This window comes from Macrotis lagotis, chromosome X (genome assembly GCF_037893015.1).
Source record: "Macrotis lagotis isolate mMagLag1 chromosome X, bilby.v1.9.chrom.fasta, whole genome shotgun sequence".
Taxonomy (NCBI): Eukaryota; Metazoa; Chordata; class Mammalia; order Peramelemorphia; family Peramelidae; genus Macrotis; species Macrotis lagotis.
Window position 1 is genome coordinate 447,744,899 of NC_133666.1, and position 72,089 is coordinate 447,816,987.

Sequence of the window (72,089 nt, forward strand, 5' to 3'; positions counted from 1 at the left end):
TGGTTAATATTTGAGATTGAATTTGGACTCAGGGATCTCCTGACTTCAAGGCTAAACCTTATGGATATTAAATTATTCTTGTAGCACTTCCTGTTTATTAAAAGTTGTGACCAAGGAGAGTACACTCTGATGGATCTGACCTGGCTCACAATGCTAGGAGGACAGATGTGTACACAGTTCCATCTGAGAACAACTGACCCAGCTAAGTTTAAAGAGTGTCATGGCTGGAAGACTGACCAATGGATAATGTGTCTTGTGTCTACAGGAATTTATCAAATCAGGACCAAATGAGATAAGATATAGGCGGTGACTTACTACCTTTTATGCCTATATATAAATGAGAGAATTATGATGACAGTGATGATAATAATGATGAAATTGTCTACCTAGATATGAAATGTTTGATATGCTTAGGGTAGTTTGGATTTGCTGTGGCACTGTCTATATTAGTGAAATCACAGAGTTTTTGATGTATAAAAATGGAATAAAAAAAGATTTCTGACAACATAATAGCATAGTAACTCATTTATTCCCAGATGCCAGATTAATCCGTGCATAGAAATGCCTAGCAGCACAATGCCTCTTTGGAAGATTTTTTTTCGAGGTATTTAATCATTGTATTAATCATGCTAGCATATAATTAGTAAGAGTGCCAGTGATACTCTTGAATCCCAAAGCCACCTCATGAAACTCATTCAGCATTCATATGCTTTTGGAAGAGCAGATGTACCTGAGAATGGCAAATTATTCTGACTGGTCAAAAAGAAATAAGAGAGGGGCCGACTAGGTGGCGTAGTGGATAAAGCACTGGCCTTGGAGTCAGGAGTACCTGGGTTCCAATCCGGTCTCAGACACTTAATAATTACCTAGTTGTGTGGCCTTGGGCAAGCCATTTTGCAAAAACCTAAAAAAAAGAAAAAAGAAATGAGAGAGAATGAATATTATGCCCAAACCTGGGCATTATTTAGAATCAGGAGTATTATGCCTGAATGGAATACAACGAACTGGAATTTGCCTAAGATTAAGTTATTTGTAAAGTCTTCTAGTTTAGTGGATAAAATAGTTCAGGTGGATTAGACTTTTGGGAAAAGTTGGGAATCTCCCTAGTAATTTGTTGTTTAATATTAATACTCATTTCTCTTATTCTTCTTTTGATTGTACTGAAATATATGTCTTCTAATGAATCACTAACATATGACAAACACTTCATCAGAAATTTCTAACTATGGGGCTTATGAAGAGAAACAAAATAAAAGAAAGGAAAGAAATCAATATCATTGATAAAATCAAAAGGAACTTAAGCATACTTTACTGATAAAAGGCCATAAGGGTAAAAAAAAAATAACAAAAATAAATAAATAAAATTGTCTATTTCATAGAAGTCTACTCTCATAAAGCTTTATTGTTCTCTGGAAACATCTGATGTGGACCTTTGGTTTGGGTGTGGTCATAAGCTGATTGGCTTTTTTTTAGTTCAGGTTACTTGTAGTGATCTCCTTGGTTACAAAATCTACAAAAGTGGTCTTAACACAATTTTAAGTTTATTTTTTCCAATAACCGGGCCAAATATTGAAAGTTAGCTAAAACCTTATGTCTCTACTACTAGGAAATAAAATTTGAAAACTTTTAGACAGGGAATTTACAGTTTTAGTTTAGCCAATTGTCATGTTAATAGAACCAAGAAACTCAAATATTATTATATATTATTATAATCAGTACTTTATATGTGTGTGTGTGTGTGTGTGTATGTGTGTGTGTGTGTGTGTGTGTGTGTGTGTGTGTGTGTGTGCATGGGATATTTATTCTACGCATTTCATATTGTGGGATGCACTATTTCCAGCTAATCCACTGTCAAAGATTTTAAAAGTTGACAATATTTCCATAAAATTCTGAAGTCCATGTAATACCTGTTATCCATGTATTTCTTCACCTATTCTCTTTTTGCTAATTCACTGGTTCTACTCAGTGTTTCAAATTTGGTCTATTGGGCTGAAAAGGACAAGGGGAGGGGCTCTGACTCAATGACTTCTTATTGATGATGATGGAGATCTAGTCATCAGGTCACTAGAATTTTTTTAGAGGTAGGAACTATTGGTATACCAGGAATAATTTGGATATTCTAACTCAATTTCCAGAAAGTCATCTCATGTATTAAAAACAGTCAACAAATGGATTAGGTATTTTATAACTTTGATCTGTGAGCACTGAACAAAAGAGTTGGAACATTAGAATGAACATAGATGAATGATTATATTGAATAAAAAGACATTTGACAGTGAAAGGCAAAAGTCATGACTGTAACAACTTCAATATTTAAAGTTTCAAGACAAACTCTAGCATAAAATCTCAAATTTGAGGAATTATATATATAAAATATTGGGTAAAACTATAGTTTTTAAAAAAAACATTCATGAAAGATTTTAGAAGAGTCCTGGGAAATGATCTAATGTTTTTATAGGAGATGAAGAGAGAACAAGAATTTGTGTGACTATTTCAATATTAAAAACCCTGAGAAACAAATAAGTGTTGTGAAGAATCAAAGCAAATCAATAGCCTTGGAATTAATGAAAACTTGGAACATGGAGGGTGAAGAAGAGGCAACATGCAAAGGATACAAGAGCATAATATATTCTTCCACTTTCTTTATCAAGTTAGGAAGACAACTAATATTTGGGAGACTCAGTGGTATAATTGATCAACTAGGTGGTGCAATGGATAGAGTGCTAGGCCCAGAATCAGGAAAACTCATCTTACTGAATCCAAATCCAGTTTCAGACACTTACTAGCTGTGTGATCTTGGGCAAATCACTTAACCCTGTTTGACTCAATTTCCTTATTTGTAAAAGTGAGCTGGAGAAAGATTAGGAAAACCTCTCCAGTTCTCAACCAAGGACACTCCAAATAGGGTCATTAAGAGTCAGAGATGACCAAAATGATCACATAATAAATAACAATATAAAGTAGTATAATAGAAGGATGAATTTGAATGCAAAGGAATTAAGTTTGAATCTTAGCTGTGTTCTCCCCATGTGACCATGAGAAAAATCACTTAATCTCTTTCAGCTTTAGTTTTCCTCAAATATAAAATGGGGGGTGGGGTAGTGATCAAGTAGAGACTGGAAGACCTCTTCCAGTTGCAAAGTTGAAATCTTTTTTATTATCTACAGAAGCATACAGACAGGGAGGTTCCCACAGCCTTTATGTCTCCAAGATTTAGCTCAAACCCCATCTTCTGTGGAAGATCTTTCCCAGTCCCCTATTTGCTAGAGTTTTCCCTTTTAGATTGCCATCATCTACTTATTTAGGCATTATCTCCTTCTTTAGAATATGTGATCCTTGAAGTTAAGGATTTTTTTTTACTTTAATTTTTGAAAAATCTTTAAATTTTTTTGCCAATAATTTTATATTTAAATTTTTGCCTTTAATATTATCTTTAAAATATCATATATCATGTAGTATGCACTTATCATACTATATATGACTGAATGACTGACAAGTTCTGTGATCTTCAGGTCATGGAATGAGGTGGAAGAGGTCCATCATGGCACTATGAATTGCTGCTCTCTAGTCTTGGTACATGATTGCATCAAGCTTCTGATATCCTTGATTTGATGTATAGGACTCCAGAGTCCCTTGTAATTTCATGATTAGAGTATTTCCAGGATATTGCATTAAGTCAAATGACTTCATTTATCTGGGAAAAAACTACCTTTCTCTACCAATGATATTATAGGCAGGGAGTCACCAGAAAAGCTTCAGATTTCTAGCAAAGAAGATTCCAGTCATAAGGGGTTCCAGGAGAGAAAAAAGAGATGTGTCTAGAACAGAAAAAGATTTTCATGGACTAGCTGAGGCCCAGGAGACTAGAGCTGTATTTTGGACTACCAACTACTTAGAGAGAAGATGTAACTTTACTTATGGAAAAGGCATTTTTTCCAAATAATATTATTGTGATATGTTTTGCCTTGTGGACTGGAAGCTAGGAAATCTGAACTTTAGCTCAATCATTGTGTGGTATGCCTGCCATGTGGAGTGTCTTCAGGGTACAAGAGCAATCCAGTTTTGCTGAGGCATGTCAGCAATTTCTGTCTTTAAGATGCTGACATGGCTTAGCTTGACAGGTTGAAGAAATTTAACCACTTTGATAAGGTTAAAGGGGGTATCCAACCAAGAACAGAAAACAAACAAAATGCTGCTTTAGAAGAGTGAGTGCACATTCTAGAAACCAGTTGTCAAGTGACAACATCACTAACATCCATTATTGCCCTTTCATCCTAAAATAAACAATGCTCTTGATAAAAGTAGCCATTCATATTGGCGCATTTGTCAATTGTGCTGTCGGACATTACAGAAAAATGTTTGGCTGCTGCCAGTTAAAGATATATAAAGCTTATTGCTCACATCTTAAATGCCCATTTCAGAGATTGAGTGGCTCTGACCAAGAAATTCACTTGGCATTATGATTTTAGTATGAAAGAAGCAGTGGTATTTTGAGATATGTTAGAAAATGATGAGATTGGTGATTTTATTTAGAAAATGAAGTGAGCATAAAAATCGATGATGGCTATTCATATTCCTTTGATGCCAAAATAGAAAATTGTTATAAAGAGAAATTTTGCAAATCATTATCTCATTTATGAACTAAACTTTTACTCAAAGGGAAAAATGTTTATGAACATATCAAAAATGTATGAGCTGAAAATCGATATTGATCACACTTGCAAAATTTTAGTCTCCAACATTTAGTTTAATAATGTGACATAGAACACAAATTTTTAAAGAGGTTATAATAATGCCTCTAGATGATAAACCATCTGTTAAATTTAATGTCTGTAGATAATTATGAATAGTTCATTTTTTTTTTAATCTTAAAGGCAAAGCTATGACTTGGGTAATGCAAACTTTGAACTTCTGTGAGCACAAGCAATATTTTAAGCTTCCTAGTTGTCCTTTAAAATATAGGTTAATGTCAGGGGGCCTTCATTACCTCACACCTGAACTTCTGTAATAGCCTGCTGATTAGTCTTTCTAAGTCTTTGCTTCACTTCAATACATCCTACATTCAGCTGTCAAATTTACCTTCTAAGATGCAGGTCTGATTATATCACTCCCCTTCCTCTCCATTCAATAAAACCCTCTGGTCCCATACTATCTCTATGATCATATTTTTAAAAATCCTCTATTTGGTTTTTAAAAGGCTTCATAACCTGGCCCCTTCCTACTTTTCCAAACTTCTTTTACCTTATTGTTCGAGTACATTATGCCTGTTATGACATCCAGTGGCTCTAGCCTTCTAGTTCTTTATACTAACCACTGAGTCCTGACTCCCATCTTGGAATGTTCTCTTTTCATCTCTCTATCTCTTAGATTTCCTGACTTTTCTTAAGTGTCCAATTAAGAACAGACTTGAAGAAGTCCTTCTGGGTGAGACTCCTCACAATTTATCCCATTTATCTTGATTGTACATAGCTGTTTTCCTTCCCCTTCCCCCATCCATCTGACTATCAACTGTTTTACTATTGGGATGACTATTGGGACTGTTATTGTCTTTCTTTTTTGTTTCCCCATCACTTCCTATAGTGCCCTGGTGCTTGCCCAATTGATTGAGCTGATTTATAGATAAGCTATATTTAGATTCCATACATCATGGGAATATTTTTTAAAAAAGATAGGCCAAATATGCTTCAGTAATTCTTATGAGAGTAGCAGTATCATATATTAGAGATACAGAGTCATTCATATATTGTCTGTAATGCCAGGAAGACCTAGAATCTACTCTTGCTTCTGATGCATATGGACTCTGGGATCCCAAGGAAATCACTGGTCATCTCAGCTCCTTAGCAACTCTCTAAGATTCTTAGTTGCAGGAAAGATACCATTCTACTTGATAGAGAAAGTTTCTTCACTGGGAGTGAAATCACAAGTCTTGTTCCTATTGTTATTTCTTGCCAGATCATTCAGGAGTCAGTAGAAGATTGCTTTTTGCACTACTTGTATCCACATCTTTTTTATTCTGACATTTTCCTTAGCTTCTCAATTTCCTACTCTATGTACGCCTTAACAATTATAATATTCCAATAGAGCTGCAGAATCTCAGAGTTGGGATGAAATTTACAGGCAATTTAATACCTATATTGAATCCCTTTGACAAAATTCTTAATAAAAGGACACTACCCTTCATTTAAAGAACTCCGTGGTTGGACCATTTCTTATATGTTTTAGGAGATATTTCTCTTGTGTACAGCTATGATGGTTTGATTTTTTTTTTTTACAAAATTGCTTTAATAAGGTTAAAGGTGGTATATAACTAAAATAGAAAATAAACTATCATGCCAAAGCCTAGCTCTCTGAAAATTTCATCTATGCTCAAGTTCTTTCCCCTAGGACCATGCAGAACTCTTTTATTACTCACAAAAACTTGAAGATTATTATAATATTCCATTTAAGTTATCATTTCTCTAGGATAGACATCTGCTTTTCCTTCAACCTATCTTCCTATGATAAGTTGATTTACTAAAAATCCCAAGATAAATTTTTTTCATGAACTATTGTCCATGTGCTCTCAACTTGTACCTCTATCATTGATTTCCTAAATCCAGATTTAGAATACTATTTTTTTGATCTCTATTCAATTTCAATTTAGTAGATTGACTTTATGATTTAATCTAAGTTCCTTCTGGATTCTTACTCTGTAGTCCAACATTCTAGTTTGCTATTATCTGCAAATTTGACAAATTTACCATCTAGCCTTCAAATATATCATTTAAAAAAAATATTGACTCTCACTGGGCCAAGAAAAGATCTGTGGAGTAATCTGATGAACACTTCCTTCTAGGCTCATTATCAAGCAATTAATGACTATTCTTTATATCTAATTACTCCACCCATTATGAAGCTACATAATGATATTATATCTTTTCCATTTCCATCATTTATAGAAAGAATGATTTTGTTAAATGCCTAACTGAATTTCAGGTATACCTGTCTATTAGGCTTCTGTGATCCTAATTCTAGGGATCTAGTCAGAAAAAGGAAATCAGTTTAACTTAGTTTAACCTGATAGTTTTTTTAACTATACATATATATATATATATATATATATATATATGTATATATACATATTGCTTTAAGATTTACAAAGCGGGGAGGCTAGGTGGCTCAGTGGATAAAGCACTGGCCCTGGAGTCAGGAGTACCTGGGTTCAAATCGGGTCTCAAACACTTAATAATTACCTAGCTGTGTGGCCTTGGGCAAGCCACTTAACCCCATTTGCCTTGCAAAAACCTAAAAAAAAAAAGATTTACAAAGCACTTTAGATACATTATCTCATTTGACCCTTATAATAAACTTGTGAGTTAGGTAAATTTTACAGATGAAGAAATGGAAAATTGACTTGTCTATGATCACACGAATGGATATGGCCCTGAATTTGGAGCCAAGAAGAATTGTGTCTAAATTTTTTTGCAAGGCAATGGGGTTAAGTGACTTGCCCAAGGCCACACAGCTATGTAATTACTAAGTGTCTGAGGTCATATTTGAAATCAGGTTCTCCTGACTCCAGGGATGGTGCTTTATCTACTGTGTCACCTTAGCTGCCCCTCTATGCTACTTCTTTTGTGACTTTGTGTAAGTCACTTACTGTGTCTATACCTCACTTTCTTCATTTATAAGAAGAGAGGGTTAGATTTTATAGCCTTTTGAGATAATTTTGTGGTCTAAATCTATGATACTATGATCTTAAGTATTTGAATTGGAATTTAAATTCAGGCCTCTCTGCTAATATTTTTTTACTATATCTTGTTGGCTTATTGATGATCACTGTTTTCCTTTCTAAATGTTCACAAACCATCTTTTAATAACACTTTCTAGAATTTTGACTGGCATCTAAGACAAGTTTATTCTCGTATAGTCTGTGGAATACATAGGGAAGACTTTATGTTCCCTTTCTGGAAAATGTTTTTGCCAATTTAATTCTGCTCCATATCTATTCTTGGTTTTTCAAAGCTCACTGATTGCAACTCACCAATCATTTATCTTTATTGACCTTTCCATCTGAATTCAGCACTAAATATCTGGATAAAGCTAATCTTTTTCATTTTTTTCATCATCATTCTACTCTTAAGACTCTTATCATTCTCATTGACCTATTGATCAGAATCTAACCCTTAATCTTGGCTCTAAGATTATTTTAGATACATTACTGTATCCACCTCACTGACCAAGTCAATGTTTACAATCCTAGAATGTTAGAGCTGGGAAGAAAATCAGTGATCACTTAAGTCAGACCCTTTGTTTGGCATATGAGAAAACTGAGGTACAATGTATGTGATTTGCCCACACAGCTGTGGAAGAATTAGGGTCAATGTGTAATATTAATTTATTTTATCTTCAAAATGTATTATTTGAGCTACATGAATAAAAGCACTAATTATTTCCAATTGTTGCTGCTGGTTTCTTGTGCTTGTGACGAATCACCACTCAGACCAGGAAATTTAGGTGTGGAAAGAAAAATAAAGATTAAAAGAAATTACAACACATAAGAAAAGTGATAGAAAAGTTAAGAAGAATTTAAAGAGTAGACCACGTGGATTGCTGATTGAACTGTTCAGGCCTGCTGACCAGGGTTTCAACAGGAGTCTTGAAGGTAAAAGAGATGGAGCCCTTCCTCCATCTCCTTAAATTCTCCCTCAGGTCCCTGACTGCCCCACTAGAAGACAATGCAATCCAAATCAAGTTGAAGGTCAGGCCCTCAGGTGTGACCTAAATTGGATGATAAAGGAAGAAGGAAGATTCCCTTAATGATGTGAATGAACAAAAGGTTTACAAAGTTTGTCTCCAACTGAACCCCACATGCCCATGTTTCTTTGCATCACTATTGCTTTAATATTACATATTAAGTGGCTAAAACAGTGAAGAGTCAGGAAATCCCAAGTCAAGTTACCTCTCTGAAACTTATTTACTCTGTATCGTCTTTATAAAATGAAAGAATTGAACTTCATGATCTTTAAGGGCTCCTACAGATCTAAACTTTTAGAATTTCATGATGGATATAGATAGTGGTATTTAGTAATACCTTAAAGTCTACAAAAATGAAAATTCTCCATTCTTATGTATCTTTAGTCTAACAGAATGTATTTTCTGGTTTTCTTTCTCCATTTCCAGACTTTTCCAACTTCTTGCTGGAGATGCCTCTGAACCTTTGGCGCTCTCTTCCAGTTGGTGAATACTTGGCCCAGATTACCATTTTGTGGGGCATACAAGTTGCAGTCACCGAATTTTTGGCTTTTCATCTCCTCAATCTTTAGACATTTTCACTTCCTTGAACCTTTACAATTTCTTCCCACCTCTTTCTAACTCCCTATTATTTCACCTTCCTAGACAAGAATGTGAGCTTCTTTAAGGTTAAAAACTCTTTTTGGGGGGGGAGGAGAAGAGGAGGAGAGAATTTTATGTGTATCCTCAGATCTTAGCACATTTTCTGACATATAAATGCTCACTTTCTCTACTTAACTGTGTCTCTGTGTTATCTGTTTTATTGGTTCTTTCTCTGTACTGCCCCCCCATCTCTGTCTGTCTGTCTCTGTCTCTTTATCTCTATCTCTGTCTCTCTCTTAGTCTCTGTCTCTGTCTCCCTGTCTGTCTTCCCATTTCTCTCTCTCTCTCTCTCTCTCTCTCTCTCTGATTTTCTCTCTCTTTCTCTGTGTCTGTCTCTGTTTCTCTGTCTATTTGTCTTTCTCTGTTTGTGTCTGTCTTTCTCTCCAGTGATTTCTTCTGTCTCCTAATTGTTTTCCTTGTAAAAAGAAGTGAAAGCCTCTCAGGAGCGAAGTATAGAAGTAAGACAATAGATACTGGGCTGAAAATGAAAGTTGGAACTGGAAAGGATAAAGCAGAAGGTCATTAGAGGGAAAGATTAATGAAAGGAGTAGAGACCAGACAAGAGTAGAGAGAAAGGATCAACACATGGAATCAGAGACTGGGAAGTAGATATGTTGAATTTATTATTTCCTTCTGAGTAGAACTCAATTGTCATCTGGAAGTAGCCTTTCCTGACCTCTTTAGTTTTCAGGAATCTTTTCCTCCTCAAATTGTCACATACTCATCAGGTTAATATATATTTTATTCTCTCAATAGAATTTAAACATCTTGAAAGCAAGGAATACTTTTGTTGATGTTTTTGTTGTATTTGTCAGTATTTATGACAGAGCCTGTCACCCTCACTGCCCCATGTATCCAAAGCTGTTGTCACATCTTATTATTTCTACTCCACAGAATCTGTCCTAGATGGTCACAGTGTCACGGATACACATAGTAGGCATTTAATTCATATGTCTTGGATTGGAAGCAAGGACCTCTCTAGAAACCTAAATACAATGCTGATGATACAATGCAAAGCACTGTCACACTTTTTAAAATAAAAATGCACAATTTTTATTTCTGTTGCAAAATTACTCTGATAGGATCTATAGGAAGATAAGAGATAGTAGAAATATTCTGCCAATTATTGAGATTGGTTATATAATGAAATGGTTGTATTTCCTATATTGTGTATTTCCAAGAGATTCAAAGCCCAGAGTATCACTGATATAATGAATTTTCTGTATCAAAAAGTAAGCATGGATTGTAAGTGTAAGTGTGCCTGGTGGCTAAGAGAAGTGAAAGCATAGACTCAAACTAGTTCTGAACTCCAGGTTTTGTCTTTCCCACTTCGTAGAAGGGAATGGGGGTTGAGAGGGTTGAGGGCTTCCTTAACTGGACTGGCCATAGGGGAGGGGTAGAGTACAAAACTTGAGATTTTATGCTTTTTCCCCCAAAACTTCCATTTTTGTTCCAAACACATGCTTTTGCTAATGCTAGTTTACTGTTTGCTGGGTTTCTATAGACACAAAAATAAATGAGTATCTTAAACTGAGATGACTTTTTCAATCTTTGATTGGGGTCAAGGAAAGGTGAGCTGAGACCAGTGGTTTATCAGAGAATAAGCTGTAATATATACATGATGGCTGAGGGACTAGTATCTGATACAGAAGTCATTTGCATATTCATGACTTTGTGAGACATTTCAATGGACGCTGTAATGGAACTCTGGGTTCCAGAATCAACTCTTCATTTGGATCATTCATCTAACGACTCTAGGTCTGGTTCAAAAGTCCTTACCTTCTCCTTAAAGGCTTCCCTAATTCCCAGAGTCATAAGTAATCACTCTGTCTTCTGAATGCTGGTGGCACTTTGTAACACATATTTTATCATGCACTTCCTTGTATTAAAATGATTTCTAATCATATATTTCTTACTGGACTGGATAGCTCTTCTTTCCTTTTAAAAATCTTATTTTCAATTATAAATTCTCTTCTTTTCTCTACCACCTCCCCTATTTATTGAGATGGTAAAAAATTATGATAATCATTAAGCATATGTAAGGACAGCTAGGTGGGGCAGTAGATAGAATACTGATGATGGAATCAGGAGTAGCTGAGTTCAAATCCAGTTTCAGACTGTGGGCAAGTCACTTAACTTGCCTCAATTTCTCATCTTCAAACTGAGAAGGAAATGGTAAATTACTTCCATATTTTTGCCAAGAAAACCCCAAATGGAGTTATGAAGAGTTGGACTTAACTGAAATGATTCAACAATAACAATAGCAACAAAAATAAACTTTATATATACAGTAGTCCAGAAAAGAAATGGAAAAGAATGGGAAAATATATGCTTCATTCTGTATACTGAGTCCATTAGTTCTCAAACTTGAGGTGGTTAGCACTATTCCTTTGAGTCCTTTAGAATACTAGTGATCATTGAATTGATTACAGTTACTAAGTCTTTCACAGTTGTTTATCTTTACAGTATTGCTATTACCACGTACCTTGTTCTCCTGGCTTTATTTACTTTATTTGTATCATTTCATATAAATCTCCCCAGGTTTTCCTGAAACATTTCCTCCATTATTTCTTACAGTATAATAGCATTCCTTCATATTCACATACTACAATTTGTTCAGTTATTCCCCCACTGATATACATCCCCCCATTTTCCAATTCTTTTGTCATCACAGAAGAGCCACTATAAATATTTTTGTATATATCGGTACTTTTCCCTTTTCGGTGATCTTCTTGAGGTATAGACTTAGTAGTAATATTGCTCAACCAACTGGCACAGTTTTATAGCACTTTGATCATAGTTCCAAATTGTTTTCCAGAGAGATTGAACTAATTCATAACTGCATCAATACCACATTAGTCTACCAATAGTTTATTTCATTCTCTCTAGCACTTATAATTTTCTTTTTTTTTGCCATGTTAGCCAATCTGATGTATGTAAGGTGGCACCTTAGAGTTGTTTTGATTTTTCTCTAATTATTAGTGATTTAGAACATTTTTCATGTGACTATAGTAAGTTTTGATTTCTTCCTCTGAAAATTCTTCAAATTCTTTGATCATTAATCAATTAGGGGTGGCTCTTTTGAATGAATTTGATTCAGATCTCTATGTATTTGAAAATTACATATTTATATGCATATATTTTTATTCATTAGACATACTTGCTATAATTTTCCGCAGTTTTCTAATTTTCTCCTAATTTTAGGTGCATTGATTTGTGCAAAAATCTTTTAATTTTATATAATAGAAATTATCCATTTTACTTCTTGTGAACCTCTCTTGTTTGATCTTGAACTCTTCCCCTATTCATAGATCTGCCAGATTTCTTCCATGGTTCTTTTTTCTATGGTATCACTCTTTATATCTAAATCATATCTACCCCTTTTGAGCTTATATTAATCCAAAAGGTGATACCAATCTATGCCAGACTACTTTTGAATTTTTCCAGCAGTATTTGGCAATTTCTTGTTAAATAGTTGACTTTTCTGAATATTAAGCACTAGGATATTATGTTCTTTGTGTATCTAGTCTATTCTGTATATTGTGTATATAATCTATTGATTAGACACTCTTTTTCTTACTCAGTAATAAAGTATTTTGATTACCTCTCTGTAATACAGTTTAAGATCTAGTCCTGCTAAGATCCATTCTATCACATTTTTCCATTGATTTCCTTGATATTCTTGATCTTTTTCTTTTCAAATGAATTTTTATTTTTCTTGCTCTGTAAAATAATTCTTTAGTAGTTTGATTAGTATGACACACAAGTATATTAATTTAAGCATCATTATCATTTTTTAATTGGCTTTTACCACATGTGAGCAATGACTATTTCTTCAATTATTTAGATTTGTCTTTATTTGTATGAAGAGTGTTCTGAAATTGCAATGTTATACTCTCTGCGATTATGGATTTCCCTTTCTATTTTTCGTTTTGAGAAAATTTATAAATGCTAAGGATGTATGTTTTTATTTTTTATATTGCAATCTTGCTAAGTTAATTGCTTGGCTAGTTTTTTTAGTTGATTCTCTAGGGTTCTTTAAATAAACCATCATATCATCTGCCAAAAATGATAGTTTTGTTTCTTTATGGCCTATTCTTATTTCTTCAGTTTCTTTTTTTTTGTCTTTTACTATAACCAGTATTTATAGTACAATATAAAATAATCATGATAATAGACATTCTTACTTTGCTTCTAGTAAAGTAATTGGATGGCTTCTACTTTGTCCTCTTTAGAGATAGTGCTCTTGTTTTTAGATAGAAACTGCTTATCATTTTAAGAAAAGTTCCACTGATTCCTATGTTTTCTAGTTTTTGGAGGATTTTTTGGAAAAATAGAAATAGGGGTTATATTTTAATAAAAGTTTTTTCTGCATCTATTAATAAAATCATATAATTTTTGTTTTCATTTATATAGTCAATTATACTTAGTTTTCTTAATATTGAATTAACCTAGAATTTTTGCTATAACTCCATCCTGATCAACTGTCTGATCCTTGGGATATATTGCTATAGTCTCTTTGTTAGTATTTTATTTAAAATTTTTGCACCAATGCTCATCAGGAAAATAGGTTAGTAGTTTTGGCTCTCCACGGTTTAGGCATCAAAACCATATTACTGTTATAGAAGGAATTTCTCAGGATTAGCTATCTGTCTACATATATATATATATATATATATATATATATATATATATACATATATATATATATATACACCTCTCTGAATATTAAACACTAGGGCATTATGTTGTTTTGTTTCTATATATTGTGTATCTAGTCTATTCTATATATTATGTAACTAATCTATTAAGGTCTTTGAGAAAAGTTAGATAACTACAGCTGTTAGAGAATTTTGAATGGGACAAATAGGTCTTCCTTAAGAATTTTAGAATTAATCGCTCAGCAAACATGTCTGATGTATACAGCACAGGACCACCCAGCATGGTGAACACTTATCAGAGAGGGTGCTGCACTCTATGAAAAAGATAGAATTGAAGCAGCTAAGAGGTAAAATGACATATGTAACTTTAGAGTAAGCACCCCAGGTTTTCACATGGACTATTCATGCCCAAACTGTGGGCATTCTGAGATCAAATTGGTCTGATCAGCCATAGTCAGATACACTTTATCTCAAATATAGTGATGTCATTTTGCTCTTGGATAATGGACAAAAATCTAACCAATAACCAATTTTTGTGTGTGTGTGGTATTGAAATTTATTGTTCTTGTGTAGTATTGAAATTTATTATTCAAGTGTTTGGTAGAATTCACTTGTATATCCATTTAGTTCTATTCTCTTGTGTTCTGTTTTGCTTTGGAGAGGGAACTCATATGTGACTTACTCATTTCTACATTAAAGAGGTATAGAAGTACTCTTTTCTCTTCTGTTACTCTGGGTAGCATATTTTTTGTAAATATTCATTTTACTTGGAATGTCAGTTTTCTTTTATTGATATAAACATTTAGACACATACATTTTTCCTAAGCGCTGCTTTGTCTGGATCCCTCAGATTTTTATATGTCTCATTTTTATTCTTTTTAACGAATCATTTCTATGATTTGTTCTTTGTCCCATTAATTCTTTAATATTTTTATTTGATTTACAATTAATTTTAAGGGAGTTTTCAAAGGCTGTTCATTAAATATAATTTTTATTAATTTAATATTTCCAATTTTCTGCCTTTGTGAGTTTTTAAGCTTTAGTACATGGTCAATTTTTGTGATGGTACCATGCATAGCCGAGGAATAAGTATGTTGTTTTAAATTCCCATTCAAAATTCTCTAGCAGCCTAGTTATCTAACTTTTCTCAAATTTTATTCATTTTCTTATCTCCTTGCTTATTTTATGGTTACATTTATTTAAGTCCAAGAGAGATAAATCAAGTTTCTCCCACTGGTACAGTTTTACTGTATATATCCCTCCTAAAATTTATTTAACTTTTCCTTCAAGAATTTGGATCCTATACTATTTGGTAAATATATATTTAGTTTTCTGTATTTATTTGGAAACATTTTTAATATTTTCTAAAAGCTATCTTTCCTCCCTTAAGTGCACATTTACAATTTGTTGAAAATAATATATGACCATTTTCCCTCTCATTGTTATGATTTAAACTGGATAAATAGCAAGAAGAAAAATATAAAAGGGATGGTCTGTATATGATATGCCACTAGCTAGCAATATCAAAAAAATATATTAGGAAACTTCAGTATTAGTTTACATAATGATTCTGGGGCTTGTGCCTACTAAATCATAAATGATACTTGAGGCTATTGAAGTGATCTCTTCAAGGGTCAGAAATTGAATTTAGCAGCATTATAACCATCTATGGGGCAATATAAACTTCTATCCTGGATACAAGTAAAAAGAGACCAGGTTTCAAGGTCCCACTCATGTCTTCACAAGAAACTGGTTCATGATTCAATTTTCCCTTTTCCCTCAGGTGAGTAAGAAGTTGATATCTCCAAGTTACCTTCAGCCCACATGTCTCCTCTGGTGTTTCTGCAACCAAAAGGTCCAGAATCTGGGCTCTCAGGAAGATCCATTAAGAAGGGATAACTCCTTCTCATATATTGTTTACTATCCTTTATAGGGGACTGCTCTGGGGTCTGGATATCAGGTGGGATAAGCATGTAACCTGAATTTTTAAGTTTATTAGAGGACAGTTCCCCACAGGTTTGAGGACTGAATACAGGGATCAAGGACCTTCTGCAGTATCCTTTGAAGGATGCTTCATAATAGAGACTGTCTAAAGCATCTTTACTGGAAGAAGACACTGAACTCTCAAAGGACAAAGGTAGAAATCTATTCTTTGTTATTTTTTGACTTGAGCTTTTTGCCAGATTCTCAAGATTGATTGGCACTTGTTTCTGGTTGACTGGCAACCAGTCCCCTGTATTCTCAAACTGAAAAGACCCCCCAGGAAGTAGTCCAGTGGTCTATTGGTTTGGTGGCATTGTGCCTTGGGAGGGCTGAAATTGGCTATGGGTTTCCATAGGGATGCTTGGGGTCCTCCAGAGGCCTTCTTCTGAATGTCAGATATGATTTCTGGGACTGTATTTTGCATTTCTTTAAAAGTTTCTTCATATTTCTTAACTAGATCCATTTTTGTTTTAACTTTGAGATCATTATTGCTCCCTTGCCCCTTTTTAAAATAAATATGCTGAAGTATAATGTATTCTCCCTCAATCTCCTTTTTAATTGGTTCACATCAGTTTCTTGCAAATGACAAATTTGTTGGACTTTAAATTATAATCCATTTTGTTATCCTTTTTCCTCTTATGGGTGAGTTCATCCCATTCACATTCACATTTATGATTACTAATTGTTTATTTCCATCTTGTTCCTTGCTATTTATCATTCTCATTTTCACCCTGCCCCTCTTCAAAAGTCTACTTTTCTTCAGCTCACTGCCTACTTTATTCTAAGCTCCCATTTTCAGTTCTTTTTTTCTTATCCTCTTCTCCTATTTCTGTGCTAAGATAAAATATACCAAATTGTGTTTTCACACACATATGCACATGAATATACATACACATATATGTATATGTGTATCTCTGTGAATATTTATCTTTAGAAGATATATAACTACATATAGATAGATCAATAAAGATATGTATATTTTTATAAATTTCCATCCATAACCAGTTCAGATGAGAGTGAGGTTCAAGCACTGCCCACTCATTTCTCTTTCCATTGTAAAAACTCTTATGTTTCTTTTATGTAAGATAATTTTCTCCATTCTTCCTGTCCTTTCCTCCTCCTATTATATTCTTTCTTGCCCTTCCATTCCTCTTTTGAGACCATCCCAAAATTTGTCTAAGTGTAGTCCTTCTACTGCCCTAATAATAAAGTCTGATTGATGCCCTCCTTATGAACATTCTAGTCCTTATCCAGGGAGTGCCCTGATCCCTCATAACTATAATTGCTCCTCTCTGCCCTTGTACTGCCATCTGGAACTGGGTAAGGAGCAACAGGATCAAGTGTTCAATCCCCTTATCATTCCCAGGCACCCAACACTCCTAGGGCTCTATCATTGCTATAGCCTCCAAGGCTTATAACCATTATCACTTCTGCTGTGATTTGCTTCTGGCCAGCCCCCACTCCAATGTCTACCTACTTTTATGTCTTCCTGAGTTGCCCTTGGACTGAAAAAAATGATTCACTGTGATATTTCTTTGGCTTTTTCCTGGTCAGAATTTAGTTAGGCACAATTTTAACAGTTGTTATAGTGGGGTATTTTGGGAGCCTTGGCAAGAATGTTGTTCTCACTCTGTCATCTTTACTGACTGTAAGGTTCTTAATGGAAAGTCCTTCCTTTCATCTCATTTCTCTCCACAGACCTTTTTCCATTCCCATTCTCATCCTTATCATTTAACACAAATCCTTGCACATAGTAGGTACTCATGAAATAAATTTCCATTTAAATAAATGGGAACTATTTTTCACATCTGTAAAATGAAAGGTAAGATAAATTAACCTAACCTTCATGGTTCCTTTCACTAACATTCTGGGATTCTTAAACAGATTGTAGGATAAAATCCTAGAGAACACCTATGTATATTACTATCTGTATGTATTTCTAACATTCAGATCCTAAAGCAGACTAGGTACCTGCACTATGTAATCCTGCACTGCTAGGCTTTTCATTCTCACAACGACTCACCAGATACTTTATTATAACAATTAGGGTCTTATATGAAACAAACTACTTCATCTCGCTGATATTTGGCTTTATGATTTGTTTTGAGATTAAATATCTAATGGATCCATATAAGTAAAGATAATTCTATTATTTACAGTGAAAGAATATTTTGTGTGCTGAATTTCTAATGGACTGACATGGTTCCCATTACTTACAAACATAAACAAAATGAGGAATTTTTGACCCTTGCTTTTCTTTACAATGAGATAGTTCAGAGAGTTCATGTTGTGGGTTTTTTAAAAAATGATTAGCTTGTTTTTCACTGTGAACTGCAGGTCATGTCTGCCTCCGGAAAATAATTTGTAAACTCTTTCCAATTTGTACATGGTCACATGCACACATTACCACGCAACATGATGCACCAAGTCCATCTGCTGAAAGTCCACACATTTCTATCAATCACACAGCAGATGCTCCATTAGACTACTTGGCTTTTTTCCCTGGCTGTCTGGAGGGAAGAATGGCCATTCCAGAGCTAGCCAGACATTTCTTTGATCTTCCAATGGACTTGCCCTGGCAGCTGAGAGTGTGCCACAGGATAGAATTAGTCATCTATGTGACATGGTGATCATTTTCTCACACTGTATCCATTGGGTCAGATCTTTGCTCTCAACCCCACAGATTCACCATGAATAAGTCAGGATGCTGTGAACTAGCCAAGCATTGAAAAAGTAATTATTTTGTTCCTCAGTTTATCTATAAGATATATATCCTTGAAAGATAGGACACATAGTTACCAATAGTTACAGCTGTAGATTTGTTCTGGGTACAGAGTTTTAGTCCATATTCAGAAGGACAAATGCCTTTTGGACTTCTAGGTAATTCCTTTCCTCTGAATCTGAAATAAACTGAGTCACTACTCCTATTTAATTAGAATAGCATCTCTTCTTGAGAGATAATCAGGTCTAGGTAAGATCAGTGTTTTTAGGATGTTTCTATTGCATCTGAATTTCTTTAGGGAGGCCGGGATTCCTCAATGGGTAAAATCATTTCTCAGAGCTTAAGTGTTAACCATTACCTACATTCTGACTTTCCAGGAATTCACAGCTAGATGGTGCAGTGGTTAGGAAGACCTGAAGTCACGAGCACCTGAAGTCAGGAGGACCCAAGTTCAAATTTGACCTCAGTCACTAGCTGTGTGACCTTGGGCAAGTCATTTAACTGTTTGCCTTGAATCCATAGCTATATATCTGGTACTGGACCCAGATACCTCTGGAGGAGAATATGAGGCTGGTGATTTACCTCACTTAAATGCAATTCATATGTATGCCATGGCATCCCTCTGTGATGTCATGCTCTTCTTTGAGGCTTGAGGACAAATATCTCATTCTGACTACATGTCTCATTATTCTCTTGTTTTATGTTTTAGATTTTTGCAAGGCAAATGGGGTTAAGTGGCTTGCCCAAGGCCACACAGCTAGGTAATTATTAAGTGTCTGAGACAAGATTTGAACCCAGGTACTCCTTACTATAAGGCTGGTGCTTTATCCACTACGCCACCTAGCTGCCCCTCATTATTCTCTTAAGGAACCCATGCGGCCTCTGTGTCTCAGTGACATTCAATCTCAGTGTCATTCTACATCTTTAGGACTCAAACTAGAATGACTTTCTTCTGAGACAAGAAAAAGTTTGCATTCTGGAAGCTGATGGATACCCTAGAAAATATGATTGGGAGGGGGACAGAAACTCACTATGTTAGAACATATGATAACAAGTCCAGTGGAAGGCAAAGTGGTTACAGCAAAAAAGACTCATGATCAGGTCCTAAAGATAAATCCTGTCTTTACCCTTTCCTAGCTGTGTGAGTTTGGAAGTTGTAACTTTACCAGGTCTAGTTCTGTCATGCAGTGAAGAGTAGTTTAGTTCAATCTAATTCAACCTACTACAAGTCTTTAAGGAGTTAACATTTTATGAGGGGAAAGAGAGTTACATGTAAATAGATAAATATGACTGTTTACAAAGGTTAGTGAAGGTGAAGGTGTGGAAGAAATTCATCCCAGGCATTGGTGACTATGCAAAGCTAGAGTGCTGGGAGCAGCAAATCGGGGAGTTTTGATTGGAAGGAAATAAATTGAAATGTCTAAGAGTACAGGTTAAGGATCAAGATGAGAAATTTGTATTTCATCCTTGAGGCAAGAAAATCCATTGAAAGTTCTTGAGTGGATAAGTTACATAATCAGATTTACACTTTGGGAAACTAATTTTGTTAGTTATGTTAGTGACATATTTAAGAGAAGAGGAAAGCCTGGAGTATAGTTGGAAATTTGTTGCAGTAATCTAGACAAGAGGTGATTTAGGGTCTCAACTGGAACAATAATCATAGCTAATATTTATAGAGTGCTTTAAGGTTTGCAAATTGATTTGCCTATGTTATCTTATTTGTATCTTCATAACAAACTTATTATTAATAATACTATTTTATAGATGAGAAAACTCAAGCCAAGGGTCATACAGTCAGTCCAAGTGTGTAACTTCCTCCACCCTATGTCCTCTCTTATCAAGAGAAAGGGACAAGAATCAAAATTTTGAAAAAAGAATCTCAAAGACTTGGTAACATTGTATTCAGTGAGTGAAGAAGAAAAAAGAATTGAGGATGACTCCAAGGTTTGAAATATGGGTGACCAGAAGGATAATCCTACCTTTACAGATACTTTTCCTTTGGGAGACTCTAACCTTGAGGTACCAATTAGACACTCTAAATCTTGTTCCACCTGGGACATTGTCCCTTTTACCCCAGGCTGGTTAACATTGTTGATTTCCCCTTTTTTTGAATACTAATTTAAAAAATTAATTATAAATATGATTGTATATGTATAACTGTTATCAGATTTACTTGCAGGAGAGAAGTAGGAAAATATAGAACTCAAAAACTTAAAAAAGATGGATGTTGAAAATTATCTTTGCATATAATTGAAAACATAAAATATAATAACATTAAAAAATTAATTTTGCTCTTATGTGTCATTAGGAGATGTCTAGATTTTGATGTGCCCTTTCTAGGCAGGGGGAAAAAAAGTTCTTTATCTTATTTTAAACATGTAAATTTGTCCCAGTTGAAAATGGTCTACATTGTTGAATTCTCACTAAGGTTCAAATTTATGAAAAGAATTTAATGGTAGTCAATGAATTCAGTCCCTCTGCTTTTTTTTTAACCCAGGAAAGCCATTTCTGTGTGTCCATAGGTCTATATGTGTATGTGTCTTGGGTGGGGGTAGGGGGTTCCTCCTTGCCAGGATTGAGAAAAAGTTTAAGATGTAAAGCTATGTGTTTCATCCCCCATATTTCCCTTCTGAGGAGTCATTGAATCAGGGAAATACACAAGGATTAAAAAAAAGGAGAGAAAGTGTTCTCTTTGGGTGGTTTTCTTTTCTCCCTTTGTTCTCTGAATTCTGGATTGACAGATTTTTAATTGGACAATCTAAGTCAATATCAATAGCAACCTCCTCCAGTATGATTTACCCTAAATATAACTGTCACCTCTTTCCAGGTGCTCTTGCTACTGAAGATCTTTCTTGCAACTTTAGGTGGTGCTTTTCCTCTTTTGCTGTACCAGGATGGCACTACCCCTAAACCCTTATGCCCCAGCATAGCTACTGTTGGTAGCAGTATCATAAGCATTGAAGTATCATTTTATAGTCCCTTTAAATAATCTATATCCTCACAGTCAAGGGCACTGGTCAACTGGTTGTAAAATTGTATGACTGCAATATGTCACTAAACAGAATAAGGTATTTTACTAAGTGTTATGAGAGATTTTGTGTCTGTCTAATCTGTTCAATGCAGGGACACAGTTCCATTATTTTATGTCTAAAATTCAGTTTGGGATATGAAATATTCTGTTTGCATGCCTGCTCTGGTGATGAATGAATCCATACAGAATTGCAGAATGTTAGAAGCAGGTGGTGCATTTGAGGTCCTAAGGTCAACCCCTTCTTTTTTTACAAATGAAACAACTGAGGGAGAAGAGACAAGGGACTTTCTGGGAACCCTATGACATTAGAAGTTGGTCAGGACTGGTGACTTTTAGGCTACTTTTTCTTTCCACTACACCATAATTCCTGTGCTGCATAGAAGTCTTTGAGAACTAGTGAAAGTGGCTTAGAAGCAACGATGGGGAACGATCTCATTTTCTTATTTCCCTCTGAAATCATAGTTTAGAGGAGGATCAAAGAAGCAGTCAAAGCTACTCTTCTGCCACCTAGTTAAGATTCTGCTCACTGTTGCTTTGAAAACTGGATCTGATCAATGGCTTGTCTTAATTGATAGCATTTTAATTATTTAAAAGGTCATCTATGGGTGGAAGACTAGAAATGCTGAAGACTGGAAAAGACTAACTTTTGTTCTTGAAAAACAAAATTAAAAAAGTCTAAAGTACAAATGGAAGCTTTCACTACTCAGGTTTTGTGTGCAGAATGAGAGACATGATATGGAGAAAATTTGCCTGTGCATTTCCCATAGAAAGGCAGCTTGGAGGAGTGACTAGAAAGCCTACCTCCAAATCAGAAAGATCCTATATGACCTTTAGCAAATCATTTATCTTCTTTGTGCTCCCAAATTAAAATTATAAGGGAAGAAAAGAAGGCTTAAGTATTTATTAAATCCGTAAGTGCTTTAAAAATATTTTCTCATTTGTTGTCAGCTTATAAATTGCTAGTCTGCTTGGACTTCTCTTTCTCTCCCAACTGCTGTTATGGAAATATTTGTCTTAATCTATAATTTAAAAAAAAGCAAAGATAATTGAAAGCAAAAAAAATGAAAAGAAAAACTCAATTGTAAAGTGGAAATGCTGGAATGTGAGTCAGAGTTCTTGGTACAAATCTCAAATCTGATTTTTCATTGACTGGTTTTCCTATCTATGGGATCTGTGTATGAAGTGGGACTATTATGAGGAAAGGGTCTGAAAAGACAAAATTTTATATAAATATGAGTTATTATGATCATGATCATTATTATTGATACTCTATAGAACCATAAATTTTTGAATTTGGTATGCTCCTTTGGGGCCATAAACCTTCATATAAAACCATTGACCTTCTCTACAAGATTTCCCAAAATTATCATGCAACCTTTATTTGAAGGCCTCCAGTATTAGCAAACACTGTCTACTGATGGATTTCATCACATTTTGACAGCTCTAATGGTTAGGAAACTTCCTAACTATTGAACTTTTCTACCTCCTAATTACTTCCATGAACTGATCTTAGCTCAAATCTTGATCCTTTTTCACAAGACAGTCCTTTAAAATAGATGACAGTAGTAATATCCTATCATCTATTGACTATCTATGTGCATATACATTAATCTCTTTTAAGTCTCAGTTCTCTCACTGTTAATATGGGAAAATTAATATATACATGACCTGCCTCACTGAGTTGTTCTGGATAAGGCGCTCTATAAACTATAAAGCACCATATAAAGGTGAGTTGTTATTCCAACTACTAAGGATGCATCTCTTTATCCATGTTTGGATACCTTCCTCCCAAGATTGTTAGTACCACTCTTAAAAAGGTGATGCCTAGAACTATATATGATACTACTGGTGTGTCCTAACCAGGAAAGAGGGCAATGGGATTTTCAGTTCTCTCACTCCAATAATTATAATTCCTCTGAATACAATCTAATAGTTGCTAGAGTTGTACTTTAACACTTGAGAATTGCAGTTCATAGGAAACTCTGCAGCTTGTTTATGGGAATTGCTTCCTAACTATATCCAAGAAGATAACTAGGTAGTGTTAGTTGTGGGCAGTGCTAGATTAAGTCATGAAGACCTCAATATACTTACCGAATGTGTATCTTTGGGCAAGTCACTTGATCTCTCTTTGCCTCAGTTTCCTCATCTGAAAAGCAGAGATAATAACAGTACTTACCTCTCAAGGTCATGAGGATGAAATGAGTTAATAATTGTCAAGTGCTCAGCACAGGACTTGGCAGACATGTAATTATTGTGTATTATCATATTCTCCCTATTTCAGATATATAATTTATCATCTCTCTGAAAGGCAAGAGGACATAACGGATAGATTGTACCTCTGGGTCAGGTTGACTTGGGTTTAAACCTTTACTGTGACACATACTGGATACTCCAACAGTGGTATTAAACTGAAATAAAAAGAATTGCATTGTAATATGGTGTCAATGCACTAATAGTTTTGTTGGCAACAATGGTCATAAGTTTGTTACCTCTGGAAACCTAGGCAACTATCTGGTTATAAATTTCAATTAAGGTGCCAAGTGAAGGGAATTTTCCTACCTATACCAATGAGATTACAGGTCCAGCCCTTAATTAATCAGTTCAGCATAATCATTATATTTAGATTCCATCTTATGCACTTTAACAGGAGGGGTGGGGAATCTTTTCTGTCAGGGATTTCCTTATTTATGATATCATTTTCAGGCTATTGGCCAAACATTTAATTAATTCATTCCTAAAAACCTAGATTTAAGAGTGCTTTCCATGGGGGGGTGGGGGGAGGGAAGCAAGATTGGGGGGAAAATTGTAAAACTCAAATAATATCTTTAATAAAAATAAATAAAAAAACCCCTAGATTTATTGAATTTCGAGTCCCACTTTTAATTGCCTTAAAAACACAGACCAATAGAGCCTGCAGGCCAAGGATTCCCCATCTCTGTTTCATTCCAGCCATTGAAATGGAGGAATGGTGGTGATCCAAGTTGGTAATTATTCCTCCCAAGGTCAAATCAGTCACAGATTTGATAAGCATCCCATCCAAGTCATGTGTAAACATTAGACCAAAGAGAACCAAGGTCAAAGCCCTGAGGCATTCCCAGAAGCTTCTTTTTAGCCCATCAAAGGCTACTCTTTTGATCCAGTTTCAAAGTCAACTTCGAATCCCCATCATTCCATCTTGAACACATTGATACTTAGAATTTAGAACTAGAAGATACCTGAAACATCATCTTGTCTAAGCTCATTTTATAGTTGAGGAAACTGAGGCCTTGAAAGTATAATTCAGTTGCCTAAGGTCATAAAGGTAACATGATACACATCTGGGATTTATATATAGGTCCTCTACCTTAACATCAAATACACTTTATGTTGCCAGTACCATTTTTACCACTAATGGGGCTTTATCAAATGTCTTACTGAAACCCAGATGTCCATGACATTCCCCTAATCTAGTAACTCTTTCAAAAAAAGGAAATGAGGTTAGTCTTGCATGACTTATACTTAATTAATTCAAGCTTATTTAAGTGGTCACCCCCTAAGTGTTTGTAAATATCCCTTTAATAATCTGTTCTATCGTTTTACCAGGCATAAGCATAAAATTTCACCACCTCTTTACTTGAAAATTGGAATATTTCCTTCTTGCAGCTCAGAAGGCTTTTTCCTATTCAACCTAGTTTCTTAAAACTCACTGACAGTAGTTCAACAATGACACCTGGAAATTCTTCTGGCACCTGAAAATTACTATTTTTTCAGTCTAAGTATGTGAACTCTTGAGAGCAATTATATTATTTTATTGTCTCAACTTATTTTGGTTTTCAATTGTCTTTCCTAGGTTAGACATTCTTCAGCCTATATGGCATGAACTCAAAAGACTTTCACCATACTGGTTTCTCTCCTCTGGATACTCTCCAGTTTATTTTTTCCTCAAAAGTGTGATACCTAGAACTGAATGCAACACTCCAATTGGCACCAAATGGACAAGAGCAATGGAACTATCATCTCATTATGGAAAGCTCTGCCTTTCTAAAGCTATGCAAGATCGTGTTAGCTTTTTTTGACCTATAATAAAAAAATAATAAAAAGAGCTATAATTTATATAATTCTTTCCATATGTCAGAAACTATGTTTTATAAGTTATTTATAAATATCCCGCATTTGATCTTTTCAACAACCTTAGAAGGTAGATACTATGATTATTTTCATTTTATAGTTGAGGAAACAAAAGCAAACAGGGGCTAAGTGACTTGCCCAGGGTCACACAACTAGTAAATGTCTGAGGCCAAAAATGAACTCAGGTCTTCCAGGCTCCAGGCCTGGTATTTCTTCTACTTTATCACCTAATGGACCAGAGACTTGAGTTCAAATCTTGCCAGATGTTTGTTAGCTGTTGAGACTCTGGGCAAATGATTAACCTCATTTGTCTCAATATCCTCATCTGTAAAATGAACTATGATCCTGAACAAGTCACTTAATATTTACGTGTCTTAGTTTCTTCATTTGTAAAATGAGCATCATGATAGTACCTACTTTCCAGGGTTGTGGTAGGGACCAAATCAGTTGATCTTTGGTTAAAAAAAAATCCAAACCACTTAGTATAGTGCCTGACCCATAATGGACACTTCAAATATGCTTCTTTCATTCTTTCATATTGTTCAATTGTGAAGATAGTGTTTTAAGAGAGTAGAAAAATAAGTGCTTAATTGAAAAGAGGAAATAGACTGCAATGCACCTGTGCACCATAATGAATCATCAGAGGGAGTTTTTAATGGGAGAAAAAGAAGAATTAAGTATGTAAATATGAGGGTAGAAAATTAGATGGAGAAAGTGCCAGCAATTTCTTGCTTTTCTTTCTGCATTATCTCTCAACTAGGTTATTGTAAAATATAGATAATGCTTCTTTTTTTCCAGATGTAGGAAAGAAGTTTTTATAGAATTCAATATCATTTCAAAAGAATATAAACTGGGGGGGGGGGAAGCAGCTAGGTGGCATAGTGGATAAAGCACCAGCCCTGGAGTCAGGAGTACCTGGGTTCAAATCCAGTCTCAGACACTTAATAATTACCTAGCTGTGTGGCCTTAGGCAAGCCACTTAACCCCCTTTGCCTTACAAAAAAAAAAAGAATATAAACTCCTTGAGGGCAAAAACCAGCTTTTGGTGGTGGTGGGGTAATCTTAGTGTCCCTAGTATCTAGTTTCAGAATTTTGCACATAGGAAAAACTTTAAAAAATGCTGAATTGAATTTACTTTGAACTAGTATCCTTAGAAATCATTTTTTGTATAAGAATTTTTTCAATTTAAAGTATTCATTGCACTTTAATCATAATAAAATATGGTTTGCATGTACCTGCTTCTGTTGTATTAAAAACAACAAAGACATATTTTGGTTTTAAAAGGTGGTTGAAGCTTTATGAGACAGATATATTCCAACTGTTGAATTCCTCAGAGAGTTCTACTACTGCAGAACAGACATTCCAGAATCATAGAAAAAACATAGAATTTTAGAGCTAAAAAGGATCTTAGAGAATATCTGAGTCAGTACCCTATTTTTATGGCATAGGAAATGGAAAATACCCTTCTGGGAGCCATGCCTAATAGTTGTTCTTCTTGCACCTCTTGTAAGAAAAAACATTGTCCCATGAACTCAAAATTGATTTTCCCATAGGTATGTGGTGGTTTCAGGTGACCCTATAAAAGCCATTTTAATCCCTAATGGACCTGAAGAATATAACTATTCTAGAAGCATACTCCAGTTGCTCTGATATGTACCATTTCCCAATAATTAAACTCCACTATGAAGCAATGAAGGCCTGAAGTGACAAAGTTGAAGAATTTAGACTACAATCTAGGGAATAATGAAGAATTCTATAATACTTTTCAAAATTATGATTCTATACAGAGAGCAGTAAGCCTTGAATTGAGTGCAGGACAAAAGGCAATATTCTTTAATAGTGGCATAAATAGATGCTAAAAAGGGGGTATATATATATATATATATATATATATATATATATATATATATATATATATATATATATCTTTTTGGCTATTTGAGGCTTCTCTTTTTTGCCAGTACAGTTTTTCTAAATAATGATTTGCCTCACATTTTGTTTCTAAGATCACTTTCATTGCTAGTACTGAAATAAGACTTATGGAATATTGATGAGAATTTCAAGGAATTCATCAGTCTCAGAAGAAGGCCAAAACTTATTCTCAATTGTATGGTGTTCTAGAAGTATCCCAGACAGCATCCTCTTCTAAATTTGTCTTACTAATTCAAAGCAAAAAAAGTGTTCAGAGCAATGTAATTCTATGTCATACTCATTTCCCCTCTTTTTTTTTTTGCTTTCACTAAAGGTAATGATTTATGCAGTATGGGTGAATAAACCACTGACTCAGCAGTAGCTTTTGTCTGATTTGTCAGACCCTGTTACTATTTTATGTTGGGTAAAAGTGGAAGAAAGCAATAAAAATATGCATATTAGCATGAATAAGCCTATTCTCTCCTTCCCCATGCAGTACACATAATAAGGAGTATCCAGGCTCCAGGAGTTTATGAAAGATATTGCCACAGATATTGCCTCAGGTGTGGGCTAAGATGTTTCTTTTGGATCCTGCCTCCTAGATTTCTACTGAAAGTTGAGGGCATGCTGATAAATTAGTGGTGGCATTGGGAATTAGTTCAACTATTCTGGAATACAATTTGAAATTATACTAAGAAAGTGACTGAAATGGCCCTACCTATAAAATGTCCTACATGTGAGACATATCCAGAAAGCAATCAAAGTGTTTACACCGACACGTTTTAAAGGAGCAAAGTCCAGAGGCAAAGCAGATAATATACAGTTGAGAAATGGTTACATGAATTGTGACATATAAATGTAATGGAATATTATTAATCTGGTGAAATTATAAAAAATGATGAATATGAAGAATTTAGGGACACATGGGAAGACATGAAATGATGCAGTATACTAAACAGAACTAAAAAACATACACAAGGATTATAGCAATGTAAATGGGGAAGATAATATTAACAAAAATGAAACCAATTTCTATGTAATCTAAAGATACCATCTGGCTATGAAAAAGTGATACGAAAATGGACCTTTGCAGAAGTATGTATATGGGAGTAGAACATTGCAACTGGTGTGGTGCTTAGTTTTAATGAGCCATATGAACAATTTGAAAATATGGAGGTCATCAAAATCTTACAGAGTCAGTGATTAGAGCAGGGGAAAATCCAAGTGACATCTAGCCCAATCCAATCATTGTGCAGGTTAATGATGGACTTCAAGAGAATGAATGTAGTTGCACTCTTTTCAGAATTTGTAGAGTTACATGATGCTGGAGAACTATAAGAATATGATCTATGTAGAACTTGTAATTTCCAAACTATATGATCTACCAGTGAGAGCCAAGTGAAAAGTCTTGTATGTCAGCGGGAGATGCCCCAAGAAGCACTTGTCCACTTACACTGTTCTGGCTTCTTTGGTTTGAAGTCACAGCTAAAATCCCACTTTCTGCAATAAACTTTTCCTTGCTCCCCTTAATGCTAGTGTCTTTCCTCTCAGATTATCCCTAATAATACCCTGCATAGAGCATATTTCAACACAGTTATATGTATGTCTATCCCATTAAATCTTAAGCTTCTTGTTTTTTGATTCCTACATTGAAATTATTGTTGACTTGACTTGATTAATCAAGTTGTCCGAGGTCATTCAGGTAGAGAGATCCAGGATCGGAACCTAGGCATTCTGTCCCTAAATCTATCATTCTTTAAATATATATATATATTATTTCTTTTTCCAACTACATGCATCGGTAGTTTTTACTACTCAATTTTTGGGGCAAGATTTTGAGTTTTACAGTTTTTCTCCCTTCTCCCTTCCAGCCCCCCTCTCCCTGACAGAAAGCAACCTCATATAGGTTCTAAAATATTGATCATGTTGTGAGAGAAGAATCAGATCCAAATGGAAGAAAGGAAAATATTAGGAAAAAAATGACAGTGCATTAAGACAACTTAAAAAAATTGAAGATAATAAACTTAAGTTTTCATTTAAATTCCACAGTTCCTTCTCTGGTTATGGATGGTATTTCCATTTTTTAAAAAAAAATTATTTATTTAAGGCAATGGGGTCAAGTAACTTGCACAAGGTCACACAGCTAGGTAATTATTAAGTGTCTGAGGTTGGATTTGAACTCAGATCCTCCTGACTCCAGGGCCAGTGCTCTTTCCACTGTGCCATCCTACCTGCCCCATGGATGGTATTTTCTATCACAAGCCTCTTAAAATTGTCTTGTTTATTGTACTGCTGAAATGAACAGTCTATCATGATTGATCATTACCTTAAATAATGAGGTTCCTGTTAATGTGCATATTCTTCTGGTTCTGCTCATTTCACTCAGCATCAATTCATGCAAGTCTTTCCAGGATTTTCTAAAATCCTATCCCTCATGATTTCTTATAGAACAATAATGTTCCATCATATACATATACCAATTTCTTTAGCCATTCTACAATTGATGGATATTTCAATTTCCAATTCTTTGCTACTATGAAGAGCACTGCTATGAATATTTTTGTACATGTGGGATAGATCTAGTAGTGGTATTGCTGTATCAAAGGGCATACATAGTTTCATTACCCTTTGGGCATAGTTCCAAATTGCTCTCCAGAATTGGATCAGTTCACAACTCCACCAACATTGCATTAGTGACCCAGTTTTCCCACATCCCCTCTAATACTGACCATTTTCCTTTCTAGTCATATTGGTCAATCTGAGAGGTATGAGATATTACAATTTGCATTCCTCTAATCAATAATGTAAATATGTCATTATCCTATATCATAATATCTAATTAGATATACATACTTTAATCATGGGAATTTAAAAATACAGAATTTGGAAGGAAATAGTTTGGCCAAGAGTTAAAGCAAATGAAGGGAAAGTGTGAGATCATAGTAGGAATTCTCACAAATACCTTTGGAACACAGATCAGGAATTCATACTCTGCTTGGGTGGAGGTTGACAAACAGAACCACTAATGGTCAAAGCCAGTACATGCCAAACCTCTCATATCAGCATATTAGTGATAGGGTTGGGAGAGAAAACTGTTATGGTCAGTGAAATAGTTTTGAAGTTTTGGGTATTTTAAATAGTTTTTCCACTAATCATTACAGAGGCTTAAAGTAACTTCAGTGAATTCAGACAAATAGATTCTTGTGCTAGGACAAATATGTAAATGTGGTCTAGACTAAATTTGGAATCTGACATCCATGAGCTTTTGTTGTATGAACTGAGAAAGTCTTTTCACTTTCTGATGAGGTTTGGGATTAGAAAGGGTTCTTTCTAGTTCTAAATCTATAAGCCAGTGAGGTGAAAAGGTGAAGTATTAGTGTAATATTGGGGTGTTAAATCTGGGGGCAGTCACAGGATAATCATTAACCCCCTTCCTCCAGCAATCTTGCTGAAAACCATGACCACTGAGATCCAGTGAGAGGACCACCTCTCTTCTCTGTTGACTGAGATCTTTGTATTATTTATCAATTACCCCCTTTCTTGGAGATTCTATTTTTTTCCCTGACCCCTATTTACTAATTTCTTTATGAAGGAACAGCTAAATGATCTAGTGGATAAAGTGCCAGGCCTAGAGTCAAGAAGATCCATCTTTCTGAGTTCTAGTCTAGCCTTAGACACATACTAGATATGTGACCCTGGACAAGTTACTTAACCCTCTTTGCCTTAGTTTCCTCATCTGTAAAATGAACTGGAGAAGGAAAAGGCAAACCATTCTGGTTATCTTTGTCAAGAAAACACTAAATGAGTCAGACACAACTGAAAAATGACTAAACACTTCTTTTATAAGTAGACCCCTTGAATTCAAATTAAACTTTTTCTTTTGTGAACTAAATACTTCTGGAAAAACAAAACCTATTGCTCTCTATATGACAATTTTATCTCTGTGTGTTTGTGTGTGAAGATTTTTGAGTTCCAGGGGTTTCTGGAATAGACTAGATGCTTCGTGAGAAATGATGAAGGCCTGAGTTAACGCAGAAGAGAGAAAAATAGATGCAAGAGATATTAAGGAGGAAGAACTGACAAGACTTGACAACTCATGATAGGTGAGAGAGAAAAGAATCAAGCATGACCTATAGACTATAGGCTTGGGCGATTCGAAGAACGTTAGATCCTCTCACAGAAACAATGAACCTGAAAAGGGGGAAATAGCATAATTGCTGCATTATCAACTTTCTGCTTTCAGATTCCCAAGTTCTTTTCATTTTCCTCCTCCTCCTCCTCCTCCTCCTCCTCAGGTGAAGTTACCCAAGTTCAAAATTTATAAAATACCTTACACATAAAGAATATTTTCCCTCACACCCTGAAGCCCTCCCCTCATACACTATAAAGCCATTGTAATCCTGGACATACATTAAATATCAGACAGTGAGGAAATTATTTAAATTTTCTGAGCCTCAGTTACCTCATCTGTATGTTGGCAATATATTCATTGCCAACCCTAAAGGGTTGTTGTGAGGAAAACACTTTATTATGACTAAAACCATTGATCTCACCTGAATTTACTTGATGTTAGGGTGCTGACTAACCCCCAAAGGTAATTTTCTTTTTTGTATTATTATGCCCTGAGAAACCTCCAAATATGCTCACACCTCAGCTTCCACAAATATAACATGTCCTCCAGTTCCCAAACAAGCACTCAAAATTAGATGCCAATTAAGACTATTTCACTATACAGAACATATAGAAGGTACAATAGACTTGCAGAAGCACAAGACTAGATTTAAAAACAGAAATATATTGCTGTCATAATATGTCCAAGTTCCTTTTGGAAAGAACTGAAAAGTAAGGTTGTAATCTGAATCATTTGCCATCCCAATGAACTTCTCTCCCCTGAGATTCTATGTAGACTCTCCTACATTGATAGTGGCACACTATGGTTTGAACTCCTCCGGGAAGCTGACTACTTTTTGAATTAAGAACATGCATTTCAGATGTTCCATTATATACTCTCCTTCTTTCCCTTTCTTTTATTCTCTGTTTTTCCCCTTCCTTCATTCCTACCTTTCTCCTCCTTCCCTTTTTCTTCTCTTTTCTTCCTTTCCTTTTTTTCCATGTCTTCTTGCACAAAATGACTAATGTGGAAATGTTTACAGTATTTGTTCATTATAACCTATATAAGACTTTTTCAGGGAGGCAGAAGAGAATTGAGGGAATAGAAATTGGAACTTAATATATTAAAAAAAACTCAATGTTTAAAAAATATATGTAATTTGGGGAAAATAAAATATTTTTAAAAATAGAAAATTAGCTATTATATATACATATATGGAATATTAATAGTGCCATTAATATAGTTTGAAATGTTGAGGTTGAGTTGTAGTATGATGGGATAATTCTAAAGCAAAATTTGGGAGGAAAAGGTAAAAAATTGAGCAATTACAAAAATGAAAGATCTAAAACAATGTGAGTAGAGGGTTGTTATATGGGAACTAAACTCTCATCTGAGTTGAAAAGGAAACAATTATACATCTGGCAGGGTGTAGAACATGTAGACATAAGAAAACTGGGGGTCAGGGTGGGAGAAGGACTTTTAGAGGAGTTATGGTTTGAAATTGGGGATTGGGAAGAAGAAATGGGGGAATTCTTTGAAGGGTAAGTAAAAGGGTGGGTAAGCGGATGAGGGGGAGAAGATCTGAAAACTGCAACAAGGTAAAAAGACTGAGAAAAAATAGTAAAAATAAGAGGTAAATTCACAAATAGTAATTGTAACTTCCAATGTGAATAAGTTGTTGATAGCATCTTTTTTTTTTGTGATAGCAAGAAAACCGAAAATTGTATTAATGGGGAAATCACTTGGGGAAATCGATTGAGGAATGGCTGAAAAAGTTGTGGTGTATTAATTATGATGGAGCACTACTGTACTATAAGAAATGATGAACTTAATCTTAGTTGCACATGGACTCACACAAAATGAAGAGTGAAGTGAACAACAGAATCAGAAGAACATTGTTCTCCAGGAACAGCAATTTTGTTTTAAGAGTGGCTTTGACTTAGATTAAACCAACACCTCACACCCCATACCAAGATAAGATCAAAATGGATACAGGATTTAGACATAAAAAGCAATATTATAAACAAACTAGAAGATCAAGGAGTAGTTTACCTGTCAGATCTATGGAAAGGGAAGCAGTTTATGACTAAGGAAGAGATGGAGAACATCACTAAAAACAAATTAGATGATTTTAATTATGTTAAATTAAGAAGCTTTTGCACAGACAAAACCTCTGTAACCGAGATCAAAAGAAAGGCAGTAAACTGGGAAATAGTGTTTACAACTAATGTTTCTGACAAAGTACTCTTTTCTAAAATATACAGAGAACTGAGTCAAATTTAAAAAAAAGTCATTTCCCAATTGACAAATGGTCAAAGGATATACAAAGGCAATTTACAGATGAGATCAAAGCAATCCATAGTCATATGAAAAATTGTTCTAAATCATTACTTAGAGAAATGCAAATTAAAGTTTCTCTGAGGTACCACCTCACACCTCTCAGACTTGCCAGCATGATCAGAAAGGACAATGATTATTGTTGGAAGAGTTATTGGAAATCTGGGACACTAATACATTATTGATGGACCTGTGAACTCATCCAACCTTTCTGGAGAGCAATTTGGAACTACGCCCAAAGGGCAACAAAAATGTGCATACCCTTTGATCCAGCAATGCTACTACTGGGTCTATACCCTGAAGAGATGATGAAAAAAGGGTAAAAACATCACTCGTTCAAAAATATTTATGACAGCTTTGTTTGTGGTGGCAAAGAATTGGAAATCAAGTAAATGTCCTTCAATTGGGAAATAACTTAGTAAATTGTGGTATATGTATGTCATGGAATACTATTGTTTTATTAGAAACCAGGAGGGAGGGGAATTCAGGGAAGCCTGGAGGGATTTGCATGAACGGATGCTGAGTGAGATGAGCCGAACCAGAGAAACGTTGTACACTCTAACAGCAACATGGGGGTGATGATCAACCTTGATGGACTTATTTCATCAGTGCAGCAATCAGGGACAATTTGGGGCTGTCTTCGAAGGAGAATACCATCTATATCCAGAGAAAGAACTGTGGAGTTTGAAGACCAAGGACTATTACCTTTAATTTAGAAAAAAAAAAAAACTGATATCTTATTGTCTGATCTTGCTGTCTCTTATACTTTATGGTTCTTCCTTAAGGATATGATTTCTCATCACATTCAATTTGGATCAATGTATACAATGGAAACAATGTAAAGACTGGCAAATTGCTTTCTGTGGTGGGTGGGGGGAGGGAAGTAAGATTAGGGGGAAAATTGTAAAACTCCAAATAAAATCTTTATAATTCAAAAAATGGGGGTGGCTAGGTGACACAGTAGATAGAGCACTGGCCCTGGAGTCAGGAGTCCCTGAGTTCAAATCTGGCCTCAGACACTTAATTACCTAGCTGTGTGGCCTTGGGCAAGCCACTTAACCCCATTGCCTTGCAAAAAAAATCCCTTTAAAAAAACGACTTTAAACAGCTAAGTATTTTGACTATCATAGAAATTAAAAATAAAGGATTATGTATGAAAGATGTTATCTGTATCCAGAGAATTGTTAACATTTGTTTATATGTCATATATATACATGCAAAGTATGTGTAAGTATATATGTGTGTGTGTGTGTGTTTCTAATGTAGCCATCTCTAGGCAGGAGGAGGGTAAAAGGAAAAGAAAGAAATTTGTATGTTAACTTTATTGTATATTTGGAGGGAACAGCTTGGTGGATTTGCAGCTTCATGCACAGTCATCCTTAATTTTATTGTTCATGGAAGTACTGGTTTTGTTTTGTCAATTGAAACTAAAATTTTAAAAATACAAAAAATTCAGATATAGTAAAAAATTCTTTGGTTGATATGTATTTTAGTTCAAATTTCCTTATTATGCAAAACTGATTAGGAGGATAGATTATTCAATGATGATATCTAGTAAATCAAGATGTTATCTCCTATACACAGGATGGAAAATTTCAGAAATGATGTCCATGAGCTCTTTTATTGGATCTGCTTGGACAAGCATATATTTGCTTTTGTCATGTACTTCTGTAGGAACTTTTGATTTGCCATCACTGACTCCACTACAGTCATCTCTTGGGTTAGTTGAGTGCCTTATCAAGATCTGTATTCTTAGGCTCTAAGGCAAATCAACCAAGCATAGGCAAACACATGCATCTCACATGTGCTTCTCTACTGGATTCTCATGAAGAATGGAAGATTGAATGGGAGAAAGCCCTCACTCACCCTTCCATCCACATACCCCAGAAGAAAGGCATCAGGGAAAATGTGAAAAGGAACAAATGGCTATGCACATTATCTGCCAACTTTCTTTCACAGTCTGGCACAGATGAGTAGCTCTTCCATGATGAATACCTGTTTCATATACTGTAAATATGAACTGCTGCTGGAACAACTATTACTAAGCTGACTGTTTCAGATTTTCTACCCTTCTAGCTTCTTTGTAATTTTCTGATGTTTGCTCTCTATGATACAGATTATGCCTGTAGCTGTCTGCTAGGGATAGAGAATCCTTGATCTCAGTCATGCTAGTTTCTATGCTACAGAAGGAGCTGGTCTTTAATCCTCACTTTGATAATGTCTGAGGTGGCCACAAGATGACAACTGAAGCATTTTAACATAATGACTGCATTCTCACATCTTTGCAAGGACTTTTGCTAAGTTTTAGAAAAGGAAATGTGTTTCAGACTCTGCCAGACAGAGGCAAACTTTAAGAAATATACACTCAAATATACTTTTAACAAAATTCCATTAAAACCAGATAGACTGGGCTGGGTAACTCATGTATTTCCTTTCACACCACTGCTGATTTCCCAAGATACTTGTGCTTTCAGAAGTTCTCCCTTTTCTAATCAACCTCCTCTTGCCAAATTCATTCACTGAGGCCACAAGGCAAAGATTCAGATAAATTGCTTCCATGGAAGCAAATAGGATTCCTTCAAAACAGGACTCTGGCTGGGAATCCTAGAGGAGAATGCATTGATTTGGAAAGAGAATTTAAATTTCTGCTGTAATTGAGGAAATAATTGGTAGTAATAAGGAACAGCAGACAAAAAAATGAAAAGAGTACCACATGTAACTCTTGTCAGGGCATTGAACATTATATGCTGGGGCTGGCCAACTTTTGACACAGAGGCCAACCTTAGATGAAATATCCCTCCTTAGATGTAATGTCTAGGCCTTTCTATCTGGGACCAATTACCATGGACCCAAAGTACTCATTCTTAAAACTCCAAGAGCAGGCTAGTTCAATCCTTTGCTATTTCTAGACAATCTTTTAGAAGTGAAAATGATCCAAAAGATCATCTAACACAACCTCCCCCATTTTCCAATATGTAAAACAATAGCAGTGAGGCTAAATAACTTTTTTTAATCACTGACCAGGTTCTAGGTGAACTTTAGTCTGTTCCCTAATTTAACTGTTCAGTTTCAACACTGCAACCCTCTGCTTAGAAATCCACTTAGTGTTCCATTATCTAGAATTGTGCTTTTCTCCTTTAAGTTGTAATTGTTTCTGAGTAGTATTCCCTTAGAGTCTTGCTGGGTGACTTAGGTGTTATAAAAATCAATCCAGTTAAGGTACTAATAACTGATAATTACTATGTTATCCCTATCAGGAAGAAAAGTCTTAACAGTAACAATTGAATCTCAGTGAGGAACAGACTCACCTCTACACTAATTCTTAATTTTGCCTACTTATAAGATACACAATATTTCGAATCAATAGTTAAAATGTATACTGGTCTAGAATATAAGTCCTTGAAATTTCTTTCAGAAGAAACTTCTAATATTTTACACAAGCAGATGTTTATCTTTTGTTCTCAAGGACTATGACATCTGGAGGTGATGCCATGACACCACGTGAATTGGATTTGAGGGGGTCTGTGCCAAGTCTCCAGACTCACTTTTTCCTTTGGAGTCATCTGGGTTCAGTGGCCAAATATGTATTAGGATAACTGAAGATAGCCCTGGATATGAGACAATCAGGGTTTTAGTGACTTGTCCAAGGTCGCACGGCAAAAGTCTGAGACCAGATTTGAACTTAGGTCCACTGCACCACCTAGCTGCACCATTTTATACAGGTAGATAACTACCTGCTGAATTGTGAAGTGATACAATGACAAAAGCCTGCATACAGGGGACTTTATCCTAGAATCTTGAAAAGACATACTTTTAGTTCTGACCAATTTTTTTCTTCAAACTATTAAGGGAACAGTCATGAAACACGAACCACAACCTCTTTCTAGTTTACCAGAACAAAAAAAAAGCCTCACAAATAGGCATTAATTGCTAAGTTTTCTATATGAAATTTAACAAAGATAGTAAACAGTTTGTATAAAAGGATGTAAAGTATTTGGCATTACTTCTTTAGTTTTTTCCAACTAAAGTCCTGTCCTGATCAACTCTTTATGACCCTACTTTGTGGTTTTTTGGGCAAAGAGTATTACTAATTTGCCATTTCTGTCTTCAGCTCATTTTACAGATGAACTGAGGCAAATGTGGCTTGCTTGGTCACAAAGTGTTTTAAGGCCATATTTGAACTCAAGTCTTCCAGACTCTAGGTTAGCATTCTATTCATTTCATCTAGCTGCCCTGCTGGCCAAATCAAGCAGTTATACAGTGGCAGGGTGGAACTAGGTAAAGCAGAAAGCTACTTGAATCCTTCTGAATATTGTTGGATTCAGAATCCTGGGGATATCAAATTCCACCCTTCTCTAATACAAGGGGTCTACAGACTGGAGTTTCTGGGAGTTCTTAAGTGGCAATTCCATCTTCCTTTCATTTATGTAAAAAGGCTTAGATATATATGATACTATACATATCTTTAAGTAGGACTCAATTGTATTAAGGGAGCATTAACTGACAAATACTACAAATTGGTTTTATTGCATTATTTAAGTTGTAAAGTGGATAGAGCACCAGCCCAGTTCAAATCTGACCTCAAACAATTGGCACTAGATGTGTGACCTTGGGCAAGTCACTTAAAGGTTGACTGCAAGCTTGACTGCCTTATATCCAAGGCCCTCTAACCATTCTAATTCATATCTGGCTACTGGACCCACATGGCTCTGGAAGAGAAAGGAAAGGTGGTGACTTAGAACAGTATCCCCTCACTCAAGTCCAATTCATGTGCTCAAGAATGAAGGACAAACATCAAGACCTAAATGATGGATAAAGCTTAAAAGGATATTGTGAATTCATTTATCTCCCAGAAAGCTGGCTGTTAAAACGGCTGGTCTTCACCAGCCCACCACTGAGAGATTAAGTAGGAGCTAAAGGCTCTCTCCCTAAGCAGGAAAACCTGATTAAAATAGTCCAGAGATGCCATTAGAATTTTGGTTGGAGGGAAGCAATGGTCAAATCTGTTCTTCAATAAGGATAAAGGAGACTTGGGGGTGGGGTGAGAGATGACATGGGCAAGGAGAAAGATTTTCTAAGGGTTAGCTTTTCCCCCACTCATAAGAGGTAAGGATAGGTGATAAGAGTGGTGGAAGGTAAGGGACTCTCCAAGCAAATGATCACTTCCCAGTGAAATTCTAATAATCGATACCAATCCATATTTGGCCCACTCTGCAAATCTCCCTAGTAATGTATTCAGGTATAGCAATCTAGAGCATACCACAAAGTCGCCAAGCAGGAGATAACAGATGAACAAATCAGGCAACATCGAGTAGCAGAGCTTTTAATTGAGATAGAATAGAAAAGTAAATAACAGGGCAAAGTCAAGCAGAATTGCAGAATCTCGGAGGCGGAAGGTACCTCAGAGGTCATCTAGTCCAGCCCATGCCTGAACAAGAATCCCTTCTACGACATACCTGACTTTTCTATGAACATCTCCTCCAAGGTTGATGTGCTGCCTTCAGACAAAGAGGAGTAGTTCAGTTTTGGATAGCGTTGTTAGGAAGTTATTGGAGAGCTCCAATTGTTAGGAAGCAATAGTATCCTTCTCAGTCCCACATAGAGAAATTAAAACATCCCACAAATTCATGCATTGGTGGGGGAGGAGTCCAGGCCTCCTTGTCAAGTCAGTCAGTGGGAAAACTGTTCGGGTGAGGCGGTGGATGGAGTGGCCTCCCCCCAAGCTCTGCAGTGAAATTCTGGGGTGCTTTTCAGCTCCGCTCTCCAAGCTCCTCTGGGAGGCTGAGCCCGGCCAGGCCAGCCTGGCCAGGCTGGCTCCTCTGCCCCACATCTGCTCCTGTCGAGGCTTGGAAGCTCCTGGCCTGGGCCACCACTCCGCCTCCATAGATGTCATCCACTGAAACTCCACCCAGGGAAGTGTCATCTCTCTTTTAGAGTTAAACCACCTGGGCTAAATGCGTCAGGGCCAGTCAACACATTTTCAGCTCTGCGGCCAATATTGTCTCATAGTGTGCTGCTTTCTCTAAGCCCAGAAGCTTTGTTCAGTTTAAGACGCAACAGAAGGCCTCCCAGGCCTTGTCCCTAGCTTGAGTAGGGCTACTGAATTCCATTCACCTCTGCCCCACGTCAGAGTCCGGGCCCAAGCCCCCCCATCTGCCAGTCTTTTGGGGGCAGGGAAGAAACACATCTTTCCAGCTCCTGTCGAGCCCCCGAGAGCCTTCCTTCCGTCCCAATAACTAGCACAGGGCCTTGAAACTTGCTTGGTGGACGAGATAAGCGTCAAGGCGGCACTAGAAACGCGGAAAGGGGAGCTGCGGCCATGCCGGGCTCCCGACAGGTGCGCAGGGCCCCTTCAAGACAAGAAGCCAGTTGAGGGTAGGGCTTGTTTTCTTATCTCTCTCATATCCCCAGCACAGTGTTTTGCACATAGTATGTGCTTGATAAATGTTTGTAGAATATAAATCATACGAAATCAGTTGAATTCAAGTCAACAACCACCAAGTGCCTACGATTCCCCTAGTGTCATGTCCACATGGACCTCTAGGGCTTCCCCAACCCAGCTGAGATAGGGGGTACCTTTGCGGGCACTGGAGGGAGTGAGACACTCTGGGGGATTTGACAGTGGGTGGGAGGAGAGGTGGAGTAGGGGGCAGAGATGAGGAGACAGGATGAGAAAGCTGGGAGGAGGCCCTGAGGAAAGAGGAAGGTATCTATGGAGCAAAGGATGGAAGCGGAAGTCAGAAAACAAAAGAAATGAAGGTAGGAGAGGGCTGAGAGCTTAAAGGGAAAGGAACAGAGGCAGTAAGGCAGGTAAGGGATTAAAAGCCAATGTAGAGAGGGAATATAGAAAAGAAATCCGCAAAAGATAAAATGCTGAGCTGGGTTGGGGCTGGAGGGTTCTTATTTGTTACCAAGTCACTCTTATTCCTGAGTAATGGAATTAGTTTCAGAAAAAACTTTGAGACTTGGACCAACTCTTAAGACATGTTGGGAATGCCATCCTGGCCACCTTAGGATTGTCTATCTTCTCCAATATTCTTGGGAGACCAGAGATCTGAGGATAACTTGATTCTACTCTAAAGAAGGCTTTCAAAGTTATATGAGGGTTTCCTTTCAAGATCAGTGGATATGGTATCAGGAACCATCTGGACACTGTTCTTATCCATTTTGCCCCTGTCTATATACCACCATAGTCATCCTGTGTGTACAGATGTTCATTCTTGAGGATTTTGGCCATCTCTCCCTTTTGACTCCACTTCTTTCTGCATTAAAGAAGAGGCAGGATGTGTCAGTGATGTATGAACAGTGACTAAGAATTTCTATTTTTAGATTAGTTGGAAACCTTACATAGTTCTCTTTTAGGGCCACCCAATTCCTTTTCTCCTCAGGGTTATTTTATCCTCCTACTTGTGCTAAAACTCAACATGTGGGAAAATGGATCAGTTTGCACTTTTCCCTCTTCTTCCTCCCTCTGCCCATACAAATCACTACCTACTAAAGAGTAATTTTTAGATCTTTTCCTTCCTTTAAAACCTATTTACTCAAGCATTTTATTTCAGAAATAACCAACAATGTAAAGAGTAGAAAATCATCTCTAATTAACCAATCCTTTTGAACTACTGAATAATGGTCTGAATTTTGTGTACTCATTGCCCCAGGGAAAAACCTAGTCCACTCAACATTCACTTGGCTTAGCCCTTTCTCAAGAAAACATTGTCACAAAGTCACCTTCACAGAAACTATGTTGGAAAAACCCACTTTGTTTATTCCCTAGCTAGCACTAGGTTGTATTTTCTTGGCCCTAATGTAATTTTGCCCCAGTGCCCTTAATCTTCCAAGCTTGCTCTAAAAAGTCAAAAGTGCTTCAAAGTGTAGCTATGGAGCAATTACCAGAAGGTGGTAGGTTGGAGCAATTTGCTGAAACCATTTCTAAATACCATATGGCCTCAGAATGTTGCTGATATCCTGAAGGGCAAGAGGAGACCCAGACTAAATTCTGCCCTAAAAATAATTTTTAAAAAATGTTTAAAAGTTCAAACAATATTTGGGTGACCTGAATTTATTATTCCTGTGGTCTATTTGTTCCCTCCCAGGAGCTAGCCACATTTAAGAATGTTTAAAAAATAAAAATAAAAAGTATATGGAATTTCTGGTTCTCTGTGGACGAGACGAAGGGTGGAGGAGGCAGACCTCTCTGAAGTCCTTACCCATTATGTATTTACTGCAATAAGGGTTGCACTTTTAGGAGAGGAAGCTACAGAAAGCCTGCAACAAAACAAGCAAGGAAAGATGAGAAGACCAAAGAGCAGTGATTCCTCTCTAAATACTGAAAGCAGAGAGAACAGATAGGATTTGTGACTGGCAGTGCCATGCAAAGAAGCCTTAGTCACTTTGTCTCACCTTCCCATTCAGGGTGCCAAGGGGAGGGAGGGAGGGAGGAAAAGAGAGAAAGAAAGAGAGAAATGAGACAAAGACAGAGGGATGAGAGAGAGAGAGACAAAGAGAGAGAGAGACAGAGAGAGACAGAGACAGAGAGACAGACACTATAAAGGTTGGGGAGGTGGGTGGGGAAGTCAGATAAGGTATTTGTGAATAAATTTGGTTAAGTTACTCTCATTGGCCTGCTAGAGGTGTTATATCTCAGCAGAATAGCAGAGTATTAAGTTATTCAGGGGGCTGAGTTGTGGTTTTTCCCTGCTGGCATTTTTGTGTAAATTTTCCCTGTTTTCCTGAGACCTATGAGACTTGGTCTTGGTCCTGGGTGACAGTTTTCTCCATGCATATGTCATATTGGGGAAGGCAGAGCTTTTACTTCAGGGTAGAACTTTTTGGGTCTGGTGGGGAGGGGAGCAGGTTGAAATATGATATAACACAAGAAATCTTGGGATCCCAAGCCTACATTTGAGCCCCAGCTTTGACACTAGTTAAGTCACATTTTTTGAAATTCAATTTCTTCATTTTTACATGAAAATACTTTCATTAACTCCTTCACTTGGGGTATTGTAGGGAAAGTACCTTGCAATCCTAAAGTTCTAGCTCTATAAATATAACTTGCTGAAGCAGTCTGTATTTCAACTGACTTTGGGCTACTGGACTTTACAGGGATTTTCAGGGATCTCTAAACCATGTCATCTTCAAAATGTGCATCCCCACCCTACCCCCCAACTTCCAGTGCACACAATAGTCAATGATGTGAAACTCTGGAGAACTTATTTGAGGGTCTATTATACATATCATGTGCAAACTCTCAAATACTTTGATTGTAGCTGACCCTCTTTGAAGGGGTCTGAGTTTCTGGGCCAGAGCAAGTTGCAGTGGATGAGATGGGTGGTAACTTGCATGCATATCTCAATTTAATATCTACCCTCACCCCACTTTGAATTTCCCCATTTCTGTCAAGGCCTCTACCATCTTTCTAATACTCTGGCTCAAAACCATTATCTTATTTTCAACTCTTCACAAAACTGATCAGTTGTCAAATCTTACTACTTCTACCTCCAAAACATCCCTCAAATCAATGTCATCTTTTCATTACCCTAGTTCATGTATAGGCCTTATGCCTGGTATTTCAATTCATCTATGGGGGCAGATCTGAGCTACAGTAAATCGCCATCTGGGCCTGCAATTAGGCAAGACCCAAGTTCAAATCTGACCTCACACATATGTGACCTTGGGCAAGTCATTTAACCTTTTTTGCTTCAGTTTCCTCATCTCTAAAATAAGTATAATACCATCTACCTTCAAGGGTGCTTATGAGGGTCACTTGAAATATTTGTTTTTGGTTTGTTTTTTTAGTTTTTGCAAGGCAATGGGGGTTAAGTGGCTTGCCCAAGGCCACACAGCTACGCAATTATTATGTGTCGAGGCTGGATTTGAACTCAGGTACTCCTGACTCCAGGGCCAATGCTCTATCCACTGTGCCACCTAGCCGCCCCCCAAATAATTTTTGTTTTTTTAGGTTTTTGCAAGGCAAATGGGGTAAAGTGGCTTGCCCCAAGGCCACACAGCTAGGTAATTATTAAGTGTCTGAGACCAGATTTGAACCCAGGTATTCCTGACTCCAAGGCCGGTGCTTTATCCACTTCACCACCTAGCTGCCCTGCACTTGAAATATTTGTAAAGCACTCAGCACAGTAACTAGCACATAGCAGATGGTCTATAAATGATCCATAAATTATCCTCTATATATCTGCCATCTGAATTTCTAAAATGCCAGTCTGATCACTTAGTTTTCCATTTCTTATTCATCTTGTTCTTTTAATTTTTATTTTGTGACAGTATTAGAACAGTGGTGCATGGAATTACAAGTAAATACATAAAATATTCAGGGCATAAACTAATTTTTTTTAACTGATAAGAGTGTATTATGAAAATGTTAGGGAGATCATGACTGAAAACGAGGCCAAAGCAGGAAGTGTGGGTCTCAACATACTCATAATAAGAAGATCATAACTGAAAAAGATAATTAAACAACAATGTAAAAAAATAATGTGATAACTTTAAATTCAAACAAACATACCTGTATCCTCCTTGAAAAGAATGGACCTTCAAAAAAATGGAGACCATCTGTGGTCAGAGTACCTGTGTGAAAAGATTCTACAAGATATCCTATATCTGATGTACTTGAAAAGACATGTCATTTTTACATGCATCTATTGCTGTACTCTTGGTTCTATAGCTTGCTCTGTTGAGGGGAGGCATTAGGAGAGTGTAGGCTGCCAGTATTGCCCTGGTATTCTAGCTGACAAAAGGAGAGGGTGGCAAAAAAAGCTGATGATGATACAATAGGATAATGTCTCCTTGGATCAGTATTTTATGGTAATCAAAAAACTGATGTGATCTCCATCTGCATTAAGGGTAGGTAGTTTGGTATCTAGGAATATAGATATGACAGTCCCTATCTATTATTACTTGGTCTAGAAATTTAAGGAGGAGAGATTGTGTGTTTTAATTACTACAGAGAGGTCTAGAAAGATTAGTTATTTCCAGAATGCAGTTTTAGGAAGGAATGTAGAAAGGATAGAACCATATATCTGACTAAAAAATGCTTTGGTGGGAGCTCATGAGTTACGATTTGGATAAGACTGACAAACAAAATATCTGGAACCCAAGATACCTACCTGTTGGATGGAACACTCTTACTCTGGTCTTACAGTTAACTATTCCCAGGTTTAAATTGTTTAGTATGGCAGCTCAAACCAGCTCCTCAACAAATAAGGGCTTGATTTAATATTTCAGTGATTGTCTATGATTTAAGAAAAGTGTGTCACAGGTACATTTCTCTTTTTCCCCCTAGAGAGCTGATTGTTCAACATTTACCAGAATACCACTGACTAGAATCCTTGCATCTAGCATCATCATTTATCATTCTTATATTTTGTATTAACCATCCAGGCATATGATACACAGCTCATAAATGAAAAAGATATTTAAATTAAACAGCAATGTAAAAAATAATACATGATAACCTTAAATTCAGACAAACATACTTGTATCCTCCTTGAGAAGAATGGACCTTCAAAAGAATGGAGATCATCTGTGGTCAGAGTGCCTGTGTGAAGAGATGCACATGCAAGGAATTCTTCTGACCAAGATGAGTCCATTCAAAGGTAATTCATTCCTTTCTTGAAGCAAAATTTGCAGATTAAGTTTCTATTGTCATTGAACCACCCAGTTAGACCTATGCTTAGAAAGATATTGTTCTCTGTGATCCTCAGCCAATTGTTGCTTTGTTGTATTTGGGTAGGATTGTTCTCTTCTGCTCCAACTGGTTGTCATCCCAAGATATTTTCAGCATTCCCTAATATACTGCACAACATTCATTTTGAATGGCACAGTTTCAGCTTTCTCACAAGTTATTTTAGTCATGTTTTAGTGGTAGCAGGCACTGGGGTATTGTGGTCAATAAGCCTTTTTCTTTTAAGGAAGGGAGCTTAGCTGTCCAATTTCTCAACTGTCCTCCTGTCCTTTGATGAGACAAGGTGTTACTTTGAGAGCTGTCAACCCCTCAAGTCTTCATCTACCAGAGGTGGCTTGGGTTGATGATCTTCTTGGCAAAGAAAGCAGCATATCAATTGTCTCTTATTAGTGGGTTTTTTTTTTATAAAGTTCAGTTCTTAACCCAGATGTTGCAAGTTCTAACTGCTGACATCTCTAAAATTTTCAGTTAACTGCTTCTTTCACTCCAGAATTCTTCTCAACTCTTGCTTCACTGAACTCCATCATGTATAAGTTCTTCATTTGACCAGCAATAGACCACTCCTTTCCCCTCAGATTCTCATTTCAATTCTCAACTAATTTCTGTCCAGAAACCTATTTTTTAGAAGATTTTTCATACCTATCATCCCTTGAGGAAAATTTCCTTAGGACTCAACTTCTTCAAATGAAAAGAGAATTGAGTGGTACTAAGGTTAAGAAACTGTTCTAACCTCATCCCCACAATCCCCTCTGCCCTATATAGGTTATCAACTGCCACACTGGCCACAGAATTCTGGAAGACTTCTATGTAAACAGCAACTCCCAACTTGGTACGAGAATTCTAGGAATGTTACCACACTTGGCTTCTCACTGACTCACTGTGCTATTACCCATTGTGTAACAGTACAAAAATTGATAGAAAAAAATGACAATTAAGTGATGCCAATAATAAAATCCATGTTTGTGTGTGTGTGTGTGTGTGTGTGTGTGTGTGTGTGTGTGTGAGAGAGAGAGAGAGAGAGAGAGAGAGAGAGAGAGAGAGAGAGAGAGAGAGAGAGATAGAGAGATGGCCCCTCATTGACAGTTTAGTGTCTAGGCACTCTTCAGAATTTTTTTAGATGTTTAAAATTAAATTCAAAAATCAGTGTATATATATATATATATATATATATATATATATATATATATATATATATATATATATATATATATATATAAGCATTTATACTACATATAAAAGCATTTACATATATGATACAAAGAAAACCAATTATATTAAGATATAGTTAACAAAGGACAAAAGAAATAATGTTCATGAATTCATGAATCCTCAGGGTAAAAACCTCTGCCCAAGAATTTGTTTTATTTTGCTCTTTTATTTTTAATATCAGATTGATTTTCCTTTGGAATCAATCTAAAATTTTGACAGTTCTTTTCCTCCACATATATGTGGAAAAAGAATCAGTTTACACATTTAGTTTTACTTGAGCAACAAAAAAAAATTAGGGAGAGCACATATGGAATTTTTAAACATAAACCAACTAAGACCTCATGTAAACTATCTCCTCAAGTCATTGTACATGAATGCCCAATGGAAATAGGTGTAACATTTCAGTGTCACTCAATTTGTTTATTATAATTGTTGTCTTCAGTTTCATATGGCATGGGATTTATACAGCACTTAGTACTGAGCCAGAAAGCAACCTAGGCATCCCTTATGCTATAGACATCACACATTTACACTCTGCTTTTCTCTGAGGAAATTGAATGACTATGGAAACATTTTAATTAAGATTTTTAACAAGGGGAAGAAGTAAGATAAATAACTACCTGCTGCAGAAGGAAACAAACACAAAGACAGATTAGATTTAAATATGATAAACATTTGTGGATTGACCTGTCTTTTTTCTGATTGCCAGTGTGTAAGTGACTGGTCTGATTTTCTCTTAGACCCTGCCTATCTCTTCATTCTTAGGGCTTCCATATTTAAATCTCTAACTATTGTAGGATCACTCAGAGAAGATATAATTTCCTTGCAGAGAAATAATAGTCTCTGGGTAAAGTTTGTCTTTCCAGTTTTCCTGAAGGCATATCTCAAATCTGAAAGAAAGTTGAGAATTCCTGATTTCTTTTTCTCTATAAAGCAGCTATTAGAAATTCTTGTTTAGCACCAATATATCCATTTTACCTGAAGACATATTGTTACTGTTTCACTTTCTATAAACTTAAAGATTTTAAATAGACTATAGTTCGCCATTAGGAAAATACACTTATTAAATTCCTCTCAGTATACTATGTTGAGCTAGTCATATAGTTGTTGCCCAATGGTTTCAGTTGTGTTAGACTCTTCATGACCCCATTTGGGGGTTTTCTTGGCAATGATATTAGAGTGGTTTGCTATTTGCCAGCTAATTACAGATGAGGAAACTGAGACAAATAGGGATAAGCCCAAGGTCAGACAGGTAGTAATTTTCTGAGGCAGAATTTGAACTCATGAAGATAAATCTTTCTGATTGAGTCCAGTCATACTGAGTCCCCATTTCTTAACATTAGTAGCAATAGTAGCAACAGGCAAAATCCAGAAGTTTGCAAAGGCTCTCATCATGCAATGGCAAGTGAGATAGATTCAAATCCCATCTCTGACCCTTATTACAGTTGAAATTTGATTATTTGACAGTAAGAGGAGAGTGGCTAAAAAGCCTGGAGTCAGCAAGAGCTGAGTGGGGAAATATTTGAGGCAGAAAGTTTGTAGCAATGTTTTTTAAAGTTTTTTTTGTTTTTGGAGGGGGAAGGGAAATGATGGTTGGATTACATATAACAAGAATAATGAAGAAGAAATAGATTGTCCAACTAACTAATCAGATTAACAATAGGTGCTGAGAAGAATGAAGTCATACCAGCATAGAAATTTTGAGAGTCAGTCCTGGTGTTTAGAAGTTCTAGATTTGTCTCATGATGAACAGTGGTTTTTAAAAATAAAATTAATTCTCTCTCTTCTACCAAAAGAATCTAACCAAAGTGCCATCAGGAAACTTTGAAGAACAAAAGAAAATATTTAGAATGTAGGTTGCTGTTGATTAAAAATTTTAATTAAAAATTTAAAAACCTTTGGTACAAGAAGAGTGAATAGCTTTAACTCCTGTTTCTTGCTGTTGAAATAGCTCTCCCATACCCCAAACAAAACAAAACAAAACAAAACAAAACAAAACAAAACAAAACAAAACACATAGGTTTTCACTGCTGACATTTGGGAGGATTTGTAAATTTGTTTTAATCTCTATTCTCCTCTATCTCCCCCACCCCTGCCCCAACCCACTCCTCTGCCCAATTTTCCTGTGTCTGTCAAGGGTACAACTAATTTTCCTGGCACCCAAGTTCCTAAGCTCAGTTTCGTTCTTGATTTTCTATTTTCCCTCATGTGCATACCAAATCAGCTGTGCAATTTCTCTTCTACCTCTATAACATCTCTTGAACCTCTCTACTTACACAGGTAACCTTTTTGTTGAATTCTTATCACCTCTTACCTGAATTATTGCTGTGCTGATTGGTCTCCTTGCCTCTGCTGTCTGTCTCCTCATTCCAGTCCATCCTCCAAATAGCTGACAAGGTCATACTCCTAAAACAGGAATCTGAGCATGTCACACCCAATCAATCAATCAGGAAACATTTGTTAAGCTCTTACTTTCTTCCAAGTTCTATGTTAAGCACTCTGGATGCAAAGATACAAAAAAAAGGAACACAGGGATTCCATTTCCTTGAGAAAGAAAGCATGTAAATAATTTAACACATACGAGATATATATAGAAGAGATTATATAGAAGAGATGGAAGGCAACCTTAGAGGTAAATGGGACAGTTCAGGTAGAGGGGAGCTGAAGAAGGAGATCAGGAAAGTTTTTCTGTAGAAAATAGTCTGAGCTGCATCTTGAAGGAAGTCAGAGATTCTCTCTATAAGTTGGAGATGCAGGAGCATTCCACGTATGGGAATCAGTGCAAGGTTTGTGAAATATAAAATGTAATATTTGAAGAATAGCAAATAGATCAGTATAACAATATCATAGTGTGGAGTGGGGTTCAAGTGTGAGAATCCTGGAAAATAATAATGGAATAATATTATAGAGACTTTAAAACAACAACTGAAGGATTTGAAGTTTGTTTCTGGACTTATTGGGAATCACTGGGAAGCGAGTGTTCATAGTCACAGACATCCTTTAGTTAATGTGGAGGATAAAATTAGAGTGGAGGGAAGCTTGAGTCTTAGTTGAATGTAGATGTCATAAATCTGTTACTGAATCCAAGTCACTAAGGTTCAGTGACTTATTACAACTCCATTCAGGAACAAGTGAATAGGAATAAGAGAGGCAGATGGTGAGAGTCAGCCAAGATTGACTCTGCCAAGGCATGGTATAGAAAAAGAGGTAGAGAACTCAAGAATAGAGGAAAGTATAAAGTTGAATTGGTTTACTAATGGACAGAGATTTGAAAGAAAGAGTATAGTAGTAATTGGGGTGAAAATATAGGGAAAATATAGGAGATGGAGGGATTTGACAGTATAACGAAGATGAAGAACAGGATTAAGGATCATGAATCATGGGGAAAATGGAATAATAAGACATTATGATCAGATAATAGAATTTCATAATTCACAAAAGTGGAACTAAAACATTTGTAGGTAATGACAAGATCAAAGGCCTTAGCTTGAAGGTAAAGTAGAAGAATAAGTCTCAAAATCTGAGTAGATTTAGAAACTGGAAATTCAGTATATGTAATGAAATATCTGTGTGTATGTCAAAGTCTCCCAAGTATCAGGGCAAGAGTCAGGAAGGAAAGACAAGCAAGAGCTAGACACTGAACTCACTGGGGAGGGAGGAATAATACTCTGAAGAGTTGGTTTATAAAGATCACTGGATCTGCATTGAGTGATAATTTTTGATAATTTGAGTATTGGTGAAGGAGGGGTGGGTGATGGTGGTAGAGGGAAAGAGGGAAAGTGTCAATGGGGATGAATGGTTTTCTGACTTCAGTGACTTTAACCAATGCATTTGTGCATGGATTAATCAGAAAACATTTATTAGGCACTTATCATGCTAGGTGTTAGGGATTATAAGTATAAGGAATAAGTATAATCATATGATATATGGTATAATATATATGCTATAATATAGCAAAATATAATATTTATTGTATATAATAAATATAAGGGATACAAATCTTTACTTGCAAGGAGTTTATGTTCAAACAGACAAAACAAGTATATGTATATATATGTGTGTGTGTGTGTGTGTGTGTGTGTGTGTGTGTGTGTCTATATGTTTATATAAAAATGTACAGTGAATACAGATAAATACAAATTGTTGTGCACCACAGAGACAGAGTATGGGACTGAAGGTAGGAAAATCTCAGTTCAAATCTGTGTCAGCTTAGAAAAGTCATAATTTTCAGTCTCAATTTCCTCATGTCTAGAATGAGCATAACAATAGCAACCACCTCATAAGAATTCTTCTAAGTATCAAATAAATGAGTTAAGAAATGTAAAGCACTATGTTAATCTTAAAACAATATATAAAACTAGTTACTTCTTGTTGTTAATACTCCTAATACTATTATTATAATTGCAGTTGCTAGTACTACTACTACTACTACTACTACTACTACTGCCATTTCTATTACCACTACCATCACCACCACCACCACCACCACCACTACTACTACCATCACCACCATTTCCACCATCACCATTGCCACTGCTACTACCACTATATCCACTACCAATACCACTTACCATCATTGCTAGTACCATTACTCCTCCCTTTTTCTTTAGACTCTCAGAGTCTTGAATATGTTAACAACACCAAGATAACAAAATAGTTAACAGCTAGAATATCTAGTAAAGAAATTTGTATTCCACAATCTCTCTTTGTGACTTTCATCCAGTTAATGTGATTGTGCATTTAAATTATGCCAATAAAAGTAATGATTCATAAGGAGAGTTGTCCAGAAATAAAATAGAAACTTTTTGGATAACTATGCTTCCTATCACTGGAACATACCTGCTTTCTTGGGATGTTTTTTTAGGACTTCAGGCATGGAGAAAGATTGAATTGCATGATCCCTGAGGTCCCCTCCAATTTCAGATTACTAACATTTTATGATTTCTAGTATCTAGAACTTCAACCTCCAACTTCCAGCTACAGTTTACCAGTTCAAAGGTAACCAGTCCTACAAAAAACATATTATTTTTCCAAGCATGAATATAAACAATCATGTATATGCCAAGTCTCCCAAAGAAAGTATGTGGTTATAATAATATGTTGTTGCTTAATAAGAGTTTTTTTAATTGAATTAAAAAAGAAACCCAATGAGGAAAGAAACTTCTGGAAGTGAAGTTTCTATACCTTGAAGCTCTATTGCCATTGCTTTGGATATTTTTAAGAATTTGAACTCAAACTTTTAGCAAATCTGCTAAAGACAGATGTGTATGTTCTCTTCTATAATTGCTGGGAAGTACAAAAGTTTTAAGGATGGTAAGAGGGGAAAGGTGGCAGGTGCAAAATGTGTGACTATCATTGCAAATTTCATGGACAAAACTGACACCATGTAAAAAAGATCTTCATTGAGTCTGAGAATGTGGTTTCAAATCCCAGATCTGCCACTTAATATGTGTGTGATCTTGGACATTACTTAACCTCAGTTTATGCATATATAAAATAAGAGTTGGTGGACAAAATGGCTTCTAGGGTCTCTTTTTCCTTTAAATCTATAATTCTGCAAACTGAATTTTGTGATTGAATATATTAGAGAAAAGACGCTCCAGATGTCTTTCTTCCATTCAGATTGGTGATATGATCTTGGTGGTAGAAGAGTAGGAACATATAGAATAGAGGTAGGTAGGTCAGATTTTTGTTACTCCAACCCAGTTTGTGCCAAAGTCTCTTCTCCTGAATCTCTAAAATGCCTCTACCATTTGCAGACAACAAGAATGTCATTGTCACTAAATTAAGCTAACATATATTAATGCAATTAGACTTCTCCTAATGTTCTTTAAAGTGAATATAGTGAACTTACTAGGGATCTATATACAGCATTAGTTTCTTACAGTTGGATCTCTGATGAGTCAAGTGTGCTAGACAAGGAGATGAAAGCATCACTTTCATTCATTCATTGACATATTCATTTAATCAAAAATTTGCTGAGTATCTATTACATTTGTCTTCTTCAGTCTCCTTGGGTGAAAATGTAAACTTGAACATGATATGACTTGATATACATAGTTAACTAAACAATGACCATTTCATTTTGTTAATGACAGCAACTTTGAGATAAAACTTTAAACTATAACAAAACAATAACTACTTTAAAAAAAAACCTCCCAAGGTTTTATTTTATTTTAAGCCCTCCCACCCTCGTGACAGTCAATGGGCACCATGCTATTCTGTGGTAATCTGCAATCCCCTACAGGGAGCTCAGCAGCCCACACCTAATCAGGGACAATCATAAGTAAAATTGTTTTGCACAATTTGGATATAATTAGAGCAGCTTTCTTTTTAGTGATTCATTATCAGGCTACACTACTTTTAGTACCAGCAGACAAATCTAAATCCCTGCAAAAGGAAAGACAAAACCATGAACCAGAACGAGAATTATCAATAAAAAAGGTTAACAGGATAGGAATATTATTCTCTACCTCACCCACTCTCATCCCAAAGGTGTAAATTGCAAATCAAATCCTGGTGACAGATTGTCAGCATCCACTCTTTTACAAGAAGCTGCCTAGACTCCTTGGCTGTTTGAACTGGGCTTTTTTGCTGGGCTTCCTTGACTGTTTCCTTTGATCTCTAGTTTCTCATTCCCTTTCAGGAAAGAACACATTAATTTTTAGGTATACTAAAAATGTTACATGCATAAAGAGTCTATTTATGGTTTACCTGGCAGCCTTTGTTTGTTTGTTCTCAGTGATGTTTAGGAAATGTACTAAATTCTCAGTACACAAGCCCACTTCTTTCAGTAAGGATAAAGGCAATTATTACTCTAAGACTAGGCAACTTGATTACCTGCTGAAGCTAGTCATTTATGAATTGCCCAGATTTTGGGGGGTTAAGATGCAAATCCTTCCATGGACAGATACCGTCCCTGGCATCCAGGACAATACTTAGACCTTCTCAGATAAATTTGCAGAGAAGATACAAACATTCCCTGTTTTTTTTTTCTGAATTTTTTATACTATTGAAATCACAAGTCCTGGTCCTGTCTTCATTGATTGGACTCAAGGAATATAGAGTATTGTAGTAGACCTTGATTGACTTTGGAAAAAAAAAAAGACATATCTTGCCCTTAAGTATCTTACAGGCAAATAAAATGAGTGAGTGCACACAGACATCCTTCTCCTTGGATTTGGAAGATGATATTATTGGTAGTGTATAACCTAGAAGCAATCCTTGAACCTGCCTCCAGGGAGTGTTCTGAAGAAGTGCTAAAGATGCCATCTAGATAAAACATCTTCCAAATTCCCACCTTGGCCTTGAGATGAACAAGATGGTGGAGGTATTATAACTGAAGGCTTATAGATTTATAAAATACTTTACTTTTTGCCTCATTTGATGCTTACAAGACCCTCTGAGAAAGAAAACAAGTTATTATTATTATTCCCATCTTACAGATGAGGTTCAGGGAGGATAAGTCATAGTTTATATGTATTTGACTTCTGGACACAAACCCAAGATTGCTGGGAGAAATTTGTTTAACTTATATTGGGGGGGAAGTTGATTTAACTTAATTCTTTTCATAGTCCTTATTTGATAAATGAAACTTTTTCTCTTTATTGAAGTAGGTTTTGGAGAACTTGTCCTTGGAAACTAATTTAATTAGTAATCATTCTCTCTCTCTCTCTCTCTCTCTCTCTCTCTCTCTCTGGTTGTGTGTGTGTGTGTTATTGTGTCTATTTATGGTTTACCTGACAGTTGCTGACTCTTCTCACTGATGTTGAGGAAATGTGTTAAATTCTTAAAAGTATTTAATCTCTCTCAGTTCTTCATCTAAAAAAATAGAAAGAACAACAATTACAACAATGGTGATAAAGATGATGATATTGGCAATAGCACTTATTTCACAAAGCCATTGTCAAACTCAAATGAAACAATCAATTGAAAACCATTGCCTAAACTCTGCATATGTGTCTGGCATGAAAATTGACATGCAAATGTCACCTGTTATTATTATCTTTAAATTTCTCTCCTGAATGAAGGAGGCAGCTCATTTGGGGAAAATTTCAAAGACAGTAATAATAGGTGACATTTACATGTCAGTGTAAATTTGCTGGGCTGCCTCCTTCATTCAGCTTCCACCCACCCCCTAGCTAGAATTCTAGTAAATTCCTCTTTCTCCTAGCACTTTTAGGGGCATCTGCCATACACTTCATTTTTAATTTGTAGCAGAGTTGTTTCTATTCTTGTCTCATGTGTCTTCCTCAAATGTCCCTTGAAGGCAGGGACTCCTAATTCACAAATGTCCTGATATTGGTGCTCAGTTTCATATTTGTAACCTCAGCATAAAACATACATGGAGCAGGTGTTCAGTCAAATTTGTCATGTCTGACTCTTGGTGACCCCCTTTGGAGTTTTCTTGGCAAAGATGCTGGAGTAGTTTGCCATTCCTTCTCCAGCTCATTTTACTGATGTGGAAACTGAGGCAAACAGGGTTAAGTGACTTGCACAAGTTCCATCACACAGTAAGTGCCTGAGGTTAGATTTGAACTCAGGTCTTCTAGACTCCAGGCCTGGCACTCTCCCCCAGTGTACCACCTCTCTGTTACCATATGTTGACCAGAACCTTGTAAATCATGGGGATATTTGAATGAACTCATAGCACTTCAGGTATTTATTTTTGACTGAGATTGTCAGTCAGGGTCAGAATTAGAATTACATTGTAGTTCATATATAGATTTCATTTGGGGTTTTAAGTCATTTTAAAAAATGAATTCTAGAATCTATTCAGGACAGAGCAGAGCCATATGGATGGCAGTTAGATCTCTAATTTGCTTAAGATAATATTGCTATATTACTGTCAAAATTTCAAATACATATATTTTACATGGACTTTGTATTGATTTAAAGAATTTTTAAATTGGGGCAACTAGGAGGAGCAGTGGATAGAGCACTAGCCCTGAAGTCAGGAGGACCTGAGTTCATATCTGGATTCAAACCCTCAAGAACTACCTAGCTATGTGGCCTTGGTCAAGTCACTTAACCCCATTGCTTTACCAAAAAAAGGAAAATTTTTTTTTTAGGTTTCTACTTCTTGGTTTGAAGTTGGAGTCAATTGCATTATAGAGTTAGAATAAGGAAAGTAGGTTGTCCACTGTAATCCAATGAAGAAATGAGAGCTGCTACTATTGATATTATATTGGACCTTGGATAAGTCACCCTGTCTTTCAACCTCAGTTTCCTCTTCTTTAGAATGGGATAATAGCAAGACCTGCCTCACAAGATTGAGGTGAGGACAAATGATTAATATTTTAAGTTCTTTTCAAATCATAATATGGTACACACATGATAGCTATTGTTGTATGTAGCATTTTGTATTGCATCACTCTTTTCATTTCTTCTAGTTTACTAAAATATACTTTAATATACTTGGCTATAATTTCATGAATTTTTCCAGATACCAAATAGGTACATTATTATCCAATAGGTACAGTATTATCCAAATAGGTACAGTATTATCCAATATTTAATTATCCTGTGTGCTACAGTGTCTTGGCTTCTTTTCATACCTGATTGGTCAGCAACTTAAAAAAATTCTGATCTCTAATTATGACTTCTGAGCACCCAACCATGGGCAATAAAAACTGCAAATTCAGACCAGCTGAGGGCAAGTAGCCTGATCTCATCAGTAAGATTTGGGGAAACAAAAAAACAAAAAGGAAAAAAAATGCCCACAGACAGGAGTTTTGAGTGAAAGGATGGCATCAGAATAAAATGAGGCAGTTCTCTGTATAGACAGATGAATGACAAGGGGAAGGGCCTCCAAAAGGTCATTTCCATCTGTCTATGACATTTTCAAGGAGGCAGAGATTGTAAAGACAAACCTCATCAATATGCTAATCTCTTAACTGAGTAGCTGTACATATTAATATATTTAGTTCAGACAAATGGAATCTTCTGTGAAGCTATCTTAATAAAACAGAGGTTTTAGTTCTTTCTGTCTTTTGACCTAATAATACACATGACTCTCCTCCCTGGACTTTATAGAAAGAAGCTGTAGCTATTTCCTCAGATTATTTATTTGCTCTTTTCTTTAACTTTTCTTCTTCTGATGGTCTTCATAGTTTTGTGTTGCAAAGAAGTCACTGCAAATCTATGCCTCAGAGTCTGCTGTGTTTTTTTTTTGTTCATGTTTAATAAAAATTTTGTTTTAGAAGAAATACTGACCCTTTTATAGCTCAGTTTCTGCCATAAACTGAGATTTTTGCATCTGCTCAAGATACACAAATAGTAGACACAGGTTGTAGTTTATATCACAATTGTATATGAAAACAGAGTTAATAAATGTGAGCAAAGACAACCTTTCTACTCCAGTCTTTTCTTTCAAACCATCCTTTATTAAGATGCCAATATAATCTTCAGCACAGATGTGATCATATCTTACCTGATCAAAAATATTCAGTATCTATGTATTAACTTTAGGATAAAACATAATAGCCTCTCCCTGCCATTTAAAGGCTGGCACATCCTGGATCCAGTCTTATTTTCCAGATGTACTCTGTTATGGAGACCATTTCCATCCCAATGAGATGACAGATCTATTAAGTATTGATGTGTGATTGAATGAAAATTATTCTCTTGGGAAATCCAAATTATATTGAATTATGAAATTATAACTAAGGTACCTTTGACCATATAGAGTCAGCACATTGAATGAATACATTATATGAATTTGTGAATGAATGATAAACAAATCTATTGACTGCTTATCATTAAAAGGCTAAGCACTGGAGAAACAAATACTAAAGGCAAACGGTCCTGACAGCTAGAAACTTAAGTTCTAATAGAAGATAATGCTTATAGGGGAAAGGTATCAAGGGAGGAAAGGTTTCATCTGGGAAGTCACAGGGATTGACAAGACCTTTCCAGAAATGGTAGAATGGTAACATTTATCTGATTACCTTTCCCAAAGCAAAAAGGGAGAAAAGTGATGGGGAAGATTGAGCAGATAGGGGATAAAAATCCATTTTGACTTGATAGGAGTAGAGGATAGCCTAGGGAGAATTAGATATTTTGAATTCTCAATGGTCAGTAGAATCCTTTCTCAGGCAAGAACTGGAAAATTGGATGGGAGGTGAAGGATAGAGCCTTAGCAGCATGGCAGAAGGATGGTCACTCAAAATTCATGGTGGGTGTCTAGGAATAGTTACAAATCGCAAATTCTCACCAATTAGGACAGTACTACAGTGACAACTGATATGTTACATGGTATTAAAGATTATACTTTAAAGTGTGGATGCCTTATATGAGATCAGTAATCAATCTGCAATTTAGAGTTATTATAAAAATCATATTTCTTAATTTAGCACTAACCTATTTTTTTTAACAACCTATTAAAAGAGGACTAACAAAGTACATTCCTATATGATTTTGCTTCCAATGCTAGACTTGTATATTCATCTGCATCCAGATTTATCAACTAGCATATACCATCTAAAATGAAATTCTTTAAATATAATGCTTTAGCATACTTTTTTTTTTGGTCCATAAACCTTCAGACACATTTTTCTCCCTCCCTCCCCTCCCTGCTTCTGAATATGATAAGCAGTTTGATAAAGTATATACATGTGCTATGCTGTAAAACATATTTCCATATTAGTTTCAGTTGCAGAAGAAGAAATAGATTAAAAGGAAAAAATAGGGGCGGCTAGATGGTGCAATGGATAGAGCACTGGCCCTGGAGTCAGGAGTACCTGAGTTCAAATCTGGCCTCAGACTCTTAATAATTACCTAGCTGTGTGTCTTTGGACAAGCTGCTTAACCCCATTTGCCTTACAAAACAAAACAAAACAAAAAAAAATTAAAAAAAATCATGAAAAAGAATAAAGTAATTGGAAAAATTTGTTTCAGTCTGCATTTAGAGTCCATTAGTTCTTTATCTGGATATGGATAGTATTTTCCTTCATGACTTCTTTGTTCTTGTGTGCTGCTGAGAAGAGCTGAGATCACAGTTGATCATCTCACAATTGTTGCTGATACAATGCACAATGTTTTCTTGGTTCTGTTCTTTTTACTTTGCATCACTTCATAGGGATCAGATTTTTCTAAAGTCTGACTGTTCATCATTTCTTATAGCACAATAGTATTCCATTACATTCATATAACACAGCTTATTTAGTACTCCCCAATTGATAAACATCCCTTCAATTTTCAATTCTTTGCCACTACAAAAAGAGCTACTGTGAATATTTTTGTACATGTGTGATTTTTACCCTTTTTCATGATCTCTATCTTTATTAAAATTGTTATTTAAGGCAATGGGGTTAAGTGACTTGCCCAAGGTGACACAGCCCTGAGCCTGGATTTGAACTTGGGGTCCCCGACTTCAGGGCTGGTGTTCTATCCACTGCACCACTTAACTGCCCCCTTTTTTATGATCTCTTCAGGATACAGACCCAGTAGTGGTATTGCTGAATCAAAGAGGATGCACAGTTACCCTTTGGGCATGGTTCCAAATTGCTCTTTAGAATGATTAGATCAGTTCACAACTCCACCAATAGTGCATTAGTATCTCAGTTTTTCCGCATCCTCTCCATTATTTTCTGATCATTCGTATTTCTGATCTGTCATATTAGCCAATCTGATAGGTTATAAGGTGGTATCACAGAGTTGTTTAAATTTGTATTTCTTTTATCAAGTGATTTGGAGCACTTTTTCATATGTCCATAGCTAGCTTTGATTTTTTTAAATCTGAAAACTGTGGGATCATTTCCTTTGTCCACTTGCCATTTGAGTAAGATGCGTTTATTTATTTGATTGTTTTTTAAAAGATTTTTGCAAGACAATGGGGTCAAGTGGCTTGACCAAGGCCACATAGCTAGGTAATTATTAAGTGTCTGAGACTGGATTTGAACTCAGGTACTCCTGACTCCAGGGCCAGTGTTTTATCCACTGTGCCATCTAGCCACCCCAAGATGCATTTATTTTTAAATCAAGAGCTTAGGGTATTGGTATTCAAGAGTTGGCAATATCTTTTGCAATCTTTACTTCAGTAAAGAGCCACTGACACTATATATAGAGGGATTTAGTGAAAACTGGTGGGCTAAGTTAGCCCCAGAAGTGGTGACCAAACCTGACCAAGAGTGCTCATTTAATTCCATGGAAATGACACATCTCTTGCACCATTACTCACATTAGTTGGGATTGAATAGAACAGACACTTTTCTCATGAAGTAAAACTGACCATGTAATAACTCTCATCAAGCTTTTCTTAATCTTTAAACAGGGAGCAAATTTAACAGTGTTAATAAATCTTTCTTCACTCTTGGCTAATTTTTTTCTTCTTTGGGGAATTAATCAATTCTATTCTACCTGTCATGCCCAAGAGAGCACTAACTGTATTGGACAAGAATTCAGGGGCAGAAGTCAGGCAGATTTCCTAACTGACTACACTACCTACCTTATGGTGTTCTAAAGGGAAGAGAGAACACAGCAATCAGGGGATCTAAATTCTCAGTTCAGTTCTGACATAATTAGTCATATAAACATGGAAAAAAAATTGCAGTTTCATTGGGGCTCAGTTTCCTCATCTTGTGAAATAAGGAAATCAAATAGTTATCTTTAAGGTCCCTTTTTGCTTAAAAGTTCTATTATTATTCCTCCTTCACTTTTCTCTTACCTGTGACTATGTTTACTTAATGAGAATTCTAGGAAGAAACTAAAATTTTGTTTATTTGAATAATCTGTGAAGTAAGCCTATGATTTCTTCAAAATTATGAGCTGATATTCTTGACTTGACTTTCAGAGCTCCACTATCTTTATTGAGAACTATATGATGGTCAACTAACACTTGACAGGGTGCATACTTTTACATATTTTCTATCATTAGTGAAGGGATTGACTTTGCTTAATACCATTCTTAGAAGAGCTTAATTTATGCAAAACAGATACCCAAATCTGTGGGCCACAAAGGCCCAGAAAGTGCCACAGGGAGCAAACACTTGATTGCAGCCAATTGCTCTACTAATTTAGAGCACAAAGTTTTATAAACCTTATCTAAGAAGCTCCTTCCTAGCCCAGAGGGCTTATGTAGATTCCAGAATATTGTTTTCCTCTCTTAGGTCATTCTTTCAAATTGGGAAACCTGAGGAAATGCATGATACTAAGAGTATACTGAGACTTACTGTCAACTTGTGAACATGCAGTTTGTGTAATACAGGGATAAGTTTATTAAAAGGGATGGGGAGCTAGACTTATGATTTCACCTTCTCTGTGCCCTTATCTTAGAATTTCCCTGAGAGGTTGATTTTTTTCAGGTCATAGAGTCAATGTAACTGAAGAAGGACTTGAACCCAGATCTTCTAGGCAGGCCCTCTTTATATCTACTATACAACATTGCTTCAGTAAAAAAAAAAAGAGAAAAACAAAAAAGTAAAAACCTGAAACCCAAAATATACACCTTAGACTCAAAAAAGGCTTTCATTGGTTTTATTTTGATTTTTTCCTGGAAGGTTTTTAGAAATCTAGATAAGAATAATACAGAATGATAAAGAACAGAAAAGGTTATCATTTGTACTATTGAGGGAGTGTCCTCCTTGATAAAATCACAGATTCTTTGAAGCAGTAAATGATGAATTACATCTTAAGGTCTCTACATTTTTGTCTTTAAGTTCCAGTTCCACCTCACCCACCCCTCCACCTTGTGATCTGTAGTTATTCTTGCAAGACAATTTGATGAGTATTTTCTATAGAACAGTCAATTTGCTATGACTAAATCCTTCTCAAATCAACTTTTGGCTCCATCTTTCATGTGACTGAGGGAAGAATTCTTTTTTATTATTCTAATATTAAAGTTTTAAGAACCACTAAGGACATTTAAGCATAACTTTGGTCATCTTTGAAATAATCTCACCTTCCTGCTAGAATTTAGTCAAACTCAATATACATACACACAAATTCCATGCATATGATTTTGTATCCACCACACTATTTGTGAACTGACATTTAAATATAAAGCAGTCCTGTTCCTGTTTACTTCAATAAGACTTAATTAAGCAAAGTGATTTATCTATAATTGACAGGCAGCCTAGTAGTAGGAAGCGCTTTGGATTTGTGAGAAGATCAGGGATCAGCTGCCAACTGTTCTACTCATGAATTTTTTTGACCATGTGCAAGACAGTTTCATAATCAATAACAATTTACTCGCAGAATATTGTGAGGATCAGAGGAGATAACACATGTGAAAGTGCTTTATAAATTGTTTATTATAAAATAAAGTTTGCTTTATATTTCTTTATAGAATTGTAATTCCAAGATTCTGGTCTAAGTTTTCTGAAAAGAAGACTATAAAAATCAGAAAATTAGATGGTATAGTCAATGGAAGTTAAGGATAATGTATGGAATTCTTCAATTTCTTGCTGTTACTATGTATAAAGTAACTTTCTGTTACTGTAAAAATATTTCTATACTTATTGTAAATAGCTGTCAATTTATTTGTACTGTTCTCATTGGAATATATTTAAGAAAACATCCTACCAAACTTTAATAATTAATTCAAAGCTTGAAAATTAAAGTGAAGAAAACTGTCTTCATCAAGATATTACATTAAAGATACTAAATATGATATATTACATTAATAAACAAGTCATTTTAACTAGTTTTAATGGGTAAGGTTAAGGCAATGAACTAGTAATCCACTGAAAATTCCCTATAGAGGTTTCCATTCCTTAGATTACCTAAAAATGTTTCTTTTGTATTTTGCATAGCGCTTTACTTGTAATAGGTACAAAATGAATCACCCAATCAAGAATACCTTGAAAAATAGGGATTTCAATGACATCTCCAATATTATTAGTCTCAAAAGTTCATATTCTCCTATTTTATCATGGGAAGTTTTTTTGAACTCTACTCTGCTTTGAAATTTGGTGTTTATAGAAACCATTTTCATTCTCACCACCTAATATTTGGACTCACTTAAACCAGAAATGTACAAGTATTACCACTATGACCTTGGACAAGTCAGTTATCATTTCTGTTCCTCAGTTTCATCATCTGTAAAAATGAGGAGGTTAGATGATGATCTTCAGTAACTTCTCATATTTTAAACTGACAGAGAAGAGAAAATGCTCCCAGCCATCTTTCCTTCCACAATCATCCTTTCTTCTACATTCCTTTTTCTATTTAGTAGCCTTATGAACCTAGTGTTCTAGAATAATTCTGAATTCAAGATAAAAAATTTATTTTAATGAGGTGTTGCCAAAGGAATGTCCTTTTTCAGATCATGGATCTCAAATTTGGAGTCTGAAAACTATGCTTAGACAGAAGGAATCTTCTTTTATACCTTGTCTGATAGTATCTTCCTTATAGATTGTTATAGTAAATGAGATAATGTAAAGTGAAACACCTATTAAAACCATAAAGATTCCTCTTTAAGGGGACTATCACTATCATTTCTATGGCTAGGTGATTTTCTGAACATCTATTCATGTAAGAAACAAAATGAAACCAAACAAAAAGAAGGAAATGAACCAAAGGATTCTCTGAGTCTCAAAGTGGGCATCAAAAAGGATATGGTGATCATATTGTAGGGAGAGGGAAAAAGGAGGACACATTAGGCTATGGATAGAAGAGCTTAGGGAAAAATAAGCTTATCTCTTTTTCTGTGAATCAGTTTACCAACTCACAACCCTCACCATCTGTCAATTAAAATCTCAATCCAACTAAAAGACTGTCTAAATTTCAGGTACCAGCAATTAAGGAATCTGAAATTAATAACTTCTAGTAAACCTTATTCCATGACCATAAAATGGTTCCTATATTTGTGGTTCTTTCTTAAATGTGATTTGATTGATGTGTAGAATGAAAAAAAAAACACTTTTCAAATCCTAAAACACTATGTAAAGAATGTTTTTATTGTTATCATGGCATGGAGAATTGAAGATCTTGGAACTCCAATGTCTTTTTGCATTTCATCATTACCGTTATTTATTAGGAAACAGACAAGTCACAGAAAAATGCTCATTAACAGAAATGTTTCAAAAACAATAAATGTAGTATAAAAAATGTAAGTATGTTGTATGTGTGTGTATATGTGAGTGCACATGCATGTGCCTGTGTTCAATAGGGGAAATGATAACTATCCAAATGACCAAGTTTAGTATCATTGGATTTCTTGCTCTATGTTTAAGGTTCCATCTATTCTAAAAAGTTGAAGTATTTTCTTTTTAATTGCTATGCTCTAAATTTTTGTTTGTTTGTTTTGTCCCCCTTAAAAATTCCAGGCCATAACCTGCTATGAAGGTCTCAAGCCATTCTGGTTGCTTATTCTTTTGATCCCTATCTAGACTGAGATCAAGAGCAGAGGATCACCCATTTATTAGAATTTATTTCTGAAAATAGTATATGTTTAGTTTTGTTTGTTAGTGAAATGTCTCCAGATTTCTTGAGTTTAAATACTCTGTGACCCCATTAGAGGGAGAGAATGATATAAAGAAATATGATGTGCCATAAACACAGTCATTATATCTAGCATCCTGAAAATTACCAGTATCAACAAGGATACAAAAACCTTCAAATTAAATGCGGAGTATAAGATACAGTAAATAATTCTTTTTTCAAAATGAATGTAGCTAAGATCCATCAAATGTGAAATCTGAACAGTTATATATCCTGTGAAGCATAATATAAGGCAAAGGGAGAATTTTCTCTGAAGAACATGTTATTACTTATGACTTTTCCTAGACCTTATGATAATTAAAATTATTTGGATGCTCTTGCTTTTGGAGTTAAAATCCTCTGAAGTTCTTCACTGGGTTTGACATTAACAGAATTCCAAAGCTTAAGGTGAACAGTCCTTTTCTCTGTTATCCCCCAAGGTGGGAGATTTTTAGCTTCTTCCATTTCTTCAATGTTATCCACAACTCTAACAAAAGTAAATGTCTCTGAAACATCATCCTGCCACCTGAATGCTTAATCTGTCTCCTTTCACTAACAACCTAATGCAGCTTGAGGTTTTATAGATGTCACTTCATTTTTCCAAATGCTCAGGTTTGTTCTGTATTTTGAATGTACTTGTCCAGATGGTTGTGAACCTTACTGATTATCTTTGCCTTGAATATTGTTTTAGATTTTCTAAAATTAATTTTTCTGTTATTTTCTTTATTGGTTCATTGAAATCTTTGTGGTAAGGTTGCTGGGGCATGAAGGATGTGAATCAGCTTGAGAAGACATTCCTTTGGTTAGAGCTATTTACCAGAAACCGAGGAATTGCTCAACTTGGGAACCCAGTGTATTGTAAATAGTTTTTCATTTATAAGTTCACCAGTCATAAAAGGACTTAGACTACTTTCTTGTATAAGAGTCCAAGTAGGTTTAAGGTATGGGCTCACTCATTTTCATACTGGTCCTTATGCTTTGCATCTCTTCTGCATTCACAAAGGCATCTATCTGAACAGTCTCTTCCATCTGTTTGAACTGGACTGGAATAATACTACAAGAGAATAACATTAGGAAGTCTGCAGGTATTCATAAGACTTCTTTCCATCTATAGAGTACCCTCCTTCCCTCCCTACCCTGCTCTGCATTGTCAGACCTCCCTTTCTCCTGTTTGCCTGCTACCACATTAGTCTCAATTTCTCTCTGTCTTTGTCTCTGTCTCTCTATTTTTCTTTCTGCCTCCCTTCATCCCTCCATCTCTGGTTGTTTCTCTCTGACTCCATCTCTTTGTCTCTGTCTCTTTGACAGATGTGCCATAAACACAGTCATTATTTCTAGCATCCTGAAAATTACCAGTATCACAAGAATACAAAAACTTTCAAAGATACAGTAAATAACTCTTTTTCAGAAGGAACAATGACCCTTCCATTAATCATTTTGAGGTCATTGTACTTAGTTCAACTTCACTGCTCTGCCTCAATCAACTTAATATTTGTCATTGATTGTACATTGTCCTACTGTCCTCCATTCTTCCAATGTTGCTATATTTTATCTGTGAGGCATGATATGTGAATGGACCCCTGAGTTGGAAGACAAGAAAACCTGTGTTCAAATCTTGCCTCAATCACTTATAAGATATATAAAGCAGAGTGAATTGTTTAATATCTGTGACTCTCAGATTTCTCATCTATCAAATAGAGTAATAGAAACTATGTCAGTGAGATCAAATAAGGTAAAGCATGTAAAATTCTTTGCAAACTTTAAAGTACTATAAATATGAACTTTATTATTATGGTTGTTTGTGGTGGTTGTTCTTACTATCTTTCTTTCCTTCTATTAACTTTATACATCAAGAAATGGTGCTCATGGGTGCTGACCTGTGAAAGGAACCCTGGAAGTGTAACACATGTCACCATCTCTTTCCTGCTATTTGCCACTTTCTTTTCTGTATATGAGTCAATAACCTTGCTCTCCACACAGTGGGCCATCTCAGGCAGCTAAGGAAATTCTGCCCTACTCCACCCAAAGACCTTGTACCATAAACTGCCCTCTCTCACAGGCTTCTCCTTCACCCCATGTTTCTCCCTCAATCATCCATGTCTATTGAGTCTTTGGGGGGATTTAAAAAGGTGTTTGTATATATTGTTTTATTTAATCTTTTCCCTTTCTATTTTCTTTTGATGTGGCTGGATTAGGCCATGACTCTAATGCTGCATCTTCTCTAATACTCAGAATAGTGCAGGAAACAACGTTGGGGACCAAAGAGGGAAGGTCACCCTTTCACAAAAAGGACTTGTAAGACTCACCATGGAAAAGGAGCAATTCTGCCATTATTTTGAAGATGCATGGACACACTACATTAAAAGCCAAATCATTTCTTCCTAACAATATATAGTAGCTCTAATTACCACAAGTCCTCCTCTAGTTATTCTCTAGTATCACTTACAGTTCCAATAGATGTTTCTCTTGTCTCTCAAATGACCATAGCTATGAGCTGATTGATAACAGAGTGAAGTCATGATCCTTGAGGAAAAAAAAACTATGACAGGAATTCTATTCACTAAAGCTTGTCTGTGCCACAACTGTATTTCATAAAATCTCCTCACTCAGATATGGAGTGAGGATAGTGGGAGATTCAGGTAGGGTGACTGTAACTTTGATGTTCTTCCTACTCCTGATAGAAGAAGATGGTTATTCCTCATCCAAAGGTCTATTCCCTATAAGAATTAACAATTTACTTCATTTGTGCCTCAATTTATTCTCTTTAAGCATGGTTTTAGAGAAAAGGAGATGGAAAAGATTGTAATCTGCATCACATGGATGTATTACAGAACCTGTGAATTTAACATTTCTAAAAGCATATGCATGTCCTGAGACTTGTAACCCATTCATCTAGAATAGCAGTGCCCATCAGTGCCCAGATTTAATTAGAGCCCAATAAGATATTCCATAGATAGTAAAGTAGTTCATTGCATTGATCACTAGACCTGGAATTAGGAAGATGTGTGTCAAATATGACCTCAGACCTTTCTAGCTGGGTGACCTTGAGCAAATCAATTAACCTTAACCTGTTTGTTCATTTTCCTCAACCATAAAAAGGGAATAGTGATAGCAACTAGACTTCTCAGGGTTGTTTAAGAATCAGATGAGAAGATATAAGTAAAGCATTTAACCTGTACCTGGCTAAGTAGGCATCATAGAAATGCTGTTATCATCATCATTATTAATATTATTGTTAGTGTTGTTATTAAGAAATGTAAAATAGTAGACTTGGTTGTTTTGACAGGTGGCCCATCCTCCCCAACCCACTGTACAGGTGTTTAAGCAGAGTCTAGATGATCACTTGTCATGTGATATTATAGCAAGCATTCCCTTTGTATATGGAGTCAATTTTGTGGACACTGAAACCCCTTCCAATTCAGATTCTGTGGTCCTCTCTCTCAGAGCCTAAGCAGAGGTATTCATTAAACTTAGCAATATAGTGGGATTTCTCTAATCAACTTTCATTAACAAGGCACTCTCAAACAAAAATCCTAACCCATTTCTTGATCACTCAGATTCACTGTGAAACAAATAATTTTGTATGTAGTGCAGGGGTTGGCAGCCTTTCAGGGTAGGCTATTAAGTAATTTGTCCCTCTTCTTTTTATCAGTCAAGTTGGCTGCATATAATAGGCAAGAAGTCCTTGAAAAATACCTTAAGAAATCATTCTCTATTTAGAAATTCTTCTAGAATGCAACTGCACCATAGGGAGGTTAATTCCATCATATTTTTCATAGCTTATTGGGAATTATTTCAACAAATGGAAAGTTTTCCTCTTAATACATAGTTGATATCAATCCCTAAGCAATCAAATGTTGACTGAGGAAGGTGAGAAAAAGGTAATTCTGTAACATGAGGCAGATAAGGTCAGACATTCAGTGGGGCAAATAGAAGGTTTGGGAAGATGGGGAGTGTGAAGGGAGAAGGAAAGAGCATACTCTCCTGTTTTCTCCTCTGACAGTGCCATTATTCTTGTACAAGCTCTTGTCATCTCATGCTTGGAATATTGTAACATTCTGCAGGTGAGTCTCCCTGTCTCATGTGTCCCCACTCCAATTCGTCCTTCATTCAGCAGTCACGACAATTTTCCTTAAGTGCAAATCTGACCATGCCACCTCTCTTTTAAATAAGGTCCAGTGGCTCCCTGTTATATCCAGGATGAAATAAAAATCCTGTTTAGTCTCCAAAATCCTTTTTTTTTTAGCCTATACCCTACCCTCACTTTTCCAGGCTTTTTAAACTTTAGTCCTTATCATGTACTCTTCCAATCAGTGACACTGGTACCTCATCTCTCAAGTTGGAGCATTTTCTCTAACTCTCCCTTATACCTAGAATGCTTTCCTCTTCATTTCTGCCACTTGGCTTTCCTGGCTTCCTTTTAGATCTCAACAAATCCCTACCATCTACAGGAAGCCTATATACCACACACACACACACACACACACACACACACACACACACACGTATGTTTGTATCAGTTTGTATCATGCCTTCTAGATTGTGGGCAGGAACAGCTTTGTCTCTATTTCTATGCTTAACATTACCTGGTACATGATAACTTCTTAATAAATATTGGTTGATTGGTATTGAAAGAAAGAGAGGTTGCTGATTTCAGAATAGACTTCAGAAACAAGATAAGAAGGGAGCAAAAAAAATTATAAAGCACTTATAACTCTCCAGCCCCCATGTCCTGGAGAATTACAACTATCATTTTTGACTAAAAACCCATTTTCCATGCAACTTCTAAGTATTTATTGTGTAGATTACATGTATATGATTTATTGGCTTGACGAGGTTCCCCAGAGTCTGTTGGATTCACCAGAATTTAGGGACAAGTCACCTCAGAACATTACTCAGCACATTCTGAATCCAGATGGTATAGATTTCAAGGTCTGGTTCCCTTTCTACTTCCCTGCCTTTACTTTTAAAACATCCTGGTGGAGTCAAAATATTTATAGGACAGTGGGTTATGCTTTTCTAAAATAGACCCAAGTTTAAAGAACTCACAATTACAACTGGCAAGTTACATAAACGGGTTATGTTGTGAAAATTCCTTTGTAAGACAGTCTCTTAGATTTTAGAAGCCATTTCCCCAAGGAAACAATGTTTGAAGTGTGGTTAGGTTCCTGAGGTATTAAGGTTATTTAATCCCAAATGTACCTTAACTAAAGATTCAATTAGAGGAAGTTTAGCATTTGTATTTTTACCCAGGAAAATATGTTCAAAATTTAAAATAGAGATGGAAGTGACACATTTCCCTCTCTTTAGATTCCATTGAGGCTCTGATATAATGGGAGAATGAGCATGAAACTCCCATCCTTCGGGAGCAGTGAGGAAAGAGAATACCTACTGGGGTGATAACAATTTTTCATCTTAGGAAAATAGAATGTGAGTTCTTTGAGGGCAGATTTGCCTTTTAAAAATTCTTTCTCCCTTTAAAAAATGTTTTTGTATTTATAGCTCTGGAACCTTGAATATAAAAGATATGTAAATTGGATTGGTGGAAATGACTTCCCCGGATTAAAGCCATTTCCTCTGAGCTGCAGTGGCAACTATAGAGCAAAGTCTCCTATGTAAGATTCAGTTTGAGAATGGGGGTTAGGGACTCTGGTAGAAGCTGTTATTCTATTCATATGTTCTCTAGATGAATTCTAAAGCAATCAGTGTGTATGGTTCAGCTTCTGAAGGAAAAACAACAACATAAACTTTAGCCTTTCTTTTCTGTTCTCCACAATGAAAAACCTGAGACTATACAAATTAATCATGACGGTACTATCTACACTCATTTTGCTTTGATTTTTTGGTGATATTTTAGATTAACCATTTGAGGATCTGAATTAACCAAATTCTAGTAATGTATTAAAGATATTTATATATGATTACCTGGTATATTTATAAATATATGCAAATGGAACTGTGACCTCACTAATGTTTTTTTTCCTCTAAGGAAATAATTATAATTCTGACCAATCTTTCTGACTAATCTTTTCCATATCCTCCCATAAGTCACCAAAGGGGATTCACCCAATATGATAAGAGTCTTCCTTAATATCTCTCAAACTCATGAAATGACTAATAGAGGACATGATCCCTCTATTTAGTTATTCCTTGCTCTTACTACAAAACCAATCTATCCCCCCCCCCGAACTATTTCATTTCTTTGATGGAATCTTTTATTTTGGTGCATCTTTGTAATTCTTTTTCTTTCTTTTTTTTAATAGTGTATTTCAGCCTACTCACAAGAATTATCCTCTCTCCATAGTCTTCTGCATTCTACTTATATTAAATTCTTTAGAGACAGTAATGTTACTTTATTTGCAATTATATAATACCAATGGTAGAATATTCATCTTGAAAGGACAAGACCATTTGGAAGAAATTTGATGTCATATTAAGTCAAGAAATTCTGTTTTTCTCTTTTTGAGACACTTCTCACATTGTCATTATTTCCCAAATCCAACTTTCAGTGAGTTGCAAAGAAACTGTACATATGATTTTCTGTATTAGCAGAATACAAATGGTCTGTATTTGGGAATGTCTGACTTGTGAATACTTTTACCAACATGAGTCTAGCTAATACCAAAATTGCTTCTTATTTTGATTCTTTTGAAATCATTCTGGACTAAATACTGAGGGGGGGGAGAATTCTGTACAGGGAAGAACGGCATTAACTTGGGAACTGAGTAAATCATCTAATGGCTATGTTCTACCATTAATCTGAAATTTTGTGATCTGGGGAGCTCTTCTGATCAATGTGGCATGCAGAGAGGGAAGATCAAGCTTTGCATCTGCATTCAATCCTCCATTGCCAGAGAGCTATTTTGCCTAAATGCTACTTGGAGTAAATAACTGGAAGAGGAAGGAAGAGAAAAAAGGAAGAGAAAGGGAGAGAGATGGAAAGAGGGAAAGAAACGGAGGAAGGGAATGAAAAGAAAATGAGAGACCCAAAGAATAGTGTCAGAGACTGAAACAGAGAAAAAAAATTTAAGGGATCAAGTTAAGGCAGTGGTGCAGAGAAGACCATAAAACTCAACCCACTGGCTCTCATTGAGCTCTAAAAGGACTCAGTCCAGGGCATCTGTAAATATGCAGCCGGAACATTTGTAACTCATATAGGATTGAGGAGTGAACAGCTGCACATAGTTGTCTCCGGTGCTGTAAACCTGTCATCAGCGCTGTATTGTTTACATATGGCTACAAGGTCTCCTAGCCCAGCATCCCTAAGCCACATAGCAGCGCCAAACACTTTACAGACAGCTGTGTCAATTGGAAGCAACATTGTGAGTTTATTTGTTTCACTGAGGCTCCAACCCTTCTCCCCCCACCCAACTTCAAGACACAAATCTAATTCTTCCCCCTTTTTTAATGAGCTCAATGTTAATAATAGAACTGCAGTGCAGATGCTCAAAATGGAAATAGCTAGCATTTCCCTAACAAGACTCATAATTCTGCTAGAAGTAATGGATTTCAAGTGAAATAGC

The 72,089-nt window shown here is 35.9% G+C and overlaps 1 long non-coding RNA gene and 1 pseudogene across 1 annotated transcript; both read right to left on the bottom strand.

Moving 5' to 3' along the window:
* Window positions 1–8,556: 8,556 nt before the first annotated feature.
* On the bottom strand, window positions 8,557–46,692 carry LOC141501421 (uncharacterized). The gene is made up of 3 exons (XR_012472233.1): window positions 39,695–46,692; window positions 23,864–23,918; window positions 8,557–8,760 (listed from the first exon to the last, which is right to left on the bottom strand). It is a non-coding gene; the product is annotated as an uncharacterized LOC141501421 (long non-coding RNA).
* On the bottom strand, window positions 15,768–16,463 carry LOC141503533 (RAD9, HUS1, RAD1-interacting nuclear orphan protein 1 pseudogene; annotated as a pseudogene).
* Window positions 46,693–72,089: the final 25,397 nt, after the last annotated feature.